General features: G+C 42.6%; 1 long non-coding RNA gene across 1 annotated transcript; it reads left to right on the forward strand.

Annotated features, from left to right (window-relative positions):
* The first annotated feature begins 33,547 nt into the window (after window positions 1-33,547).
* Window positions 33,548-37,317, forward strand: LOC130358013 (uncharacterized). The gene is made up of 3 exons (XR_008889371.1): window positions 33,548-33,718; window positions 34,314-34,412; window positions 37,114-37,317. It is a non-coding gene; the product is annotated as an uncharacterized LOC130358013 (long non-coding RNA).
* The last annotated feature ends 34,772 nt before the right edge of the window (window positions 37,318-72,089 follow it).

Genomic DNA, 72,089 nt, shown 5'->3' on the forward strand with positions numbered 1-72,089 from the left:
ACAGTCTACCTCTGGAACTGGTCAAAGCCGAAACAGTTGAAAGTTTTAAAACAGGGATACATACATTCCTAGAACAAAATAACATTAAAGGGGTACTCCGCTGCTCAGCATTCCGAATGTTGGAGCCAGCGCCAGGAGCTTGTGATGCCCCCTCCCATAGACTTGCATTGAGGGGTTGAGGCGTTACATCATGAGGGGGTGGGGCTATGATGTCACAAGCTCCCGGCGCCGCCTCCAGCGTTCCGAACAGTTTGTTTCAAATGCTGAGCAGCGGAGTACCCCTTTAATGCTTATGCAGAAATATAATCCCTTCCCCTTCATCCCACCATACCATTTCCCTTCAATTGCTTGGTTGAACTTGATGGACGTATGTCTTTTTTTGACCATAATAACTATGTAACTATTATTATTGCATTTGAAAACCTGTTGTGTTAACCAGTGTGTTGAGTATGCTGCACTTACTTCTGTATCTAACTAGAAGCACCCTAGCTCCTTGTGCCCATTCTGTCCCATTTACCAAGAATGAAATTGGACTTATCATCAAATTTGGGTTTCACTTTGGGATTTAAAGATCAATTGCATAACTAACTCAAGTAAATATAGCCAATTAGGAAGAAAGTGAAGCCTGGCACAAGCTGACGCTCCAGTAGATGAAACGAATACGTCCTACAAAGGTGCCCATGTTTGTAGTGACCTATGTTCCTGCTGTTTTTATGAATAAAGAAATATGATCACATAGGATGAGTGTGGCACATCTACTTTCTTATCCATTATTTGATGTCAAGTAGATATAGTAAATAAAAAAGACAAAAAAAAACTATAAAAATATGAAATGTCTCAATGTGTTTTCCCCCTTTTCCTTGTTTTTTAAGGGGTTCATCAGAAGATAAGGGAATAACTTACCATATACATGTCAATATAGATAGCACATTATATATAATTGTTTTTTTCCCCTAGATTATAATATTCAGTTGTGACTTTTTGCCAGATATAAGTATCTACTATTTGGTCAATTGATCTGATATAATATTTTTTGGCACTCATTTATACTCTGTTATCTGTTTTATATATAGAGTAAATCTTCCACTGGAACCAAAGTTAGAACTTTGGTAGAGTTATTTTGAGATTTGGTTTTCCATACTTGATTTAATTGAATAATAATAAAAGTAATATTTAAGAGGGGCTAATTTGCTATTCTGCAATTTTTGGGGTGTTTTTTTTTAACATTGATCACTATAAAAATGGCATGTTAACTTTATTTTTTGAGTCAGTAAAATTACAATTCTGCCAATTATTGTAGTTTTTATGTTTTGTTATTTATTTAAAAAAAAATAAAATGAAATTCTTTGTATTGCCATATTCTGACTTTGGTAACTTTTTCCCTTTTCCATCTAAGGAGATAGTCTTCTACAGTGTTTCCTGTGTGGGATAAATAACACTATATTCTATATGCTAGTTGTGTATGCTGGCTATATGGAGTGGAGTCAGCTCCTGACACCACTCCATACTTTGTGAGTACACATCTACAATAAATGTTCTGCAGATTATTCCAATGGGTTAAATATGAATTCGATGTGTAATCCTAACAAAATTCACTATAAAAAATGCAATATTACTTCTGTGACCCAAAAAGAAGTACTGTGAAGGTCACAATTTAATCAAATGAAATATCTCAGTATTATTGGTATTATAGCTAAATATAATATAATACATTTGAAAGCTTGATAATTATATTGTAGATTCTAATTTATCACAAATAACATTTCTATGACAAATTTTAGGTCATGTTTCTTTTTTTTTCTTCCTGTTCTAACTTTTGTCAAAGACTCTCAAGGTGAAATCAGAATAAACATAGTATTTTTGGCATACATATTGTTGTCTTTCTCAATTTCTTTTTTGCTCCATTTTCCAATTACTATTATAGAATAGATGGGCAGAATTTACTATTACCTGGTGCTTTGCGACTACCAAGTAGTTACCTATGTTTACACAATATTGTGCTCTTTTTATTATTTTGGCTCACATTTTGTAATGACCCAATGTGTGTGGACTCGCTGGAACACTTAAAGGTTTGGCTTTTGGCCAAACTTAGGAGCAGAGTCTAAGTCTACCCCTGGTTTTCACCTTTTATGTGGAAGCATCTTAGATCAGGGGAGATCCGGTTGCTACCACAAGAGTGTTCCCGGTTAAGTGGTAGCTGGTCAGGTGCTAAGCTCCAGGAATACAGGCAGCTGGGACAGGCTGACACTTAGATGGAATAAGCACAGAGTCAGAGGAAGCTGAGCTGCTGCTGTGAGAACAACAGAGCTGATGAACTCAGATGCAGACAAAATAAAAAGGCTTGATCGGCATACAGATGTGTGGTCAACAATACAGCCATGCATAGGGGAAGCATGGTGGAACTAAAGGATCATGCTGAGACAGAGTAAGGTAGCAGACTATGGTCAATTACAAGAACACTGATAAGGAACATGACAGACACCTTCACTGTAGACTAACTGTACTATTGCTCTAACACCACAGGAAGGGAGGAGTGCTCTCTTATAGGTGGTGCATGGCAGGGATTGGAGGATGATCCACTACAGAGCACCCACTGGCCCTATAAATCTCAGTGATTACACGCAACTTCAAGAGGGCAGAGAGAAAACTGCAGCAATGGCAGAAGCAAAACTAGGGATTTAAGAGGAGGAAGGCCAGGGTGCACAGCAAAGACATGGCACAGAGAATGTCCCCTGATGCAGGTAAGAGTCAGGACACAGGTCGTTGCCAACCAGCAGCACTACACATTTGTTAATAACTGTGGGCTGTTATTTAGAAATGTCAGTCTGCTAATCATGTATTCTGATGTTTTAGCATGTTTCCTTACACCGCCTTTCCAGAGGTGTAATTTGAGGCAACATTTGTGCCAAAAAGTAGGCAGTGAATAAATTGAGTTTATAACTTTGCCTGTGTATTTGTCTGTTTATCTCATAAAAGAGTCAAAATGTTGGCACAATGTTTTCTGCTTAAATCTACCTAATGTTGGCCCAAATAAATGGCAGATTTTGTCACAACAGGGGGCAAATATTTTAGTTTAGTTGCAAAGTTACATTTTTCATAAGGCTGAAAATGTCTATTAAGTTCACAAACCCTACTGTGATGATCCAAAGGAGACAGGTGCCAATTGTTCCATAATAGCAGAAACATTTCTTCCCAACTCCAATACAGCAATCAGAATAAATCATTGTGTCAAAATATCAAGGTCCCCTAGATACAATGTAGTTGAGCATTGACTTACAGAGAAGCTACCGCCAACAAGTTGCACCAGATAATTAACTTTTGCACATTTTTTCTCAAGGAACCTTATATGGCCTATAAGAATCCCTGTATTAGCCTGACAGTCTTTCAAAGAAGTACCAACTTAGGCATACAGAAAACCTAAATTTTGAAATAAAAACAACTCCTCTGGTTGCAAGTCATCTCCCATAATAATTCAACAATCTTTACTGTTCTCTGCTCTGCCATCATGGCAAGAGCCCTGCTAATGGACGCCCATGTCTTCTATATATAGTGGCTACCCATCAGAGTAGGCGGATGCAAATGTATGAGTGGGTGGCAAAAAAGAAAAAATGGGCTGGACATGAGTTGTCAGAAATTCTGATAATCGGCCATGAGCCTATTTACACCCATATTTTTCGGCTGACAGGCATGCTTTAAATCTTCCTTTTATTCTTACTTCTTAGCAGGTAAAAAAAAATATGAGAGTAACACAAAACAACAGCCCTGGTTTACAGCCTTAAAGGGGTACTCTGGTGGAAAACTTTTTTTTTTTTTTGTTTAAAGTCAACTGGTGCCAGAAAGTTAAACAGATTTGTAAATTATGTATATTTAAAAATCTTAATCCTTCCAGTACTTCTTAGGTGCTGAATACTACAGAGGAAATTATTTTCTTTTTGGAATTCTTTTCTGTCACAAACACAGTGCTGACATCTCAGTCCATTTCAGAAACTAGATTTGCTATAGGAATTTTCTCCTTCTCTAAACAGTTCTCAAAATAGACAGATGTGTCAACAGAGAACACTGTGTTTGTGACATAAAATTATTCCAAAAAGAAAAGAATATCCTCTTTAGTATTCAGCAGCTAATAAGTAATGTAATGATTAAGATTAAGAGTAATTTACAAATCTGTTTAACTTTCTGGCATCAGTAAATAAAAACTAAAAACTAAAGTTTTAGTACCCCTTTAAGAAAGCAATTAACCACATAAAATGGCCATAAGACAAGACTGCTGTTTTTTTAATTGCTTCCACATATTAAGCAAGAATGAAAGAGAAATGTTCAAATGTGCTAATGTGCTATGAATTCTTCTTCTTTTTTTTTTTTTTTGAACAAGTCAAATGTTAATTGGGACCTTTTGTTGCATCACAGCACCTCAAATTAATAGTTTAAGGTATGCCGAGTTCTTAACCTCTTAAGGACCAAGGACGTATGGGTACGTCCTTGGTCCCGCTCCCGTGATATAACGCGGGGTTACACGGTAACGCCGCATCATATCACGGCGGGCCCGGCGTCACAGTGAAGCCGGGACCCGCCTCTAATGATCGCGGTGCCGCGCGCTATTAACCCGATAGCCGCGCGCTCAAAGTTGAGCCGCGCAGCAAAAAACGAAAGTAAAAGTGCCCGGCTAGCTCAGAGAGCTGTTTGCTGTAGCACAGGAGGTGGTCTTCTTACCTTCTCCTGTGCTGTCCGATCGCCGAATGAATGCTTCAAGCCTGAGATCCAGGCTTGAGCATTCAATCGCCGAAAACACTGATCCATTTCTATGGGGATGCATCAATCAGTGTTAAAGATCAATAAATGCAATGTTATAGGCCCCTATAGGAGCTATAATATTGAAAAAGTGTAAAAAAAATCATTAACCCTTTGAATTATCCCTTCCCCTAATAAAAGTTTGAATCACCCGGCATTTCCAAGAATAAAAAAAAAAAAAACAGTGTAAATAAAAATAAAAATAAACATATGTTGTATCGCCTCGTACGGAAATCTCCGAATTATAAAAATATACCGCTTTTTAAACCGCATGTTCAATGGCGTACGTGCAAAAAAATTCCAAAATCCAAAATAGCGTATTTTTGGTCACTTCTTATATCATGAAAAGATTAATAAAAAGCGATCAAAAAGTCCGATCAATACAAAAATGGTACCGACAAAAAATTCAGATCACGGCACAAAAAATGAGCCCTCATAGCCCCCTGAACATGGAAAAAAAAAAAAGTTATAGGGCTCTGAAAATTACAATTTTAAACGTGTACATTTTCCTGCATGTATTCATGATTTTTTTTCAGTAGTAATACAAAATCAAACCTATACAAATAAGGCATCATTTTAACCGTATGGACCTAGAGAAGAAAGATAATGTGTAATTTTTACCGAAAAATTTACTACATAGAAACGGAAGCCCCCAAAAGTTACAAAATGGCATTTTTGTTTCAATTTTGTCGCACAATGATTCCCCGTTTCGCTGTAGATTTTGGGGTAAAATGACTGATGTCATTACAAAGTAGAATTGGTGGCGCAAAAAATATGCCATAATACAGATTTTTAGGTGTAAAATTGAAAGAGTTATGATTTTTTAAAGGTAAGGAGGAAAAAACGAAAGTGCAAAAACCGAAAAACGCCTGGTCCTTAAGGGGTTAATGTCCTACATCTATGCCTACATGCCTATGCCTATGCCTTTCATTAAACTCCATTTAGTGCAGTCCAGGGCATCTAAAATGATGGATCCACATGTGAGGACATGGGGCAAGGAAGGGGTTAATGTCCTACATCTATGCCTACATGCCTATGCCTATGCCTTTCATTAAACTCCATTTAGTGCAGTCCAGGGCATCTAAAATGGTGGATCCACATGTGAGGACATGGGGCAAGGAATCCTGGGAAGGCAGGATGACCCTGAATCACATGCAGCACGCAGCCTATCAACAGCCAGCCACCCCTGTGATGTAGCAGCTGTCACGATGCCGGCTGGCAGGAGGTGGATCCTCTGTGCCAGAGAGGGATTGGCGTGGACCGTGCTAGTGGACCGGTTCTAAGTCACTACTGGTGTTCACCAGAGCCCGCCGCAAAGCGGGATGGTCTTGCTGCGGCGGTAGTGACCAGGTCGTATCCACTAGCAACGGCTCAACCTCTCTGACTGCTGAAGATAGGCGAGGTACAAGGGAGTAGACAGAAGCAAGGTCGGACGTAGCAGAAGGTCGGGGCAGGCAGCAAGAATCGTAGTCAATAAGGCAATAGCAGGAGGTCAAGTACACAGTATGGACAAACACAGTAACGCTTTCACTAGGCTCTAAGGCAACAAGATCCGGCAGGGGAGTGCAGGGGCAGTGATCATATATAGTCTGGGAGCAGGTGGAAGCCAATTAAGCTAATTGGGCCAGGCACCAATCATTGGTGCACTGGCCCTTTAAGTCTCAGGGAGCTGGCGCGCGCGCGCCCTAGAGAGCGGAGCCGCGCGCGCCAGCACATGACAGCAGGGGACCGGGACGGGTAAGTGACCTGGGATGCGATTCGCGAGCGGGCGCGTCCCGCTGTGCGAATCGCATCCCCGACGGCCATGACAGTGCAGCGCTCCCGGTCAGCGGGACCGACCGGGGCGCTGCGGAGAGAGAGACGCCGTAAGCGCTCCGGGGAGGAGCGGGGACCCGGAGCGCTAGGCGTAACAGTACCCCCCCCCCCCCCTTAGGTCTCCCCTTCTCTTTGTCCGGTAACTGCCTCCCCTGGGATGAGGACACCGGGAAAGAATGGAGGGTTTCCTCAACGGCAGGCAGTACAGCAGGAGTGGGAATGGGGAGGGAGGGCAGAGGGCGAGGCCTGGCACGGGGCAGTGTGACACCAGGACGGGGGCCATGAGGAGGCACCGAGGCTTGCCTGACTGGACTGGGAGGGGGGGAGAGGCACTTCTTATGGCAGGCAGAGTCCGTAAAGACCTTAGGGAGACCGGTTACAGGGGGAACCACAGGGTCACGGCAGGGAGTACTGGGAACCGGTTTAAGGCAGTCCTTGAAACAAGAGGTACCCCAGCTCTTGATCTCCCCTGTGGACCAATCCAGGGTTGGGGAATGGTGTTGAAGCCAGGGTAGTCCAAGGAGAATTTCGGAAGTGCAATTGGAGAGGACCAAAAACTCAATTTTTTCGTGATGAGGTCCGATGCACATTAGGAGGGGCTCCGTGCGGTAACGCACGGTGCAATCCAACCTGACTCCGTTGACCGCGGAAATGTAGAGTGGCTTGACGAGACGGGTCACCGGGATGCGGAATTTATTCACCAAGGAATCCAGAATAAAGTTCCCAGAGGCACCGGAATCCAAGCAGGCCACGGCTGAGAGGGAGGAGTTGGCTGAAGGAGAAATCCGTACGGGCACCGTGAGACGTGGAGAAGCCGACTTAGCATCAAGAGACGCCACACCCACGAGAGCTGGGTGCGAGCGTGCGTTTCCCAGACGTGGAGGACGGATAGGGCAATCCACCAAGAAATGTTCGGTACTGGCACAGTACAGACAAAGATTCTCTTCCCTACGGCGATTCCTCTCTTCCTGGGTCAGGCGAGACCGATCCACTTGCATGGCCTCCTCGGCGGGAGGCCTAGGCGTAGATTGCAATGGAGACTGTGGGAGAGGTGTCCAGAGATCTAAGTCTTTTTCCTGGCGGAGCTCTTGATGTCTCTCAGAAAAACGCATGTCAATGCGAGTGGCTAGATGAATGAGTTCATGCAGGTTAGCAGGAGTTTCTCGTGCGGCCAGAACATCTTTAATGTTGCTGGATAGGCCTTTTTTAAAGGTCGCGCAGAGGGCCTCATTATTCCAGGATAGTTCAGAAGCAAGAGTACGGAATTGTATGGCGTACTCGCCAACGGAAGAATTACCCTGGACCAGGTTCAGCAGGGCAGTCTCAGCAGAAGAGGCTCGGGCAGGTTCCTCAAAGACACTTCGAATTTCCGAGAAGAAGGAGTGTACAGAGGCAGTGACAGGGTCATTGCGGTCCCAGAGCGGTGTGGCCCAAGACAGAGCTTTCCCAGACAGAAGGCTGACTACGAAAGCCACCTTAGACCTTTCAGTAGGAAACTGGTCCGACATCATCTCCAGGTGCAGGGAACATTGTGAAAGAAAGCCACGGCAAAACTTAGAGTCCCCATCAAATTTGTCCGGCAGGGACAAGCGGAGGCTAGAAGTGGCCACTCGCTGCGGAAGAGGTGCAGGAGCTGGCGGAGGAGATGGTTGTTGCTGCTGTAGCTGAGACTGAAATTGCTGTAGCTGTGACTGAAGCTGCTGTAGCTGCGACTGGAGTTGCTGTGTCATGGTGGTCAAGTACGACAGCTGGTGATCTTGTTGGGCGATCTGTCGGGCTTGCTGGGCGACCAGTGTAGTGAGGTCGGCGACAACTGGCAGAGGAACTTCAGCGGGATCCATGGCCGGATCTACTGTCACGATGCCGGCTGGCAGGAGGTGGATCCTCTGTGCCAGAGAGGGATTGGCGTGGACCGTGCTAGTGGACCGGTTCTAAGTCACTACTGGTGTTCACCAGAGCCCGCCGCAAAGCGGGATGGTCTTGCTGCGGCGGTAGTGACCAGGTCGTATCCACTAGCAACGGCTCAACCTCTCTGACTGCTGAAGATAGGCGAGGTACAAGGGAGTAGACAGAAGCAAGGTCGGACGTAGCAGAAGGTCGGGGCAGGCAGCAAGAATCGTAGTCAATAAGGCAATAGCAGGAGGTCAAGTACACAGTATGGACAAACACAGTAACGCTTTCACTAGGCTCTAAGGCAACAAGATCCGGCAGGGGAGTGCAGGGGCAGTGATCAGATATAGTCTGGGAGCAGGTGGAAGCCAATTAAGCTAATTGGGCCAGGCACCAATCATTGGTGCACTGGCCCTTTAAGTCTCAGGGAGCTGGCGCGCCCTAGAGAGCGGATCCGCGCGCGCCAGCACATGACAGCAGGGGACCGGGACGGGTAAGTGACCTGGGATGCGATTCGCGAGCGGGCGCGTCCCGCTGTGCGAATCGCATCCCCTACGGCCATGACAGTGCAGCGCTCCCGGTCAGCGGGACCGACCGGGGCGCTGCGGAGAGAGAGACGCCGTAAGCGCTCCGGGGAGGAGCGGGGACCCGGAGCGCTAGGCGTAACAGCAGCCATCATGCGGCCAGTCACTTCAGCCTTTTATTGCAGAGAGAGAGGGGAACAGACAGCAGCGATTCACCTCCCAGTCACATCAGTGTTCTGTTGCAATGAGAAAGGGACAGAGAGCAGTGTGTGTTGCACTGAAAAGCATTTTTACAGCAGCGATTCACATCACAGTCACTTCAGTGTTCTATTACAGAGAGGGACAGAGAGCAGCATGTTGCACAGAAAAGCTTTTTTACAGCAGCAATTCCCCTCAAGCCCAAATCTAGCTTAGAAGCACTGATAGGGAAGGGAGTGAGATTGAGAGAGAAAGCTGCTGTTGTTGTACACAAATACTGTTTTAAGCGTGCTGAAGCATATTTCCCCCCCCCCCTCATAAGTGCATACCACATACATATATCTAAGTGGTGTACTACTTTGTTCCTGTTAAAGTCTTGAGGGCCTAGATACTGTGGAAGGCCAGCCAAAAGTACACGTCGGTTGGTGTTGTAGACAAATACTGTTTTAAGTGTACTGGAGCGCATTGCGCCCCCCCCCCCCCCCTCATAAGTGCATACCACATATGTACATCTACTTGGTGTACTATTTTGTTTCTGTTAAAGTCTTAAGGGATTAGATACTGTGCAAGGCCAAGCAAAAGTAAACACCGATTGGTGTTGTACACAAATACTGTTTTGAGTGTACTGGAGCGCATTGTCCCCCCCTCATAAGTGCATACCACATATGTACATCTACGTGGTGTACTATTTTGTTTCTGTCAAAGTCTTAAGGGAATAGATACTGCAAAAGGCCAGGCAAAAGTAAACACCGATTGGTGTTATACACAAATACTGTTTTAAGCGTAGTGGAGCGCATTGTCCTCCCCTCATAAGTGCATACCACATACATACATCTAAGTGGTGTACTATTTTGTTCCTGTTAAAGTCTTTAAGGCCTAGATACTGTGAAAGAACAGCCAAAAGTACACACCTGCTAATGTTGTAGACAAATACTGTTTTAAGCGTAGTGGAGCGCAATGTCCTCCCCTCATATACGCACTAAGTAACTAAATATTTCAGGCAGAGAAGTGCCAGGACGTGTACAGAGGAGTGGCAAAGGCCTAAATTCATAAGGCTGAGGTAGCAGCAGACTAGGGGCGACTGGCAGCAGGAGTCACAGCGAGAGGCCTGAGCTTCTGGTATCAGCAAGCTGTCATGTCTCGAACAGCAACCCATCTGCCGTCATCGATTGGTTAGCACGATCAGCCACTTCATCACAAGTGACATCTGACACCTCCAGTGAACAGTCGATGGGTTCCTCAGACACAACACTCAGTTGGCATGGCCCGGTAGCAGTCCCTGTCCTCCCATTGCCTCTGTTTCCTCCCCCCACAGAAGTATCTTATGCTGTGGGTAAAAGTGGAGGAGACATCTGCCGCAACTCCGCTAGGCGGGCAAGTAGTGATGAGGAGAGTGGCGTGGGAGGGGGTGTTGCATTCTGGCTTCTAAAGTAGACACTGTTGAAGAACCTGATGAAGACATCAGTGACTAGTGTTGAGCGGCATAGGCCATATTCGAATTCGCGAATATTCGCGAATATATGGACGAATATTCGTCATATATTCGCGAATATTCGCATATTCGTAATATTCACGTTTTATTTTCTCATATGCGAAGATTCGCACATGCGAAAATTCGCGTATGCGAAAATTAGCACATGCGAAAAGTAGCATAAACAAAAATTAGCATATGCAAAAATTTGCATATGCGAACATTAGCATATGCAAATTTTCGCATATGCGAAACATCGCACACCAGTCTCACACAGTAGTATTAGAGCCTTCTTTACACCACACAATCTGGAAGCATAGAGGGGGGATCACTGTGATGTGTACTATGAAGAAAAAAAAAAAACGAATATTCGTAATTATGAATATATAGCGCTATATTCGCGAATATTCGCGAATTCGCGAATATGCAATATTCGCGAATAAAATTTGCATTGCGAATATTCGCGAGCAACACTATCAGTGACGTGGAGACACAACTCGATGATGATGATGATGATGATGAAGCAGATCACACTTGGGAGCTGGGTGCAGAAGGAGCTTCATCATCATCAGGAGAAGAGGATTGCAGGTTGCCAGGGAGGCAACAGCTGAGCCAGCAAGGTGTTAGCATGGTTGGCATTCAGCATGATGGCAGAAGTGAAAAGTCTGGAGCCAAACGTGCCCGGGGTAGACCGCCTGCTTCGCGGCAGTCTATCTTCCTGGGAGGTAGTGGAACAGGGGTTCCTGGAGTCGGTGGTAGTAGCAGACAATCAGTGCGGACTGTTGGTGGGAGAATCAGCTAATTGGCGGTGTGGCAGTTTTTCTTCAAGCATCCAAAGGAGGTTCACATAGCCACATACAAGATATGTTGGCAGAAGGTGAAGGGTGGCCAGGGTCCCAATGTTGGCACCACAGCCATGCGTCAACATATGCAGCGTCACCATGAAGAGGCCTGGGAGAACCTTGGCTCCAAGGTAGTAGTCCAGCCTGCTGCATCACCCAGTGGCACGCCGCTCTATGTTTCAGCCAGCTAAAGCTCCACTACCTCAGCCGAAGGGAGCTGTGTATCATACCCATCTTCTGTCACTCCAGATGCTCATGTTCCTCCTACTTCGAGTCAGTCAATTCGCCAGCAATCCATCAGCGAAGCCATGTCCAAGAGACAACAGTATGTGCCCACTTATCCAAAGGCACAGAAGCTGAATGTGCTCTTTTCCAAGTTGCTGGTGCTGCAGTCGCTCCTTTTCAAGTGGTTGACTCTGCACCTTTCATAGGATTTCTTTGCATGAATCTACTATAAAACAGAAAGAGGCAGAGCTTCCTATGGGATGGTTTTGCTGGATTCCAGGTGTGTTCATGTAGGAACAGAAAATAGCAAAACTGCTCATCTTCGGTAGTTTGTGTATGAGCCACAACTACTGAGTCTGTAGGTATAGAAAGGAAGATGTGCCGCTTTCCGAGGTTGGTGTGGAGAGATTCCAAGCCGATGGAAAGAGATGCAGGAAAAAAACGGAATGAAATTGCAATCCACCCAGATGTTAGTTTTAAATAATAATCTTCTTTATTAAACCCAAATCACAATGCGTTTTGAGGATTAAACATGTCTTTGCCTCATAATTGCCTCATAATTGTAAGTCTGTTTTTACCTGAGGAAGAGGCATGTGTAAGCCTTGAAATGCGCTGTGATTTGGCTTTAATAAAGAAGATTATTATTTAAAATTGACATCTGAGTGGATTGCGCTATCATTCAGTTTTTTTCCTTCATCTCTTTCCATCATTTCTTTGCGCCAAAGGCAGTACCAGCCCTGCACAATTTTGTGGAACAGAAGGCGGGCCAGTACTTGAGCCTGCCAGTGAGTACTAAAGTGCACGGCAGCACCAACATGTGGAGTTGTAACTACGGTCTGGGACAATGCATGTCCTTTACAGCCAACTGGGTGAATGTGGTTCCTGCACAGCCACAACAGCAACTTGGACAGAACGCTCCGATCCGACCTCCACACTCTCAGGCCGTTGGTCCTGGGACAGTGTAACTTTGCCTCCTCATCCTCCACCATGTCTTCAGCCTCCACTGCACGGACGAGTCTCAGTGTCACTCCAGCATACCATGTGTGCGGGGCACGACAGTGTCACACTCTTCTTCACATGGTTTGCCTTGGCGAACAGAGTCACAGAGGGGAGGAACTGCTAAAAGTCAATCAACAAGAAATCGAATCATGGCTTACTCTATGAAAACAGGAAATGGGAACAATGGTGACAGGCAATGGGAAGAACATCTTGTCTGTTCAGCGACAAGGAAGCCTTAGACATGTGCCCTGCATGGCACACATGTTCAATCTGGTTGTCAAGTGGTTCCTGAAGTGTTCCCCCATGTGCAAAACATCCTAACAATGGGAAGGAAACTTTGCATACACTTTAGCCCCTCGTACACCGCAAAGCACCCCATCCTTGAGTTGCAGTGTCAGAACGGCATCCCCCAACATAGTCCGATTTGCGACGTTTCCACACGTTAGAATTCTACCCTCCATATGTTTGACCAACTATACAAACAGAGAAAAGCCATCACCAATTTCTTCATGATCCAAGCAGATAGGAGTACTCCCCTGTGTAACTTCAATGTCAACCAGTGGCAGCTCATAAGTGACGCCTGACGTTTGCTCAAGCCCTTTGAGGAAGCCACATTATTAAGCAGTCGCCAGGATTACAGGATGAACAACGTCATTCCGCTGCTTCATCTACTAAAACACGTGTTGAAAATTATGGCTGGTCAGGACACTGGTGACGTGGAGCCTACATCTCACGGCCACATGAGCCCTATGGGGGCTGAACTGGAGGAGGGGGGGTACAGTGAAGTACAGTTTAGGTTTCGTGAGATGGGCGTTTTTTCTAGTCATCTGACAGGAGAGGAGGAGCAAGAGCAGCTAGACAAGCTAGAGGGTTATGAGGAAGGCGAGACAGAGGACCCAGACACACCGTGGCAGTATGCAGTGGAGATGAAGGCAGGGAGTCCCTCCGAGTCACTTGCACAGTGACCACCAAATTATCACCATTTGGCAGCGGGATGACTTCTGGCTCTCCACCTTATTGGGCCCTCACTACCGGCACAAAATGGGGCCCTTTTTTACACCCACTGAGAGGGAGGACAAACTGACCTACTACAGAGACATCCTAGGTAGTCAGTCGGCTGATGCCTATCTGCGCCATCATCCATCCTCTCGCAGGGCTGACTCGGGGGGGGTCCTCTGCGTTAACCTTCCACTGCCATGGCAACTGGGGAAGGGTGGGGTGGAAGGAGCAGTACCAGCTCCATCAGCAGCAGCCTTAGTCTACAGTCGCAGATGAGTAGCTTTCTTCAGCTGCATATTGAAGCAACTCGTCAGAAGCAGGTATACCTGGAACAGGACCTGAACCAGCAGGAGTTGGCATACCTTGACATGACCATGCCAACACACCTTGAAGATCCACTGGACTTCTGGGCAGCCAAAATTGATCAGAGCGGGTGTTTAGTGCAAAAAATGTGGAGAGACTGATCTTTGTGAAGATAAATCAGGCATGAATCTGTCAGGATTTCCACCCACCAATGCCTGATGCATCAGCGTAGATAAACCATGGTGCCACACCAACACTTCACAAATATGGATAGTGCTAAACATATTTAAGGTGCTGTTCCCCAGTTACAGAGATTCCTCAGCATCAAACCAAAGTATTGAGGATATGTATTAGCTAAAACGTAACTTTTCTTAGGATAAAATATATGTACCCAATATCTTTTTTAAATTAAACAAAAAGAAAGGTGTGCAAAAAACACCATGTGCCACCTACACCGCCAAATATTATTGTGATACAAAGACCTCTAAAAGTCTTTAATGAAACAACGTATGGTCCATTGTAACCAGTGGGGGGGGGGGGGGGGTAAAAACTTCACCTTTCTATTCTTGCATTATTAATTCCCTTCTTGGCAAGTGTTACTCACCCTAAAAAGTGCTACCCCACACAGGAGCCTCTCCCTATTTACCCCTACAAACACTGCCATTTCACATGGTTTTTAAGTGGAAATAGAGAGAGTTTCCTGTGTGGGGCAGCACTTTCTAGGGTGAGTAACACTTGTCAAGAAGGGAATTAATAGGGCGAGAGTAGGGCCTTACACAGGAAGGTTTTAACCCCACCTGCTACAATGGACAATATGTTTTTCCATTCTGCCACCATATGTTCTCCTCACGCTGATGCCAACTCCAAGCTGTCTAATCCTATCACTATATGTTCTCCTCATGCTGTCACCACCTCCAGGCATTGTCATACAGCCACTAAATGTTCTCCTCATGCTGCCGCAAACTCCAGGCTGTGTCATTCAGCCACTATGTGGTCTCCTCATGCTGCCACCAACTCTAGGCTTTGTCATTCAGCCACTATATGTTTTCTTCATGCTGCCGCCACCTCCATGCTGTGTCATTCAGCCACTATATGGTCTCTTCATGCTACCGCAAACTCCAGGCTGTGTCATTCAGCCACTATTTGTTCTCCTAATGCTGCTGCAAACTCCAGACTGTATAATTCAGCCACTATGTGGTCTCCCCATGCTGCCGCCACCTCCACGCTGTGCAGTCAGCCACTATATAGTCACTTTATGCTGCCACCACCTGTACTCTGTGTCATTCAGCCACTATATGGTCTCCTCAAACTTATGCCACCTCCAGGTTCTGTCATTGTGCCGCTCTGCGACAGTGATTCTAATAGATATGCCTCTGATCTGCCTATCATACTGAACAACAGTATTATTTCACTAACCCAGCACACACCCTTTGCGCGTTACAGCAAGGCAAAGTGTTCTACACCCCTATGGAGGCTCTCTGTAGGCCAGAAATGTCCGCAAATAAATTCGGACCGAAAAAAATTATTTTGGAAGATTTGGCGAATTGGTTGAATCTAATTTTTCTAAAATTCACTCATCTCTAGCGTCAACATACAATAGTTTCAACATACCATGGTATTTTCCGGACCATTCCAACTTGAAACCAGACTCCACATACAATGCTACGAACAGTCCAGACCTGTCATTGACTGGAAGAACCGATCAATCAGAATGGCCATTCCACTGGTAAAACCCCCTGCATTCCTAAAGTGCATGCTACTTTCATTCAGCCACTATATGCTGCCGCCAACTCCAGGCTGTGTCATTCAGCCACTATGTGGTCTCCTCATGCTGCCGCCAAATCCAGGCTGTGTCATTCAGCCACTGTATGTTCTCCTCATGCTGACACGAACTTCAGGCTGTGTTATTCAGCCACTATATGCTGCCACCAACTTCAGGCTGTGTCATTAAGCCTTTATGTGGTCTCCTCATGCTGCTGCAAACTCCAGGCTGCGTCATCCAGCCACTATATGTTCTCCTCATGCTGCCGCAAACTCAATTTTTTGGGAAAATTTGGCGAATCGGCTGAATCAAATGTTTCAACATGCCATGATCTTTTCTGGACCATTCTAACTTGAAACCAGACTCCACATAAATGCTATGGACAGTCCAGATCTGTGAAACCTGTCAATGGCTGGAAGAGCCGACCAATCAGAATGGCCATTTCACTGGTAAAACCCCTGCATTCCTAAAGTGCATGCACTGACTGGTTTTCTGGTAGCACCCTCTACAGTACAGTGAGGTAATACATATTCTGTACTACTTTTTACCTGTTCCAGGGATAGCTGCTCCAGGTGAGGGCGACTCCATTTTACATTTTTAGGACACTGTGTGTACAGTACAGAACCCTGAAGAAGCTCCTGACTTCTACATGTACAGTGATTACAGCTTCTAGCAGCACTTTCTTTCTTTTTTATGTAAAGGCTTGCTCTATATTTATTAGTAAAACATAGATACCAATATCTTTTGTTTCCATATCTTAGCTACTAGTGGGAAGATTGCCAACATTATAAGCAAATAATGGAGGATATTCAGTGCAGAACAAATCCTGTTTTTTAATCTTCACCCATTTGAAAGGAATTATTATTATTAATTTTTTTTTAGAAAAAGGCCACTCGGTCAATTGCGTATTAGGATTATAGATCATGTAGACCCTCAATGTAGAGGTGGTGATAGGGTAAGGCTGTTAAAACAAAAAAAGTCAAGACAAATTAAGCGGATGAATTGTCCCTCCAAAAAGGGTACACATTTAGAATATGACTAGCTGAGTACCCGGCGTTGCCCGGTTTTTCCTTTTGACTTCATATCCCATCCTCATATATTGTTGTCATTTCCCAACCCCATATCCCAACCTCATATCCCGACCTCATTTCCCAACCTCCTATCCCGACCTCCGATCCCGACCGCCCATCTCGTCCTCCTATCCTGTCCTCCTATCCCGTCCTCCTATCTTGACTTCCTATCACGTCCTCCTATCCTGTCCTCCTAACCAATTCTCCTATCCATCCTCCTATCCCGTCCTCATATCCCGTCCTCATATCTCGACCTCATATTTCGACCTCCTATCTTGACCTCATATCCTGACCTCCTATCTCGACCTCCTATCCCGACCTCCTATCCCCTCCTCCTATCCCGACCTCCTATCTCGACCTCCCATCTCAACCTCCTATCCCGACCTCCTATCCCGTCCTCCTATCCCGTCCTATCCCGTCCTCCTATCTCGACCTCCCATCTCGACCTCCTATCCTGTTCTCCTATCCCATCCTCCTATCTCGACCTCCTATCCCGTCCTTATATCTCGTCCTCCTATCCCTTCCTCCTATGTCGACCTCCTATGTCAACCTCCTAGCTCGACCTCCTATCCCGACCTCCTATCCTGACCTCCAATCCTGACCTATTATCCCGACCTCCTATCCGGACCCCTAATATGTGTACCAGGTATTGAAATATCTCCAGCCATATGGAAAATATGTGGGAACATACATTTCCCATTGATTTGCATGGGACTTTGAACAAAAACCCTGACCCTCACAAATGGGGTAGTTAACTCCTTGGGGACGGAGGGCGTATGCATACGCCCTCGCGACCCGTCACTTAAGGACGGAGGGCGTATACATAAAATATTTCTGATATCTATCAGCAGGCATCCCGTGGCAATGCCTAGGGGGGTCCTGAGACCCCCCAGTGTCAGCGATCGCAGCAAATCGCAGGTCAATTCAGACCTGCAATTTGCCGCGATCCGGGCAAATCGGGTCACTGGTGACCCGATCTCCCGGAAAATAAGCGTGATCGGAGCTGTCAGAGCCAGCTCCGACCAGCCTAAAGGATAGGAGCGAGGTGGCAGTGTTGCCACCCCCTCTTATCCCCTGCCATTGGTCGGTCAGACTGACCACCAATGGCAGGAGGAGGGCGGGGGGTTAGAGTTCATTTCCCTCCGCTCTGCCCACCGATCGAAGTCGGTATAGAGCGGGGGAAACACGGGCGGCGGGGGGACATGGCCCGGCTTACCCGGACCTGCGGCGGTGGAGGCGGAGGCATCCCGGGCAGCGGCGTCATCATCTGAGCGGCGGCCGGAAAGTGCGTCGGAGAAGGCTGCAGTGAAGATTGCGATAAGTGATCTTCATTGTGGCCTTCTAAAAGCTGCAAAACTACAACTCCCAGCATGCCCACACAGCCAAAGTCTGTCTGGGCATGCTGGGAGTTGTAGTTTTGCAACATCTGGAGGGTCACAGTTTGGAGACCAATGTGTAGTGGTCTCTAAACTGTGGTCCTCCAGATGTGGCAAAACTACAACTTTCAGCATGCACTGACTGTCTGGGCATGCTGGGAGTTGTAGTTTTGCAACATCTGAAGTTGCACAGTTTGGAGACCACTATATGGTGGTCTCCAAACTGTAGCCCTGCAGATGTTACAAAACTACAACTCCCAGCATGGCCAGACAATCAGGGATGCTGGGCATGTAGTTCTGCAATATCTGGCCCTTCAGATGTTGCAGAACTACAACTCCCAGCATGCCTGGACAGTCTAGGCATGCTTGAAGTTGTAGTTTTGCAACATCTGGAGGGCTACAGTTTGGATGAGACTACTTAGCGGTCTCCAAACTGTTCTTCCCCAGTTGTTGCATAACTACAACTCTTAGCATGCCCAGACTGTCCAGGAATGCTGGGAATGGTAGTTCTGCAACATCTGAAGGGCCAGATATTGCAGAACTACACGCCCAGCATCCCTGACTGTCTGGCCGTGCTGGAAATTGTAGTTTTGCAACAGCTGTAGGCACACTGGTTGGGAAACACTGAGCTAGAGTCTGTTTCCTAACTCAGTGATTCCAACCCGTGTGCCTCCAGCTGTTGCAAAACTACAACTCCCAGAGTGATCTGACAGACCGTACATGCTGGGAGTTGGAGTCTGTTTTCTAACTCAGTGGTTCCCCACCAGTGTGCCTACAGCTGTTGTAAAGCTACAACTCCCAGCATGTACGGTCTGTCAGTGCATTCTGGTAGTTGTCATTTTGCCACACCTGAAGGTTTGGGGTGCCCCCCCTCCCATGTGAATGTACAGGGTACATTCACACGGGCGGGTTTACAGTGGGTTTCCTTCCAGGAAACTTACTGTGAACCCCTGCCTGTGTGAATGTACTCTAAAAACACTACAATACAATAACAAATAATAAAAAGTTAAACACTACACATACACCCCCTTACACGTCGACCGCCCCCCCCCCCCCCAATAAAAATGAAAAACGTCTCATACAGCAGTGTTTCCTAAACGGCGCCTCCAGTTGTTGCAAAACCATAAACTCCCAGTGTTGCCGGACAGCCATAGATTGTCCTGGCAGGCTGGGAGTCTTGCAACAGCTGGAGGCACCCTGTTTGGGAAACACTGCTGTAGGGTTTCGGAGGAGACAATCCCCATCCTTGTAACCGGGTCCACCCCTATTGCAAATTCCTAATTTAGGCCTCAAATGCGCATGGCACTCTCTCACTTCAGAGCCCTGTCGTATTTCAAGGCAACAGTTTAGGGCCACATATGGGGTATCTCCGTACTCGGGAGAAATTGCGTTACAAATTTTGGGGGGATTTTTCTCCCATTACCCTTGGAAATGGTGAGTTTTGGGAAAAAACCTGCACATTAGTGAAAAATTTTTCTTTTCATTTACACATCCGAATTTAACGAAAAGTCGTCAAACACCTGTGGGGTGTTAAGGCTCACCGGACCCCTTGTTACGTGCCTTGAGGGGTGTAGTTTCTAAAATAGTATGCCATGGTGGGTTTTTTTTGCTGTTCTGGCACCATAGGGGCTTCCTAAATGTTGTCGCTCCTTCCCTTCTGAGCCCTCTATGGCGCCCGCCGAACACTTGACATACACATATGAGGTATTTCATACTCGAGAGAAATTGGGTTACAAATTTTGGGGGTCTTTTTCTCCTATTACCCCTTGTAAAGTTTCAAAAACTGGGTCTACAAGAACATGCGAGTGTAAAAAATGAAGATTTTGAATTTTCTCCTTCACTTTGCTGCTATTCCTGTGAAGCACCTAAAGGGTTAACAAACTTTTTGAATGTCATTTTGAATACTTTGAGGGGTGCAGTTTTTATAATGGGGTAATTTATGGGGTATTTCTAATATGAAGGCCCTTTAAATCCACTTCAAAACTGAACTGGTCCCTAAAAAATTCAGATTTTGGAAATTTTGTGAAAAATTGGAAAATTGCTTCTGAACTTTGAAGCCCTCTGATGTTTTCCAAAAGAAAAAAACATGTCAACTTTATGATGCCAACATAAAGTAGACATATTGTATTTGTGAATCAATATATAATTTATTTGGAATGTCTGTTTTCCTGACAAGCAGAGAGCTTCAAAGTTAGAAAAATGCGAAATTTTCAATTTTTTCATCAAATTTTGGAATTTTTCACCAAGAAATGATGCAAGTATCGACAAAAATTTACCACTAACATAAAGTAGAATATGTCACGAAAAAACGATCTCGGAATCAGAATGAAAATTAAAAGCATCCCAGAGTTATTAATGCTTAAAGTGACAGTGGTCAGAATTGCAAAAAATGCTCCCGTCCTTAGGGTTATAATGGGCTCCGTCCCCAAGAAGTTAAGGGTTAAATTAGCTATCCTATATTTTAAGTGGACATATAAGTTACATGTGAAAAAGTATTATCGAAATATCTCCAGCTGTTTGGAAGTTATGCAGTAACATATATTTCCCATAGACTTGTATGGGACTTTAAACAAAACCCCCAACCCTGGCAAACAGGGGTTAAAAAGGTTTAAATTACCTATACTGTGTTTGTTGTTGACATATTAGTAACATGTGTGCCAAGATCCATGTTAATATCTTTAGCCGTTTGGACATGATGCTGGAACATACACACACTCACACACATACACACATTGAGGGGAATTTATCAAAACTGGTAAGGGACTTTTTTTGCTAATTCTATGCGCATATATTGTCGCATGTGCGCCAAAGCAACTTTCCGTGTGACTTTTTGAAGGCAGTGGCTTTTGAGCATATTTTTTTCAAAACCCTAGGTAAGCAAGTTTTCAATATTTCACTTTGCAGTAGTAGTGAATTTATTATAGCGATATTCGCAAAAAGAGTTGAACGGAAGTAAAAAATACTGCAGAGCAAAGCAAATAAAATCCTGTCTTCTGAAAACCACTTATGTATGCAATATCAATGGGCATGGTAAAGTATGTGAGGTGATTTTCAAAGTTTGACTTTCGTGTGCAAAATTTACCAATGCTGTGCAACATTTTGATAAATTTTGCGCACGAAAGAAAAACCAAGGCAAAAAAGAAACTACTTATATAATGACTTTCTGAAGTAACCTTGGATAAATTCCCCTCATTGAGTTATATATATATATATATATATATATATATATATATATATATATATATACACAAATCAAAAAATGTTGCAGTACCTTTTTTTATTGGACTAATACGGCTACTCAAATTTACTATATATATATATATATATATATATATATATATATATATATATATATATATATATATATTTGAGTTCATTTGACTAATTCCATTGCCTCTTCTCATGTCACCAGTCATTTTTGTGATGCTTGGGTTGTGCTATGCATTGTCCGAATCATTGATTGTTTTATTAATAGTGTTCTCTTTTCCTTTGCCCACTGGGTAAAAGGTATAAAAATCATTATGTGGGATGTTCTCAGTATGGATACCCCTGTAATATGTGGATATAAACATGATATTAGTTTACTATATAGTAGAGGATGGAGAGAATGGTGTGTTCCCCAAATTAATTGGTTATAATCTCATCTCCTTTGGGGTTTTCCCCTTTTGGGGTCTTAAGTCTGTTTATCCAATAGTCAGCTGTTTTCCCCCCCTCAGGATAATCCTCTTCCCGTCTCTGAAGCAAACTAGGCTGAGTTCTGTTTAACCCCTGGAGGACGCAGCCCATTTTGACCTTAAAAGGGTAGTCCGCCTCTAGACATGTTAACCCTTATCCAAAGGATAGGGGATAAGATGTCTGATCGCGGGGGTCCCGCTGATTGGGATCCCGGAATCTCTGCTGCAGCACCCTGCTGACATTACTGCACAGAGCAAACTCACTCTGTGCGTAATGATGGGTGATACAGGGGCCGGAGCATCGTGATGTCATGGATCCGCCCCTTGTGATGTCACAGCCCGGCCCCTTAATCCAAGTCTATGGGAGGGGGCGTGACGGCCGCCACGCCATCTCCTGTAGACTTGTATTGAGGGGGCGGGCTGCAAAGTCATGATGGGCGGAGCCATGACATCACGATGCTCCGGCCCCTGTATTGCCCGTCATTACGCACAGAGCAAGTTTGCTCTGTGCAGTAATGACAGCGGGGTGCAGCAGAGATCTTGCGGGGTGCAGCCGAGATCAGACATATTATCCCCTATCCTTTGGATAGAGGAAAAGATGTCTAGGGATGGAGTACCCCTTTAAGGATGCAGCCGTTTTTTTCAAATGTAATCAGTGTCACTTTATGCATTAATCACTATGGGATGCTTTAACTTATGAATTTGATTTCAAGATAGTTTTTTCGTGACATATTCTACTTTATGTTTGTGGTAATTTTTCGTCAATACTTGCATCATTTCTTGGTGAAAAATTCCAAAATTTCATGAAAAGTTAAAATTTTTCTAAATTTGAAGCTCTCTGCTTGTAAGGAAAGTGGACATGCTTCATAAATGATATGTTGATTCACATATAAAATATGTCTAGTTTGTGTTTGCATCATAAAGTTGACATATATTGATTCATTGAAGACATCAGTGGGCTTCAAAGTTTAGCAGCAACTTTACAATTTTTCACGAAAATTTCAAAATCAGAATTTTTCAGGGACCAGTTCAGTTTCAAAGTGAATTTGAGGGTCTTTATGTTAGAAATACCCCATAATGGACCCATTTATGAAAACTGCTCCTGCAAACTATTAAAAATGACATTCAGAAAGTTTTTTTTTAACCATTTATATGTTTCACAGGAACAGCAGCGGAGAAGAAAATTCTAAATCTTTTTTACACTAACATGTTTTTGTAGACCCATTTTTTTTTCAATTTTAGAAGGAGTTAAAGGAGAAAAAAAACAGTAAAATTTAACCTAAAAGTAACTAAATAACCCATATGTGGATTTTGCTGAAATGGTTTTTGAGGGGCATGTCTTATTTAGGAAGCCCCCATGGTGCCAGAACAACAACAACAAAAAAGACATAGTACACTCTAGTGTTACAGTGAGCCTTAACACTAGAGATGAGCAAATCGAAGTTGACTAATCCAAATTTGTTACGAATTTCCTGAAAAATATATGCGAATATCCCCACAATTCTATCACGCGAATCATTTCGTTAAACTCCATTTAGTGCCGTCCAGGCTCCAGAGCATCTAAAATGGCAGATCCACATGTGAGGACATGGGGCAAGGAACTCTGGGAAGGCGGGAAGGCGGGAAGCAAGATGAATCCAATAAACAAGAAGGATGGGCAAGAAAGTACAGGCCTCCAGCTGCTCCAAAAATTGGGAAAGATGAATATGTAAAACTTGACTTTTATTCCATTAGATTAAAACCATCGATATCCATAATCATAAAACACAAAAAGGAAAAACAAACAACGCGCTTCGAGCCTAAACTATCTCTTAGTCGTGGCACAAGACTATACGGTCATGTGCCCCTTATATAGTATGTATTCTAAATGAGCCCAAACGGAACCAGGATACCTGGAAACCGGAAAATGAATGAAGTGATCAGTCCTTGCTCTGTTGAAACAAAGCCACAAAAAGCGGAGTGGACACTGGAATGGAATAGGTGGCTGGGCATATTTTATGTATATCGCATCTAATGTGCATATGGCCCAAACCACATAATGAAAAAGTAAAACAAAAAAATAACCAACAGACAAAAAGAAATATATTTGTATGTGAACAATATATATATATATATATATATATATATATATATATATATATATATATATACATACTAAGAAGGGCTATGTTAGAAATCTCCGGCCCTATAAAGAAGGGGCATGGTAATGACAGTGAACATTTAGTTGTCTAATGTTGTACATTGCAAAGCCCAACTGTATGAGTATGCATAAATGTCCCATTAGTTACAAGATACTTGTCGACCAAGCTCAATAAGTTTCTAGCAGTATGCGTGCCGAACAACACCAGCAACTGGACATGTGTTATGTCTTGGAATAAGACAATATTCAGGTGCAAAATAGTGGCATACAATATCGCAGTATCATGACAGGTCCCCCAATGGAAGAATAGACCATGGAACCTGGCATTCAGAATAGTGCCACACACTCCAGCCGGAAGTGTGTGGCAATGTCCCGAATAGCCAAAATCAACATATAATGTCTAAATAGACAGGAATGTAACCAAACTAAAGTTGTAATGTACAGGCCCATGTCCGTGGTATAACACAATGATATGTGCGCCCTAAACTTCCCCCAGCATAGTAAACACATGTGTGTAAAAACACGTAAAAAACGTTGTGTATGAATATGAGCCTGATTGTATGCAGACATATGGTAGCAATATGGACAGGTGATTAATAGAAGAATTGGATAAGAGGATGCAACAGGTGCACCTAGTCGCGTTGCACCTGTAGCATCCTTTGGTTGCCAACCAATTTTTATCTGTAACTTTAGATGTGAATTCACTTGGGGATAAAATATCCCGAAAGGAATGTCCTTTTTTGGCATCAAGACGAGTACCGTTTTGCAGCAGGGATGCCACATGATCATCCTGATGTAAGATGGGCAAATGTTTCCGTATGATGGAACAAATATTCTGAAAATCACTACTGAATGGTGTGGAAAAAGTATCAGATTGTGCAGAATCAGATATGGGCTCTTGTAAATAGGCTTCCCTTTCCCTTGAGTCAGTTATACATCAGGCTCTGTTTAATGTAGCTTGTGTGTAGCCTCGTTTCTTGAGTGCACAATATTTCGGCAAGTTGTCTGGTATGCCTGTATGGTGGAAGAAGCTCTTTTTGTACATATGAATTCTCCAACTGGGAGGTTGCGGGTTGTATGTAGGGGATGGCAACTTTTCGCATGTAGAATATTATTGCCAGTACTTGGTTTGCGGAATTGCTTGGTATGTACCCTATTGTTCAAGATGTCTCCTGTGAGAGTTAAATCCAGAAAATTGCTTTCTTTGTCATCAAAATGATAAGTTAACTTTAAATTGTGGCAGTTGTCATTAATGTAGCTTACAAATAAGAGGGCTTGTTCCTCTGTCCCCCTCCACACCAGGAGGAGGTCATCTATATATCGGCCATACCACCCCACAAGGGGGCGGAAGATGTTGTTGGCCGAATATAGATGTACCTCCTCCCAGTGGGACATGTATAGATTCGCTAGAGACGGGGAAAATTTCGCCCCCATGGGGCATCCTGTAATCCGGAAAAAATATTGTCCATCAAAGGAGAAAAAATTGTGTTTCAGCACAAATAGGGGTACATCCAGCATGTATTGTTTTAGTGTGATGTTGTAGTTTGAATAATTATTAAGATGAAAACCCACAGCTGATACGGCAGATTCATGCGGAATACAGGTATTTAACGCTGTGACATCGCATGATAGCCATCTGTCCTTGTTAGTCCAAGAAAAAGATTGAAAAGCTTGTAATAATGTTATGGTATCTTGGATGAAGCCCATGGTTGTGCACACAAGGGGTTGGAGGAGGTGATCCAACCATTCACCTAAATGTTCCTGAAGCAAACCGATGCCTGCCACTATGGGACAAAGCGGGGGAGGAAACATTTGTTTATGTGTCTTGGGAAATCCATGAAAAGTTGGACGTATAGGAAAATCGGGTAAAAGGTAGTTTTTTTTTGTTTTTCCGTAATGATACCCAGATGTACCCCTTCGACTAACAGCTTTTCCATTTTCATTTTGACTGTAGCAGTTGGATTTGATGTGACTTTCCTATATGTTGTAATGTCTTCAAGCTGTTGGAGAATGAGTTTCTTATAGAGTTCCTTGTCTAGTATAACCACTGAACCCCCTTTGTCCGCTTGCATTATGATAATGTTTTCGTTCTTAGCCAATTCTTGAAGCGCACAAGATTGTTGTCTGTTCAAATTGGGGGTAGTGGTATCAGGTGTGTGAAATAAAGCTTTCAAATCTTTTTCCACCTTCATTTGAAAACTATCCACAGAATCTGTCCTGGATTGTACCAGGTAAAAGGATGGGTTACTTATGGAAAAAGTAAGTTTTGTGTCACTGAACAGAGGTTCCATATTATGAGACATGGATGTGTGTTGCAGATCCATAAGAGCTAGCAGAGTACTTTGGTCCTCAAAGGAGGATAATAAGGGAAGAGAAGAAGTGCCAATAGTATTAAGAAAATCTTTTTGATGAGATATAGTGTTGTCATGAACATGTTCAAACCCTAGACTATCTGGTGTTTCGTATTGAAGAAAATGTTTCTTAACAGTGAGAGCCCTCACAAAGCGATTGACATATTTGATTGTTTGGTATAGATCCCCTCTCTTAGTGGGGACAAAAGTGAGTCCTTTTTTAAGAATGCCAATTTGTGTAGCAGATAAAATCTTGGCTGATGGATTGACAACAGAAAAATCATCATGTGACATATTGTTCAGTGTCTCCGTCTGTTCCTTGTGCTTGTTCTTATGTTTGCGCCCTGCTCTTCTGGTGGACCCATGTTTTTTTCTTTTTCCTTTTTCTTTTGCGGGCCCGTCCCTAAAAAAGACTGGGGAGGTAATGTAATATTCAGGGGTACAATTGAATCATAGGACTGAGTATTTCTTTGCTTCGGATTTCTAGGAACATTAGGGACTGTGTAGCCTTCATTGTCTGAAAAATATGTGCAATTATCTGTACTGTCGTTGTCCGAGGAACTAAAGGTAAGATTCTTAGGGGTACACGTATTAGTATAATTGTTAGAATTCTTAAGAATTAATCGTGGAGTGGATCTCTTGTGTCTTTGCCATGTGTAAACACGTTTTCCCAGTGGTATGAACACCAAACATGACCTTATGTATATATATTAATCACCTGTCCATATTGCTACCATATGTCTGCATGTAATCAGGCTCATATTCATACACTGCGTTTTTTACGTGTTTTTACACACATGCATTTACTATGATGGGGGTAGTTTAGGGCGTGCATATCATTGTGTTATACCAAGGACATGTGCCTATACATTATAAATTTAGTTTGGTTACATTCCTGTCTATTTAGACATTATATGTTGACTTTGGCTTTTCGGGACATTGCCACACACTTCCGGCTGGAGTGTGAGGCACTATTCTGAATGTCAGGTTCCATGGTCTATTCCTCCATTAGGTGACCTGTCATGAAACTGCGATATTGTATGCCACTATTTTGCACCTGAATATTGTCTTATTCCAAGACATAACACATGTCCTGTTGCTGGTGTTGTTCGGCACGCACAACTAAGTTTTCACTGTCATTACCATGCTCCTTCTTTATAGGGCCGGAGCCTTCTAACATAGCCCTTCTTAGTATATATATATATATATATATATATATATATATATATATATATATATTGTCCACATACATATATATATTTCTTTTTGTCTGTTGGTTATTTTTTTGTTTTACTTTTTCAGTATGTGGTTTGGGTCATATGCACATTAGTTTTAATATACATAAAATATGCCCAGCCAGTTTAGGCTCGAAACGCGTCAGTTGCTTTTCCTTTTTGTGTTTTATGATTATGGATATCCGATGGTTTTAATTTAATGGAATAAAAGTCAAGTTTTACATATTCATCTTTCCACATTTTTGGAGCAGCTGGAGCCCTGTGCTTTCTTGCCCACCCTTTTTGTCTATTGGATTCCGGGACCCGACCCGCTGTTTGCCTGCTCTGCTCTCCACATCATTTGGGACTTCTGTTCATGCAGTACTTCACAGTGGTGAGCTGAATTTGTTTTTCTTTTTCTTATTCTTAGGCAAGATGAATCACATGCAGGATGCAGCCTATCAGCAGCCAGTCACTCCTGTGTCACAGCCCTATATAATCGGCAGCCATATTCCGGATTGTCACTTCATTCATTCACTGAGAGATAGAACGGAAATCCTGTGTGTGTCACACAGAAATGCTTTTTCCAGCAGCATTTCACCTCCTAGTCACATCAGTGTTCTGGTGGACAGAAAGCAGTGTGTTTTTTCACAGAAAATATTTTTTACTGCAGCCATTAACCTCCCAGTCACTTTCTACAGCATTGTATTACAGAGAGGGGCAGAGAGCTGTGTGTTGCCTCATACATTTCAACAAGCTGGCTCATCTTGATGAAGTTTAAGAGAAAGGAGGAATAATTGTGTGTGCTTTTTTCCATAACAAATGGTCTGCTGGTTATACTAGTCTGTAGATGGTATTATACCCATATGTCCATTTCTAATAATCTTTGAGAGAGTGCAATTTTGGGTTTAGTAGACAGTGACTATGTACTGCAGGTGTTGTACAAAAAAAAGTTTTTTTTTAAAGCGTACTGTAGCGCATTTTTCTGCCCACATAAGTGCATACCACGTACGTACATCCAGGTAGTGTACTATTTTGTACCTGATAATCTGTCAAGGGCCTAGATACTGTGAATGTCCAGGCAAAAGGAATCACCGGCTGGTGTGTTACTCCAATACGTTTTTTTTAAAGTGTACAGTAACACATTTTTCTGCCCTCATAAGTGCATACCACATATTTTCATTTAAGTAGTGTACAATTTTGTACCTGTTAATCTGTCAAGGGCCTACATACTGGGAAAGTCCAGGCAAAAGTACTCACCTGCTGCTGTTCTAGACAAATACTGTTTTAAGCGTAGTGAAGCGTATTGAACTCCCCTCTTATACGCACTAAGTATGTCAGGCACAGAAGTTTCAGGATGTGCTCAGAGTGGTGGTAGAGAAGTAAATTCATCAGGCGCAGGCAGAGGTCGCAGCAGACTAGGGGCTAGTGGCAGCAGGATTCGCAGCAAGAGGCCTGAGCTCCCGGCATCGGCATGCGGTCGTGTCTAAACCAGCAACCCATCTGCCATCATCGATTGGCTAACATGGTCATCCTATTCATCACAAGTGACATCTGTTACCCCCAGTCAACAGTCGGTGGGTTCCTCAGACACAACCCTCAGTTGGCATGGCCCGGTCCTCACATTGCCTCTGTCCTATGCTGTTCCCTCCCCTAAAAAATTATCCTATTTTGTGGGTTCAGCTCCCCTATTCAGTGAGGATGATCTAATAGAGGACCGTCAGCAGCAACTGCCCATCCAAGATGTGGAGGAGACAAGTAGTGATGAGGAGAGTGACGTGAGAGGCGTTGTTTCCAGCGTTCGGGGTCCCGAAGCAGACACTGTTGAGGAACGTGAGGAGGATATCAGTGATGTGCAGACACTTGTTGATGATAATGAAGACGATCGCAATTGGGAGCCGGGTGCAAAAGGGGCTTCATCATCATCATCATCATCATCAGGAGAAGAGGGTTGCAGGTTGGCCGTGAGGCAGCAGCTGAGCCAGTAAGATGGTAGCATAGTTGGCAGTCAGCATTGTTCCAGAAGTGGAAATTCTGGAGCCAAATGTGCCTGGTGGAAACCACCTGCTTCGCGGCAGCCTACCTTCCCGGGAGGTAGTGAAACAGGAGATTGTGGCAGTAGCATTCAATAAGTGCGGACTGTTGTTGGGAAAATCAGCTACTCGGCGGTGTGGCAGTTTTTCATCAAGCATCCAGTAAAGGTTAACATAGCCACATGCAGGATATGTCGGCAGAAGCTAAAGGGTGGTCAGGGTCCCAATGTTGGCACCACGGCCCTGCGCCAACATATGCTGCGCCACTATAAAGCGTCCTGGGAGAACCTTGGCTCCGATGTACTGGTCCAGCCTGCTGCATCACCGAGTGGCACGCCACTCCCTGTTTCAGCCAGCCAAGGCTCCACCACCTCAGCGGAAAAGATCTGTGTGTCATACCCTCCTTATGTCACTCCAGATGTTCCTGTTCCTCCTACGTTTAGTCAGTCATTCCGCCAACAATCCATCGGCAAAGCTATGTCCAAGAGACAACAGTAGCGTGCACTCATCCAACGACACAGAAGCTGAATGTGCTCCTGTCCAAGCTGCTGTTGCTGCAGTCCCTCCCTTTTCAGTTAGTGGACTCTGCACCTTTCAGCGAACTGATGGCTTGTGCCGAGCCGAGGTGGAGAGTGCCAAGCCGTCATTTCTTTGAGAAGAAGGCAGTATCCGAACTTCCCCTTTGCGGAAGAGAAGAGGAGGCAGTCCATGAGCCTGTCAGTGTGTACCAAAGTGTACGGCAGCGCTGATGTCTGGAGCTATAAATACAGTCAGGGACAATATCTGTTTTGTACGGCCCACTGGGTGAATGTGGTTCCTGCACAGCCACAACACCAACTTGGACAGGTCACGCCGCTTCCTCTACCACGCTCTCAGGCCATTGGTCCTGTGACAGTGTGCAACTCCGCCTCCTCATCCTCCACCGTGTCCTCAGCCTCCACTGCCCAGACAAGTATCAGTGCCCCTTCAGCATACCATGTGTGCAGGGCACAGCGGTGTCACACTGTTCTTTAAATGGTTTGCCTTGACGAAAAGAGTCACACAGGGGAGGAGCTGCTAAAAGTCATTCATAAAGAAATCGGTGCATGGCTTACTCAACGAAAACTGGAAATGAGAACCATGGTGACTGCTGCGACAGGGAGGGCTGAGCCATGTGCTTTGAATGGCACACATGTTCAATCTGGTTGTCAAGCGGTTCCTGAAGTGTTCCCCCATTTGCAAGACAACCTAACCATGGGAAAGAAACTTTGCATGCACTTCAGTCACACATACACCGCAAAGTACCCCCTGTTTGAGCTGCAACGTCAAAACGGTAACCCCAACATAGTCTGATTTGTGACGTTGCCACACGTTGGAATTCCACCCTCCATATGTTGGACCGACTATACGAACAGAGAAAAGCCATCACCAATTTCTTGATGATCAAAACGGATAGTGATACTCCCCTGTGTAACTTCAATGTTAATCTGGGACAGCTCATACGTGACACCTGCCATTTGCTAATGCGCTTTGAGGAAGCAACATTATTAGTAAGTCGCCAGGATTATGGGATGAACAACAACATCCCACTGCTTTATTTCCTACAACAAGTGTTGGAAACGATGGCTGGTCTGGGCAATGGAGACTACATCTCAGGGCCACATGAGCCCTGTGGGGGCTGAGCTGGAGGATGAGGGGGAGGGGCACAGTGGAGCACAGTTTAGGTTTTGCCAAATGGGTGGATTTTTAGTTATCTGACAGGAGAGGAGGAGCAGGAGCAGACAGAAAAGCTAGAGGGTTATGAGGAAGGTGAGACAGAGGACCCAGACACACCGTGGCAGTATGCAGTGGAGATGGAGGCAGGGAGTCCCTCCGAGTCACTTGCACAAATGGCACGATGCATGCTCACTTGCTTATGTAGTGACTGCTGAACTGTCACCATTTGGCGGCAGGATGACTTCTGGCTCTCCACCTTATTGGACCCTTGTTACTGCCACAAAATGGGGAACTTTTTACAACCACTGAGAGGGACGACAAACTGACCTACTACAGAGACATCCCACGTAGTAAACTTGGGAATCTAACATAAATCTTAAATTTAAAGAAATCAATGTAATATTTTCAAGACTGAGGCCATATGGTCGTCAACATCATATTATCTGTGGTATTATCACAAGTATCCAATGAAACAACTTGGAGCAATAACAATGAACCTTAACTGATTAAATGAAACATTTGCACTTTCATAGTCAGGGGGTGCTGAGAGGCAGTGGCTGGAACATGTGATATCTCACCTAGCGGTGGACCGCCAGCTCGATGCTCAGCAGAATGGGAACTAAAAAAATTAAAATAAATTCAAATTAAATAAAATAAAAATTACATTAAAAATCTCTTTATTCTCTTCAATTTTGACATCATATGGACTCCCTGCTGCCACATCGACGCTCTGCAGCAGAGATTCTAATAGCAATGCCTGTAATCTGCATGTCATGCTAAATAACACTATTATTTCACTAACACAGCACACTCCCTATGCGTGTTAGGACAAGACAAAGTGCTCTACACCCCTATTAAGGCTCTCAGTAGGGTAGAAATAGCCGTTTCTAATAGTGATTTGCCGCAAAAATATTCCACCCGAACCATATCGGCCAAATCAAATTTTTCAAAAGTTTGCTCATCTCTACAAGTGTTTGGCGAATTTTTCAAAAGTTTGCTCATCTCTACAAGTGTTTGGCGAATTTTCGCTAAAGTTGGACGTGAAAATGAAAAATTCTATTTTTTTTTCAATTAAATGCTGGTGTTACCCCAAATTTTTCATTTTCACAAGGGAAAATAGATTAAAAAATGTCCCCCAAATTGTGTAACCCTATTTCTCTTGAGTAAGGAAATACTTCATATGTGAATGTATAGTGTTCTGTGGGTGCACTTGAGGGCTCAGTAGGGAAGGAGTGTCATTGGGCTTTTGGAGAGCGAATTTTACTGAAATGGTTTTTGGGGGGCATGTCTCAATTAGGAACAGCACAAAAAAAAACTCATGGACACTATTTGGGAAACTACACCCCTCAAGGAATATAACAAGGGGTACACAGGGGCATAACTTAGCCATTGGTACATGATTCCTGCTGAATGATTTCAGCAGGCATCTCGTTCCATTCACTGACCGGTTAGTGGCAGTGAATGGAAACATTCAGGAAATACAGGTGCACATGGGGTATGGTCCGACCACACAGCGCAGAACAGTCACTTGTGGTACAGACCGCAAATGGCCCCAAAAAAGGTGAAAAATTTTTAATAAAAACCTGCACCACAAAAATTAAGTAGCAGGCAGAACCAAGCACTGATGGATCACAGATCAGTGGTCTCCAAACATCCCCAGATGTTACTAAACTACAATTCCCAGCATGCCCAGACAGCTTTTGGCAGTTCGGGCATCCTGGGAGTTGTAGTTTTGCAACATCTGGAGGGCCACAGTTTGGAGACCACTGACAGAACCCCACATCAGTACATGGTGCTGCAAAAAAAAAAATGTGTCACTTAAACCAGTGGTCTCAGATGTTGCAAAACTACAAATCTCAGCATGCCCTGGCAGCCAACAGCTGTCTGTGCATGCTGGGAGTTGTAGTATAGCGACATAAGGAGGCCCACAGTTTGCAGAAATCATTGCATGGTGACAATCAGCTGTCCAAGACAGCTGATGTCACATAGACAGGAGCATTAAGAAGGGGAGGGGGGGTTATAGAGGTCTTTCTGGACTTGTGTGATGTTTTATTTCACACAGAGCTTACACAGCTCTGATCTCCTCACAGATCTCCCTGCACTGAGAAGATCAGAGCTGTGAAAGGCAGTTAATTCAACTGCCTTTGCTGTGATTGGTCAATCTGGATTTAAATGCTTAGACAGTTTAGCTTCAGGACCAGCCATACCTGCTGATTAGGATGAGCCGGTTCGTCCTGTGTGGGCAACCAGTTAATGAAAATAATGGAGGAACAAAAATACTAATAAACAATGAAAATAAAGAAGAGAAAAAATAAAAAAGGCAAAAAGCAAGCAAGCATTGTAAAATAGGTCATAATATTTTAATTTATTTAAAGATAACACCATTACGCTTTGTATTTACTCATTGGGACAACTCATAAAGGGCAAGAAGCATGCACCAAGGTACTGCAGGGTCCCCACCTTTTAAAGTTTTGGAGACAAGGCCACTCCAGGATCTTAATGTGCTTCTTCCTGAGCCAGTCATGCTGGAATACCCATTCAAGACCCATTTTCCCTGGCTGAAAGAAAGAGGTTCAAAAGATTTAAGTATGCATGGCCCCATCCATTGTCCCTTTGGTAGTGAAATTGTCCTGTCCCTTAGCAAAAAAAATTCCCCTGAAGCATAATGTTTCCATCTCCATATTTAACAGTGGGACTAGTATTCCTGGGTTTATAGTCAGCATTCCTCCTTTTCCAGATAAGATAAAGAGTTGCTTTAATGCTCAACTCAATTTTGGTTTAATTTCAGGACAGCACATTCACTTAGTTCTCTTCTGCATCACTTAGATGTCCGTTGGCAAACTTCAAACAGGCATGTACATGTGCTTTCTGAAGCAGGGGAATATTTAGGGCACTGCAGGATTTCAATCCATCTTGACGTAATGTGTTACCAATTTTTTCCTAGGTGACTATGGTCCCAGCTGTAAGAGGTCAAAGACAAGATTCCCCCATGTAGTTCTGGGCTGATTCTTCACTGTTCCCACGATCATTGAAACTGCACAAGGTGAGATCTTGCATAGAGACCCTGACCAACTTCTCATCAAGTCTTTTGAAGGTCTACAATTTTGTCCCTGACAAGATTTTACAGCTTATACAGGTGTTTAGTCTTGGCCATAGTGAAGAGTTTGGAATCTTAATGATTCAATATGGGAACAGGAGTATTTTATTAACGTTAAGAGAGTGCTCCTAATCTCAGCTTGTTAATATTATTAAAGACTCCTGGGAGACAGAAATCTTGCTGATTCATACGGGATCAAATACTTAAGGAAATCAATTCAGAACATATTTGAAATGTTGTTTTTTTTTTTGCTGTTGTTATTCTTTCCACACTGTTAAAATAAATCTACTGTAACATAGGACAGGAAATAGTGCGCCCTGAACTCTCTTAAGATCCCCTGTCCCTGCCAGTTGAAATTCAGAGCAAATACTGAAAGACAAACAAACACAAACTGTGAATAGCAGGTAGGCTGGCAATTTATATGCACCTAAGAAGGGTGTGAATGCAGGTAGCAGATATGATAGGCTCAAATCCAAGGTTCCTGATAGGACAGGGCATTGCCAGTTTATGCATGATGCTTTAGCCAAACACCAGAAAACATAATCCTTCAGGCAGAACTAGGTTGAGTCGATACACCTGCCATTAAAATTATATACTTTTAATTTCTTTGTCAGTGGGCAAATGTACAAAATCATACATCAAATAATTTTTTTCTTTACAATAGGAGCAGAGACTTTTTCTTTCAGAGGAGTTCCTGCTCCTGTATGTACTTTCTTTGGCACCCTGGCTATCTATGAATGGGGCCACAGAAACTATGTACATAAGCAAAGACTAGTTTCAAAATTAGAAGTCCCTGCTCCTATAGGTATTGACTGATGAGGGATACACTCTAAGGTTGGGTTCACACTACGTTTTCTCCCATACGGGAGCGCATAAGGCAGGGGGGAGCTAAAACCTCGCGCTCCCGTATGCCTTCGTATGCGCTCCCGTGTGTCATTCATTTCAATGAGCCGGCCAGAGTGAAACGTTCGGTCCGGTCGGCTCATTTTTGCACCGTATGCGCTTTTCCCCCCGGACCTAAAACTGTGGTCAACCACGGTTTGAGGTCCGGTCGTAAAAGCGCATACGGCGCAAAAATGAGCCGACCGGACCGAACGTTTCACTCCGGCCGGCTCATTGAAATGAATGACACACGGGAGCGCATACGAAGGCATACGGGAGCGTGAGGTTTTAGCCGTATGCGCTCCCATATTGGAGAAAACGTAGTGTGAACCCAGCCTAAGTCTCATTGCTTAAATCACATTGGTCCTCATTACTAGTAATTCAACAATTTCTTTCTGGTTTTGCATTAAAATTGTGTTGTGCATTGCCTGTGCCAGATTTTGTGACCAAAATAATCCCGAAACCCGACCAACTCTCTGTTTTACTCAGAAAACCCAAAAATGTGGCATGGCGGCTGGGGAAAGGGGCACAGCATGAAAAAGAGGCGTGTCTCCGACCGTTTCGAGAAACAAAACAAAACAAATTTACTAGTGATCTCACATGAAATGTGGCAGATTTTAGCTCTGGAAAATGAGCAGGTGTAAAAAAATAAAACCTAGGGAAAAGCACCAAATTTGTAGCTACCATGGAAAAATACCTGTTGAGGGGAAAATATCCCAAAAATACATCTACACTCTTCCCTTAGTAAATCAGGGCCATTAACTGAGCAAGACTAAAAAGTATTAAGGAGCTACAGCTCCCACAACAGTCAAATATTTAGTAAGTTGCTTTGTTGATTGTGTCTGTAATGTAAGTAGTTTTCCTGTGAAATAAACAACCTGTGTATGGTGTCAAAAAGTATAATAAAGCAAATTACTAGTATAATGTTAACTTATTGGCCTGCTGGGAATAACACCAGTGATGTGAAGAGGAGAGCTTGTATTACTGCTCATTATGTGTATATGTATATATATATATATATATATATATATATATATATATATATATATATATATATAGTAAAAGAAGAAAAGTTGCAGCACAGCTCTAATTAACAAAGTGTGGGTTCCAGCATTTAGACCTGATCAGGGTTCTTCATAGACAAAAATTCTAATGACGCAGCACTCCAAAAAAAAAAAGGTGCATTTATTCACACATGTCTCAATACAGCAACGTTTCTGCTCCTATGCTCCAGCCAGGCTTGAAAATGGCTCCATAGGAGCAGAAGCGTTGCTGTATTGAGACATGTGTGAATAAATGCAACTTTTTTTAGGAGTGCTGCGTCATTGGAATTATATATATATATATATATATATATATATATATATATATATATATATATACTTAGATAAAGCAGCAGTGAGCTTGCTCTGAAATAAACTACTGTGACTGAGAAAGGCTTTCTGCTGACTTATCTTTGTGTGTTTCTTTGGCTACTTTGTTATAACATACCTGATGAACTGACCTGTATTTTTGGAAGCTTACAGTTTAACAACATGTCTTTTATGCCAGTCTGTTATTGAAAATTGTCATAACTGCAAGTATTATTTTGTTTTTCTTAATGAGAACAATAAGATTTAGTTCAACTGGCTAAAACAGTGCAATTTTTTGTTATTTTATTTTTCATCACTTTTAAGCTTTCAGTCCTATTCCAGAACACATGCCAAGTAGGGATTATGATTAACATGAAAAATGTGTAACCTTGATGTTCTTTTTTCATTGACAGGCTGCTCATATAATGTCTTTCTTGTAACCAAATGTGCGACTCCCCAGGACATATGAGAGAGCCAAATGTTACAATGGTATAAAGCTGTAAGATGGCACCAATTGAGATTTTATTACCCAAAGGATATGAGGCACACAGCAAACCTTTTCTTTGCTGTTCGCATCCAAATATAAAAGAGAAATTCACTAAGAGGGGCATGAATAAATCTCTAGGTAATTTCAGTTTCCATGTTTATTGTTTAGAAATTGCTCATAAAATGAAATGTATAATTTTTTGTAGGAAATATTTTCATAATTAATTATTTTTGGACAATAAGTGGGACTACTACATCAATATGGTATCACACATAATTCCATAAGCGCTTGTTGATTCTTTAAAAATGTTAATATAGTTAATGTTTTATGATGTTCTTTTTAGTGCCGCAATCTCTTTCTTTTGAAAGCCCTCAAACAAGTTTTTAGATCTCAGGAGCTTTTTTTCACTGATACAGCCAGTGCCACCAAAGATCAAACAGAAACTATTCATTACTAATGCATCAAATGCACTTTCTTAGGAGTCTATATACAGTGCCCAAACAGCAGTGTTTTCTCAATGACTATTTTTTTAAGCATTCAACACATTTAACATGACAAATATTTTTATGTGATTAAAAATGGTTACATTTTAATATTGTGTAATGTTATGCATGTTAACAGTTTAGTGATGGAGCCAGATTGAACCCAAAAATTAAATGCTGTACAAAAAATATTTTCTTGATATTCAATTTACCAGACAATTTTCTAAAATGTTTTTATAGGACAGTTTGCATTTCTTGTTTTTTTCTGGGCTCTTTTTTTTTTCCACAATAGACATGTAATGACTCATCCCAGTTTTGGTCTGAAGGGTTAACTTTTAAAGTTCTGACTTAGCTTGAGTTGCTGTGGTTACACCCTGACCTATCCATGGGTCTGTCTCTTTATCCATTTATATACCTTGTGTGACCACACCTGTTCAGCTGCCTAATTAAGCCTTCAGTGGCTAATGCACTGTGATTGTGTAAGAACATTCTTTCTGAAGCCAACTTCCCTATCCTGCTTTCTGCATTCCTCTTGATTACCTGGTATTTTGTGACCCAGGATTTTGTCTTAGGATATTCTCTCTGGTTTTGTGTCTTGGCTTATAATTGTCCTCTTGGTTCCGACTCAGTGTAATGACATTCCTATGTGTTTGTCTCCCCTGAATATTGTGTTGTATATTTACCCTTTTTATATTTCTGACATTCTCTTACTTTTGACTGAGTTTCCTGTAGTTTGTTATTTTGACTCTGGAGTCTCAGCATGTAGATGCACAGGAAAAACAGAAAAAGGAATAAACACCCCTAGTGAAATACGTGAAAATTCACAATACATATGATAAGCGCAGGGTGGCGCTCAGAGCACAGCACCTCAGAAGACATCTAGTAATAGCAATGAGAGCTTATGATCTGCAGCCGTGGCTCTTACGGTGTTAGCACTGCTAGTCTGGTAAATAGACATTGGTAGAGAGTAGGAAAAAATACGAGCTTCTAGGCGCTGGTCCAATAGATTTAACCCGATAACGACTACGGACGAGTATAGACATCCAGGTTGGCGGCCGTTCCGGCACCTGGATGTCTGTACTCGTCCATGCTTCTCGTGGGTGCAGCCCAGTGCACCCACGAGATTGTGGCGGGGGCTTGGCTGTAACACACAGTCGGGACCTTACAGCACTGCCGGGAACAAAGTAAACTTCGGTCCCGGCAGTTTAACCCTTAAAGCCGCGGTCGGAAGTGACCGCGGGCTGTAAGTGTTATGACAGAGGGAGGGAGCTCCCTCTGTCACCCCTGCAGCACCCCGCAGCGGGATCGCGGGGTGCTGTGTGTAATCCCCGGCGGGCGGGGACCTGCGTTACTGCCGGGACAGAAGAAAACTTTGGTCCCGGCAGTTTAACCCTTACAGCCGCGGTCGGAAGCGACCGCGAGCTGTAAGGAGTTTTGACAGAGGGAGGGGGCTACCTCTCTCTCTCTCCTGTAGCACCCCGCAATTATTGCGGGGTGCTGCTTCATACCTGGGCAGCCGGGGGTCTTTACTAGGACCCCCAGATCTTCCCCGGTTATTGCCTGTGAGGACATGTCGGAGGCACGTCCTCATATGCTGCCTGCTAGTCTAAAACTAGCAGGCAACATATAACTCCAATGCTTTGGAATACTAAGTATTCCAAAGCATTAAAAAAAGTGAAAAAATATAAAATAAATAAAAGTGTAACAATAATAAGGATTTAAAAAAAAGTGTCAAAAAAGTGTCAAAAAAGTGTAAAAAAATTAAATAAAAATACATTTATTAAATAAATATAATGAAAAATAAAAATGTATGTGTAGGATCACACAGCGCACATCTGCAGCATTTTACGTGCTGCGGATGCCCGCCAACAGTCACAATAATGAGCTCCCTGCTGCAGCTGGGTAGCTTTGTGTGTCCATTAATAGCGTCAGATTTCCCGCCGGCAGTCATGAGCGGACACACTGAGCTACCCAGCCACAGCAGTGATCTCGCCCTTGTGACTGCTGGGGGGCATCCGCGGTGTGAAATATGCTGCAGATGCGCTCTATGGGACCCTACACTGCGTCCCATTCATACTGCGTTTCCGCAGTGTTAGAGGTATCCGTCAGCATCATGTCAAAAAGAGTGATGCTGACGTATACTGTAGCAGCTCCATTCATTTCTGAATGAGACGATACAATATACATTGGCATCCCTTTTTTGACATGACAACGGACACCTATACTGCAGAAACGCAATATGAATGGGGGCTATTCATATAATGATGCCCTGAAAGCCAAAGGGGCTCCTCTCTATTGGGGTCCTACCACACGGCCAAGGAACCAAATATGGCCTAAGCGGGGGGAATGTTCAAACACGGGCCGAGCAGCTTAATAAAATGTAGGGTACATTTCTTGCAATATCAGAAGTGATGTACAAAAAATATGCCCCACAAATGATGCATTTGTGAAAAATTGCAAATTTCGAATTTTTAACACTGACTTTGTAATAATTCCTGCCAAAAAACTATGGTATTATAATACTCACTGTACCCCCTAGCGAATACCTTGAGGGGTCTAGTTTTTAAAATAGGGTCATTTGGGGGGGTGTTCCTATGTTCTACCACCTTCAAATTTCTGCAAACCTTGCATAGCACATAAAAAAAAGATGTACTTTTCAAATTTTCTAAATTTTCAAAATTTCAAGTTAAATTGTTAGGCTTCTAATTCATTTAAAATGTTAATTAAAAACAAAAAAATGCTGTCAAAATAAAGTAGACATCTGAAAGTATAAGTTTCATAAACTATTTGGTCAGGAAGTATAAATATATGCTACCTATTAGTGTTAAAATAGCAAAAAATCTAAATTTTTTAAAAATTTCATAATTTTTTGCCTTGTAAAAAAAAAAAATACAAATGATATTGGCTTTCTTTTACTATGTACATGAAGGACAAATTGTGACAAAAAAACAATGTCAGAATTATCGTGATTGGCAAAACGTTACCAGAGTTATTCTCTAATAAAGACAGACATCCCCGATGTGGAAAAACAGGCCTGGTCTTTCAGGGGCGTACAGGTTTATTTGTATTGGTCCTTAAGGGGTTAAAGTAGCTTAGGGGCTAATTAGTTAGGACATAAGGTTTATTTGCACTACAGCAATGCGTTTCTGGCCCGTAACGGACCCTTCGTGCACCCTGCCTGACAAAGGGTCCATTACGGACCAGAAACACGTTGCTGTAGTGCAAATAAACCTGATTTTAGGACATTAACCTTGTGTCCTAACTACTTTAAACCTATTGGACCAGCACCAGGAAGTTCAGATTTTTTCCTACTCTCTACCAGCATTTAGATGAGCAGGGACCAACTTCATGGTTGTTGATTAATCAGTATGCACAGATTTAATAAAATACCCTCCAAACAGGCAGAGATCAAGAAGGCTCTGGAGATCAGATAAAATGTAGCTTTTCTTTATTCCCACAATGCAATGCGTTTCGCGGAGGTTCCGCTTCATCAGGCTTTAGGCATGCCCGATGAAGCGGAACCTCCGCGAAACGCGTTGCATTGTGGGAATAAAGAAAAGCTACATTTTATCTGATCTCCAGCGCCTTCTTGATCTCTGCCTGTTTGGAGGATATTTTATTGCATCTGTGGTTATGTGAAGCAGAGCGGCTGCTGAGACTTTATATCTACACATACTCTCTTCCATGGTTGTACTTGGATGGAGTACAACCGCATCTGGTAAGCGCTAATTCACATTGAGCGTTACCACCTCTCATTTGGGTATCACACAAGGGAGCGCATCCTTTTGTCTTTTTTTTTCTTCTTTAGATTCATTAGTAAGGGCAGATACGGAATAGAAAGGGAAAGGGGCTATGCGTGCAAGACTTCACCTTTTCCCTGGCCATACATGACAAGACATTTATAGAACATCTACTGTCCATTTCTAAATCATCTGTAATTCCTATATGTTTGAATTGAGAGCTTCACACATGCACTGCATTCAATCCCAGGGTCAAAGGACCCCTTCATACTGATTTCTGCATAGAACTGATTTAAAGGGGTACTCCATCCCTAATACATCTTATTCCCTATCCAACGGCTGTCATGCCCCCTCCCATAGACTTGCATTGCGGGGGCGAAGTGTGATGTCAAACAGGGGCGGAGTCATGACCTCATGATACTCCGGCCCCGTGGTTGTCACTCTACATATTAGGAACCTCCAGCACTGCAGAGAACTCAAAAAAGTGGGTGAGCAATGACAGATTGCGAGGGGTCCCCAGTGGCTGGACCCCCGTGATCAGACATCTTATCCCCTATCCTTCGGATAGGGGATAAGATGTATTAGGGCCGGAGTACCCCTTCAAGACAATCCCATGAATAGACAATACATGTCTTTAGTCAGTGCGACATGTCCAGTTATTTAAATGACAGTAATTCAGTAATCACAACTACATGAAAAGTAAGCTCACAATTCATATATTGTTATACATAATGCAAGGCTTAAGGGGGCACTGCCAGGCATACTTTTTCAACTAGACTTCTTTACAACACTTTCTTATGAACCACCTCTTAGTCTATGCACTAGTTTTAAAGCTTTACTGTCATTTGTATACATTTTTAACAGGTCTCCAGAAATGTAAAAGGTTTAGATTGTGAGTTAAAGCTGACATTTTTACAAGATTTCAGTGAAATAGGACCACTCTGCCCTTTCATTTACCCCACCTAAAACATAACCTTTATTAAATATTAATTAAATACTAGCACAAAAACTCTTTAAAAATACCTATATCTGCAGAGTATAAATATTAATGTGTACCATAGATCTGACTAGTGCATACCTCAATGGTGTTAATAACTGTACACTGTATTGTACAACCCTTTCAGCGTCTTCTATTGTCTTAGCAAATTGGTAGCTGCAGTCCACCAGCTTTCGTAAGGTACTAACACACCTAGCCTACATGATATGTTTTGCTCAGCTGAGTATCTTCAGAGGTCTAGGCTAAGGACATTATAAAGATACTTGAGAATAATGTAGATAAATCAGTCACAAAGTTGAAATTACGTCGGGGCTGAATATTTCAACAAGACAATGATCCAAAACACTGCTTAAAGTAAAACTGACAGATATTTTCTCCCGCAATATCCACAGGTACTGATGGATAGTGCGAGAGACGCTGATTTCTATGAGCCCTACCTTGCCCTGATCCGCCCTGCCGTTCGCCTGCAATTGTAGTTTTATTCTATGTGTATATCTTGCTGTAACTGGCATGGGCGGGGCTTCTGCAGGTTAACTGGCACTGACATCAGCGCCGCTTATGACTATTCATCCCCCCTCCCTCCAGTTCTCCCTGTCTTTGCAGCTCCTAACTGGAGGGAGGGGGGATGAATATTCATAGGTGGCGCTGACATCAGTGCCAGATAACCTGCTGAAGCCCCGCCCGTGCCAGTTACAGCAAGATATTCACATGGAATAACACTACAATTGCGGGCGAACGGCCGGGCAGATCCGGGCAAGGTAGGGCTCGTTTTAATCAGCGTCTCCCGCACTATCCATCAGTACCTGTGGATAGTGCAGGAGAAAATATCTGATAGTTTTCCTTTAAAATCTATGCAGAGGATGGTGTTCATTTTGAATATTTTTTTCAAAATTCTCAAAAGTTGCACAACAACGGTTTTCTATTCTCCCTCACAAATAATATTTTTTTAATGTAAAATAAAAAAGTGTGAAGTACAACTGGTCGTGCAAAAACAAGCCCTCTGTCAATGGAAAACTTAAAGTGTTATGGATCCTAAAAGGCAAGGAGGAAAAAAGAAAACACAAAAAAAAAATAATAATAATTGGCTGTGTCTTCAAGGCCAAAATGGCCGTGTTTCCTTAACCTTGGGGACGGAGCCCATTATAACCCTAAGGAAGGGAGCATTTTTAGCAATTCTGACCACTGTCACTTTAAGCATTAATAACTCTGGGATGCTTTCACTTTTTATTCTGATTCCGAGATAGTTTTTTCGTGACATATTCAACTTTATGTTAGTGGTACATTTTTGTCGATACTTGCATCATTTCTTGGTGAAAAATTCCAAAATTTTATGAAAAATTTTAAAATTTAGCATTTTTCTAATTTTGAAGCTCTCTGCTTGTAAGGAAAACAGACATTCCAAATACATTATATATTGATTCACATATTCATCATCATTCATCAAAAACTTGACATGATTTTACTTTAGGAAAACATCAGAGGGCAGCAAAGTTCAGTAGCAATTTTCCAATTTTTCACAAAATTTTCAAAATCTGGATTTTCAGGGACCATTTCAGTTTTGAAGTGGATTTGAAGGACCTTCATATTAGAAATACCCCATAAATTACCCCATTATCAACACTGCACCCCTCAAAGTATTCAAAATGACATTATGAAAGTTTGTTAACCCTTTAGGTGTTTCACAGGAATAGCGGCAAAGTGATGGAGAAAATTCAAAATCTTCATTTTTTACACTCGCATGTTCTTGTAGACCCAGAGCCAGAGGCTGTCTGGGCATGCTGGGAGTTGTAGTTTTGCAACATCTGGAGGGTCACAGTTTGGAGACCACTATTACAGTGGTGCCCAAACGGTAGCCCTCCAGATGTTGCCAAACTACAACTCTCAGCATGCCAAGACTGCCCAGGCATGCTGGGAGTTATAGTTCTGTAACATCTGTCACTTCAGATTTAGCAATTTTCATGAAAATTATGAAAATTGCTGCTATACTTTGAAGCCCTCAAACTTTTTCAATAAGTAAAAAATATGTCTATTTTATGATTCCAACATAAAGTAGACATATTGTATTTGTGAATCAATATAAAATGTATTTGGAATATCAATTTTCCTTACAAGCAGAGAGTTTCAAAGTTAGGAAAATGAAAAATGTTCAAAATTTTCATGACATTTTGGGATATTTCACCAAGAAAAGATGCAAGTAATGACGAAAATTTACCCCTAAAATAATGTACCATATTTATCGGGGTATACCACGCACCGGCCTATAACACGCACCCTCATTTTACCAAGGATATTTGGGTAACAAAAGTTTTTTACCGAAATATCCTTGGTAAAATGAGGGTGCGTGTGTGTGAATGTGTATACCCCAATACACTGTTTCTGACCGCGCAGAAGCCCCCAGGAAAGGCAGGGGGAGAGAGGCCATCGCTGCCTGCTTCTCTCCCCCTGCCTTTCCTGGGGTCTAGTGCCCTGATACAGCGACTTCACTCGTGGCGTCTCCTGCGTCGTTGCTATGCGCTGCGAGGCGCAATGACGAGTGACGTCTTCAACGTGACGTCACTCGTCATTGTGCAGCGCATAGCAATGGCGCAGGAGACGCCACACCGGAGCCAGAAGCAGCGCGGACCCGACCCTGGCAACAGGTAATTATAAAACCGCGGATGGGGGAGGGAATGGGGCAGCGGCGCTGATAGCCAGGGGGAGAGAAGCGGCGGCAGCAGGGCTCTAGACACCAGGAAAGGCAGGGGGAGAGAAGCAGTCAGCGCTGGCCTCTCTCCCCCCTGCCTTTCCTGGAGGCTTCTGCGGGGTCAGAAAAATCGGGGATGGGGGAGGCAATGGTGCAGCGGCACCGGCAGTCTCTGGACCCCAGAAAAGGCAGGGGCAGAGAATCGGGCAGCGACGGCAGGTCTCTGGACCTGCAAAAGCCGCTGCAGTTAATTAAACTGCAGCTGCTTATCGGCGTATAACACGCAGATAGACTTTAGGCTAAACATTTTTGCGTGTTATACGCCAATAACTATGGTAGAATATATCACGAAAAAACTATCTCAGAATTAGAATAATCGGTAAAAGCATCTCAGAGTTATTAATGCATAAAATGACGGTGGTCAGAATTGCGCAAAAGGGCTCAGTCCTTAAGGGGAAAAAGGGCTCAGTCCTTAAGGGGTTAAAGTCAGATGTGTAAATGAAAAAAAAATTCTGATGCTTGTAGTTTTTGCTATGTAAATTTCATTCTTTTGTATTGCTCTATTAACTCAAGCTTTCCAGTTGTTTCTGTTTGTTCATTTATGTGACAATGAAAATTCAATAAACTTTTACTTGGAAAAAAAATGTTCACTAAAGTTTCTTTTCCCAAAATTACCATTTTTACAAAGGGTAATGGGAGAAAATGCCCCCAAAATTTGTAACCCCATCTCTTCTAAGTATGGAAATACCCCATGTTAGGGCATAAAATGCTCTGCGGGTGAACTACAATGCTCAAAAGAGAAGGAGTCACATTTGGCTTTTTGAAAGCAAATTTAGCTGAAATGGTTTTTGGGGGGCATGTCACATTTGGGAAGCCCCTATGGTGCCAGAACAGACAAAAAAAAAAAAAACAACAACAACATGGCATACTATTTTGGAAACTACATCCCTCAAGGCACGTAACAAGGGGTACAGTGAGCCTTAACACCCAACAGGTGATTGACGAATTTTCGTTAAAGTGGGACGCGAAAATGAAAAATTTTATTTCTAACACTAAAATGCTGGTGTTACCCCTAACTTTTCATTTTCACAAGGAGTAATAGGAGAAAATGGCCACAAAATGTGTAACCCCATTTCTCTCGAGTAAGGAAATACCTCATATGTGGATGTAAAGTGATCTGCGGGTGCACTAGAGGGCTCAGAAGGGAAGGAGCTACATTGGGCTTTTGGGGAGCGAATTTTGCTGAAATGGTTTTTGGGGGCATGTCATCCCACTGATATTTGACAGATCTTTGGAACAGTGGGCTGTGCAAATGAAAAATTACATTTTTCATTTTAACAGACAACTGTTCAAAAAACCTGTGGGGAGTAAATGCTCACTGCACGCCTTGTTACATTTTGTGAGGGGTGTAGTTTCCAAAATGGGGTCACATGGGGAGGGGTTCCACTGTTCTGGCACCAGCCTTCAATTCCTGCCTAATTCTCTCTCAAAAAGTCCAATGGCACCCCTTCTCTTCTGAGTATTGTAGTTCGCCCGCAGAGCACTTCCACATATGGGGTATGTTCTTACTCAGAAGAAATGGGGTTACAAATTTGGGATATAACCAGCATTTCAGGATTTTACTTTTTATTATTTATTAGTGTAGTGTAATGTTTTTAGGGTACATTCACACAGGCGGCGGTTCACAGTAAGTTTTCCACTGGAAGTTTGAGCTGCTGCGGAAAATTTGCCGCAGCTCAAACTTGTAGAAGGAAACCCACTGTAAACCCGCCCGTGTACATTCACATCGGCGCGGGGGGGGGGGGGGGGGGGCACCCCAAACCTTCAGCTGTGACAAAATGACAATTCCCAGAATGCACAGAATTACATGCTGGGTGCTGTAGTTTCACAACAGCTGTAGGCACACTGGTGGGGAACCACTGAGTTAGAAAACAGTCTCTAGCTCAGTGATTCCAACCAGTGTGCCTCCAGCTGTTGCAAAACTACAACTCCTAGCATGTACAGTCTGTCAGTGCATTCTGGGAGTTGTAGTTTTGCAACAGCTGGAGGCACACAGGTTGGAAGCACTGAGTTAGGAAACAGACTCCAGCTCAGTGTTTCCCAACCAGTGTGCCTACAGCTGTTGCAAAACTACAATTCCCAGCATGGCCAGACAGTCAGGGATGCTGGGTGTGTAGTTCTGCAATATCTGGCCCTTCAGATGTTGCAGAACTGCAACTCCCAGCATGCCTGGACAGTCTGGGCATGCTAGGAGTTATAGTTATGCAACAACTGGGAAAGAACAGTTTGGAGACCGTTAAGTCGTGGTCTCCAAACTGTGCCACTTCAGATGTTGCAAAACTACAGCTCCCAGCATACCCAGACAGCCAGTGCATGCTGAAAGTTGTAGTTTTGCAATATCTGGAGGACCACAGTTTAGAGACCACTACACATCTGGAGGGCGACAGTGTGGGCATGCTGGGACTTGCAGTTTTGCAACTTTTAGAAGGCCACAGTGAAGATCACTTACCCAGATCTTCGCTGCAACCTTCTCCACGCCGCACTTTCCGGCCTGCCTCCTCCTGCTGCCGCTGCTCCTCCAGGATGCCGTCTACGCCACCTCCGTCGGTCCGGTAAGCCGGGCCATGCTCCCCCCTTGCCGCCCGTGTTCCCCCCCCCCCCCCCCCGCTCTGCCCCCACTTTGATCGGTGGGCAGAGCGGGTGAAATGAACTCTAACCCCACCGCCCCCCTCCTGTCATTGGTCATTAGCCTGATCGACCAATGGCAGGGGAAAGGAGGGGTGGCTACACTGCCACCTTGCTCCTATCCTTTAGGATGGTAGGAGCTGTCTCTGACAGCTCCGATCATTCTTATTTTCCGGGAAATCGGGTCACCAGTGACCCGATTGGCCAGGATCGGGCAAATCACAGGTCTGAATTGACCGGCAATTTGCCGCGATTGGTGAAATGGAGGGGGGCATTTCCACGGGATTGCCACGGGATGCCTGCTGATAGATGTCAGCAGGCATCCCGGTCTGATCACCACCCGGCGAGCGGCAGTGATCGGAAATGCGGAGGGCGTACAGGTACGCCCTCCGTCCTTAATTATTGGGACGCGAGGGCTTATCCATACGCCCTCCATCCCCAACAGGTTAAAGGGGTACTCCAGTGGAAAACATTTTTTTTTTATCAACTGGTGTCAGAAAGTTTTGTAAATTACTTCTATTTAAAAATTGAAATCCTTCAACTACTTATCAGCTGCTGTATACTCCAGAGGAAATTCTTTTCATTTTGAATTTCATTTCTGTCTGACCACAGTGCTCTCTGTTGATACCTCTGTCCATGTCAGGAACTGTCCAGACCAGGAGAGATTTGCTATGGCTTTTTGCTCCTGCTCTGGACAGTTCCTGACATGTATCGATGTGTCAGCAGAGAGCACTGTGGTCAGACAGAAAAGAAATTCAAAAAGAAAATAACTTCCTATGGAGCATACAGCAGTTGATAAGTACTGGAAGGATTTCTATTTTTAAATAGAAATAATTTACAAATCGGTTTAACTTTCTGCCACCAGTTGGTTTAAAAAAAAAAAAAATGGTTTCTGCAGGAGTACCCCTGTAAGGGGTTAATCAAATTGATGATAGTTGTTAAATTTGTGCTAAAAAGCAATGGATCAATGTGTTACATGTGTTACGTGCAGCCATGTCTTTCTTACTAAATTTGGAATACATTTGGAATACATTTTTATCCATAGGCTTCTCTATCCCCTTCCCGCAGAATGTCATATATAAACGCCGGGTTGTGCAGTGCGTTCGCGCATCCCAGCGTTTATAAATGACATTCAGTTAACCCGGCGATGCGCAGCATCGCACGGGTTAACTGGCAGAAGTCCCGCTGTTTCCAGCAGGGGACAACTTCTGCTTCACCCCCAGGACCATCCATTGATGGTCCTGGTCAGCGATCACTGTGATTGGTCCCTGTGGACCAATCACAGTGATCTGGGGTGAAAGTTCAGATCCCCCGCACTGCCCGCCCCTGGAAGTCGGGCAGAACGGGGGACGAAGGCTGCAGGGGCTCGCGGGGACCTGCGGCACACGGGGGGAACACGTGGGGACCGGCGGACTTACCTGGAGCAGCGGCAGGACCGAGGAGCAGCGGCAGGACCGGCCACGTGGACGAGCAGCGACGGGTAAGTATGTGGTCCTCAGAGGCAGCAGTGAAGATCTTCACTGCTGCTTCTAGGAGTCTGAAAACTACAACTCCCAGCATGCCTAGACAGCCTTTGGCTGTCTGGGCATGCTGGCAGTTGTAGTTTTGCAACATCTGGAGGGCCCCAGTTTGGAGACCATTGTATAATGGTCTCCAATCTGTGCTCTTCCAGCTGTTGCAAAACTACAACTCCCAGCATGCACTGACTGTACAGGCATGCTGGGAGTTTTAGTTAAGCAACATCTGGCCCTTCAGATGTTGCCGAACTACAACTCCCAGCATGCCCTTCAGCTGTCTGGGCATGCTGGGAGTTGTAGTTTTGCAACAACTGGAGACACACTGGTTGGGAAACATTGTCTGTTTCTAACTCAGTGTTTCCTAACCTGTGTGCCTCCAGCTGTTGCAAAACTATGACTCCCAGCATGCACTAACAGACCATGCATGCTGGGAGTTGTGGTTTTGCAACAGCTGATGCAAGCCCCCCCCCCCCCCCCCGCCCCGCCAACCCCCGTGAATGTACAGGGTACATTCACATGGGCGAGGCTTTTACAGTGGGTTTCTCGCATCTTGAGATGCAGCAAATTTTGCGCTGGGAAACTCGCTGTAATCCCCCGCCCATGTGATTGTACCCTAAAAACACTACACTACATGAACACAAAATAAAATAAAAAGTTAAAAACACTACATATACACATACCCTTACACAGCCCCCCTCCACCAATAAGAACGTCCGGTACACCACTGTTTCCAAAGCAGAGCCTCCAGCTGTTGAAAAACAACAACTCCCAGTATTGCCGGACAGCCGTTGACTGTCCAGGCATGCTGGGAGTTTTGCAACAGCTGGAGGCACCCTGTTTGGGAATCACTGGCGTAGAATACCCCTATGTCCACCCCTATGCAAATCCCTAATTTAGGCCTCAAATGCACATGGCGCTCTCACTTTGGAGCCCTGTCGTATTTCAGGGTACCAGTTTAGGGCGACATATGGGGTATCGCTGTACTCGGGAGAAATTGCGTTACAAGGTTTGGGGGGCTTTTTCTTCTTTAACCCTTCATGAAAAGGAAATGTTGGGGTCTACACCAGAATGTTAGTGTAAAAATTTTTTATTTTTTACACTAACATGCTGATGTTGCCCTATACTTTACATTTTCACAAGAGGTAAAAGGGAAAAAAGCCCCCCAAAATTTGTAACGCAATTTCTCTCGACTACAGAGATACCCCATATGTGAGCGCAAAGTGCTCTGGGGGCGCACAACAAGGCCCAGAAGGGAGAGCGCACCATGTACATTTGAGGTGATTTGCACAGGGGTGGCTGATTGTTACAGCGGTTTTGACAAACGCAAAAAAAAAAAAAAAAAAACACATGTGAACCCATTTCGGAAACGACACCCCTCACGGAATGTAATGAGGGGTGCAGTGAGAATTTACCCCCCACAGGTGTCTGACGGATCTTTGGAACAGTGGTCCATGAAAATGAAAACTTGTACAGCCCACTGTTCCAAAGATCTGTCAGACACCAGTGGGGGGCAAATGCTCACTGTACCCCTTGTTACGTTCCTCAAGGGGTCTAGTTTCCAAAATGGTATGCCATGTGTGTTTTTTTTGCTGTTCTGGCACCTTAGGGGCTTCCTAAATGCGACATGCCCCCCGAGCAAAATTTGCTCTCAAAAAGCCAAATATGACTCCTTCTCTTCTGAGCATTGTAGTTCGCCCATAGTGCACTTCAGGTCAACTTATGGGGTACCTCCATACTCAGAAGAGATGGGGTTACAAATTTTGGGGGGTATTTTCTGCTATTAACCCTTGCAAAAAGGTGAAATTAGGGGGGAAACACACATTTTAGTGGAAATTTTTTTTTTTTTTTTTTACATATGCAAAAGTCGTGAAACACCTGTGGGGTAATAAGGCTCACTTTATTCCTTATTACATTCCTCAAGGGGTCTAGTTTCCAAAATGGTATGCCATGTGGGTATTTTTTGCTGTTCTGGCACCATAGGGGCTTCCTAAATGCGACATGCCCCCCAAGCAAAATTTGCTCTCAAAAAGCCAAATATGACTCCTTCTCTTCTGAGCATTGTAGTTCACCCATAGTGCACTTCAGGTCAACTTATGGGGTACCTCCATACTCAGAAGAGAAGGGGTTACAAATATTGGGGGGTATTTCCTGCTATTCACCCTTGGAAAAATGTGAAATTTTTCGGGGAAATACACATTTTAGTGAAAAAAAAAATTTTTTTTTACATATGCAAAAGTCGTGAAACACCTGTGGGGTTTTAAGGCTCACTTTATTCCTTGTTACGTACCTCAAGGGGTCTAGTTTCCAAAATGGTATGCCATGTGAGGGTTTTTTGCTGTTCTGGCACCATAGGGGCTTCCTAAATGCAACATGCCCCCCAAAAACCATTTCAGAAAAACGTACTCTCCAAAATCCCCTTATCGCTCTTTCCCTTCTGAGCCCTCTACTGCGCCCGCCGAACACTTTACATAGACATATGAGGTATGTGCTTACTCGAGAGAAATTTGGCTACAAATATAAGTATACATTTTCTCCTTTTACCCCTTGTAAAAATTTAAAAATTGGGTCTACAAGAACATGCGAGTGTAAAAAATGAAGATTGTGAATTTTCTCCTTCACTTTGCTTCTATTCCTGTGAAACACCTAAAGGGTTAAAATGATGACTGAATGTCATTTTGAATACTTTGGGGGGTGCAGTTTTTATAATGGGGTCTTTTATGGGGTATTTCTAATAAGAAGACCCTTCAAATCCACTTCAAACCTGAACTGGTCCCTGAAAAATAGTGAGTTTGAAAATGTTGTGAAAAATTGGAAAATTGCTGCTGAACTTTGAAGCCCTCTGGTGTCTTCCAAAAGTAAAAACTCGTCACTTTTATGATGCAGACATAAAGTATACATATTGTATATGTGAATAAAAATTTTTTTTATTTGTAATATACATTTTCCTTACAAGCAGAGAGCTTCAAAGTTAGAAAAATGCAAAATTTTCAAATTTTTCATCAAATTTTAGGATTTTTCACAAGGAAAGGATGCAAGTTACCACAAAAATTTACCACCATGTTAAAGTAGAATATGTCACGAAAAAACAATCTCTGAATCAGAATGATAACTAAAAGCATTCCAGAGTTATTAATGTTTAAACTGACAGTGGTCAGATGTGCAAAAAACGCTCTGGTCCTTAAGGCCAAAATGGGCTTGGTCCTGAAGGGGCTATAGGGTAAAAATGTGTCAATAAAAAAAATAAAAAGAAAAAAAATATTTTGTAGACAATGCAAAGAATTAATGTTTTTTTTTTAACAAGACAATAAAAAAAAATAGAATCCAATAAACAGTGTGTGAAGGAAGCCTAAGGCGTTTCTACATGTGTGGGAATTCTTTATAATCTGTGCATGAAACAATTATTGTTCTCTTGATATTTGTACAGGATGTGTTACTAGGAATAAAAGTTAACTTTCAAAAAGGTTCACATTTGATTTATTGAAGACAGCATACAAGTTGCAATGATTTCCTAGCAAATTAAATATTTAAGGCCGATCATTAAACTAACTTTCAAAAATGATATGCAATGCATCCAAAACAGAACTATACATTATATATGAGCGGTAGGTAGAATTTGAAGTGGAAGTATAATAGATAAAATATGATAAATGATTTATTGTTTTTGAACAAGTGTCCTTATTGCTACTATGTGCATCAAATAAGATCTTGGTCAAATTGTTTCTGAAGGCAATAGATTTGAGTGTAATGAGCCTTTTTCTTACGACATTTTTACAACAGTACTGCCAGATGATATAGTATATACTTCATAAATAGCACTGAAGCAAGTGATATTTAAACAACTGAATTTCAAGGAAATAAAAAGAGACTTTGATTGAAAAATACTTGGAGACTTCAGTCTTTTAATGCTTTCATAAAATATTTGACTGTACACATACACACATACAGGTCCATATACTGTATACACACATAGACACACATACACACACGTGTGTATGTATACAGTGGTCCCTCAACATACGATGGTATTCCGTTCCAAATGAACCATCGTTTGTTGAAACCATCGTATGTTGAGGGATCCGTGCAATGTAAAGTATAGGACAGTGGTCTACAACCTGCGGACCTCCAAATGTTGCAAAACTACAACACCCAGCATGCCCGGACAGCCAACAGCTGTCCGGGCTTGCTGGGAGTTGTAGTTTTGCAACATCTAGAGGTCCACAAGTTGAAGACCACTGGTGTTGGAGGCTATACTCACGTATCCCCGCCGCTCCGGACCGTCACCGCTCGTCACCGCAACCCTGGATGTCCCCCTCCATCGCCGTTGCCGTGTCCCCGGGGTGTCCCCGACGCTCCGGCAAGGCCTCTGCTTCTCTGGCATTCTCGCTCTCCGTCACCACCATCACGTCGTTACACACGCCGCTCCTATTGGATGACGGGTCAGCGTGCACAGCGACGTGATGACGACGATGGAGAGCCCCGAGGATGCAAGGGATCCCGAAGAAGAGGTGCCGGAGCCCCGAGGACAGGTAAGTGATCGTCAGCGGGGCACCGTAAACGGCTCTCCGGCGGCAGCTGAAGCAGTCAGCGCTGCCGGATAGCTGTTTATGTGATGGCCCCAACATACAAAAGCATCGTATTTTGATGCTGCCTTCAACATGCGATGGCCTCTGAGAGGCCATCGTATGTTGAAACGAACGTATGTTGGGGCCATCGTAGGTCGGGGGGTCACTGTATATCACTCCGATGGAATTGAAAACATGAATGGATCATCAATGTTCTGCCAAAAGAACTCTGACCAACAAAGCTTGGACTAGAGACATCTGTCCTATTTTATCTTGCTCAAAGATGTTAACAGCAATTCTAGTAAGTCCTGTAGCTAGAGTGCCTTAGCTGTACAGACTCGACTGGTTTTTACAGCACAGGTGGTGGCTCAGAGTAAGATCAGTATAATTCAAGAGTCAAGTCAGCTCCTTCAAGTCTGGCTTGTTCCGCAAACCATTCCTTATGAACTTTTGCATTTCATCTGCAAAAAAGAGTTTTTTATATACTTTGTGAAAGTATCTCACTGAATGGTTATTCTTGAGGGTCTCTATTAACCATCTCCTTATAATAGTCTGTCATTACAATGTATTTTAACCCCTGTTTTACTATATAGGGATTTTATTAACTGCCTAGATCCCAATTTTTTATAGAGGACCTATGCTGGATTTTTGTTGTATCTGGCTGTACACCTCCAGACACCTTCAGATGTTGGTGCTATTAGTTTTGCCATTAATTATGTGCATGGTCTCTGCCCTGTTGAGTTAGTGTAGGCAAAATGTTGTTTCATTGAATTCTGTATTTTCTATCTGATTGTTGGACCTTTCTTCTTCATTTTAAGAAGCACTTTAAGTGCAGTGTGTTTTTTAAACAAGCTATTATTTACAACTGGGTATCATCCATTTATACCTATTGCCACACATGCTAGCATAACTTTGAAATTAAATTAACCTTAAAAAGCAGTTCAAAAGTACTAAGTCATAAACCTATCAGAGTCATACAGTACTCTAAGGACAATGGAGTGGGATGCAGAGTCTCAGCCGCTAAGCAGAATTGCTCTTACTAAGGGGCATCAGTGTTCAGTCATATTGAACTAGGGGGTGCACCTTTTTTTTTTTTCTACATACATTTCCTGTTCAACTGCACTATAACCCAGTGTATTGGGTTTAGTGCGGGTGAACACCCTGTCAGTTTTCCTTTAAGAGGGTACTCCACTGGCCAGCGTTCGGAACATTTAGTTTCCAAACGCTGTGTGCGCTTAGAGATTATCCGTGTGGACATTCCGTCATAGAACATAGCCTTAAGCACAGGAATTATTCTGCAGCATAGTGTTGTGGAATTCAAAAGGGGGAGATTGATGACAACATGTGTAAAGGAAGAGTGGTACAGCTGACCATAGCAACCAATCAGATTTCTTTTTCATTTTTTCGCAGGTTGCAACAAAATTTTAATAATTAATGAAGGAATCTGATTGGTTGCCATGGGAAACTGGAGCACTAAAATATAGAAAACAAAATGTGGCATCAGACATCTACAAGAATAACAAAACTTACAAAAATTTTTAAACATTAGAGATCATTGGGATTAAATTGTATTATTTTAGATTTTTATATATTGTTAGATTAGTTTACCCTTCAGAATAAAGCTACAATGTAATTTCAAACATAAACTGCACTGTGTCACCATGTATGTTCAAATAAAATTGCTAAAAGGCTTCCTAATAACTATTTAGATTGGATTTCTGCCAGGTCAGACATAGTCTTGACAAGTTGATTAATATGTAAAAAAAAAAAAAAAAAAAAAAAAAAAAAAAAATATATATATATATATATATATATATATATATATATATATATATTTGTTTTTGGGGTCTCAAATGCATAGCGTACCTACCTAAACCTAACCACATACTCATACTAGCTAACAGACAGTCTGAGTTGTGCCATGTACTGTCGCGTGTAGGTATACCTGAATAAATAGAGGGCATACCTATCTGAGAGATGAAAGGAGTTAAATAAGGGGGGTCGGGTGGGACGTGAAGAACCCGCGGCGTAACGTGCTAGTGATGCGCGGGTTCTTTAGTGATAACCCCGCCCCCTCTCACAAATACAGGCAAACAAGTTAGCCTTCTCACTTGTTTTCGGGGTCTCAAATGTGTAGCGTACCTGCCTAAAACTAACCTCATACTAGCTAGCAGACAGTCTGAGTTGTGCCATGTACTGTCGCGTGTAGGTATACCTGAATAAATAGAGGGCAAAGCTTCAATATTTAAAACAAAAACACTTTATTAAACAAACCACTACCTAAGGATTTAATGCGAATATGTATGATCGACAAATAACGTGGTGGTTAGTGCGGCCCCAATAACAGTGGCCGACCCCCACTAGCTCCTAGACGTGCGAAAGGAAAGCTTGTAACACTCGAACTGGGCACCACTAGTGGGGGGTAGGAAAATACCATACGAAACAAGCTGACCGGGCAATGACGTTTGCAGCTATACGATTTGGACGTATGATTATCTGTATCCCCACAACCTGATAACATTCGACCTTGCACCTGTATGTGAATTCCCCTGGCCCTAGAAGCCATATTCACCTGAGAATAGAGCAGCCTTTAACGTTAAGCTGACCTGACAACCACATCGAGAATTATGAGGCGTCTGCTAACCGTCTAACCAGGCCAGCCGTCAAGGCTTGATGGCTAGAGGGTTCTCTAACCTCCATTTTTAAATGCTTTACAGAGCAGCGCCGCTGGCATGAGACGTGTTCAAAGACGCCTTGTCAGGCGAGATAACGGGACATGGTACCGGAGGCCAGATACACTTTGATAGTATAAGCTAAGTGCAGCAAATAGTGGCCAAAACCCAACCAATGCAAGTAGGAATGAAAATTATATAAAAACTGGACCAATCAAGCCCGTGTGCACAATCCCAAGTGCTAAATATGAAAACATGGATGACTACCTAGTCGTCAACCTAAAGCCGTGTTAGATTGTAAGTAATCCGGCCTGTGGACGTGACAGGCAATGAAACCACTTATGCAACAGGCAAGATCGTGAAACTCAACCAATATCAACGACAACCTGAAGCAGAGACAGACGAAACGTCAACAGAAATCAAGCTGTTTCCCTGAATACATGTCCCAAATGCTAAATAAATATGCCCAAATGTATAAAGACATCGTTGTCAACCCAAAGTCGTGTCGGGTAATGACTGAACCAACCTGTGGACGTGACAGGTCTAGCTGAAAATGGAAAAATCCACTAAACACATCATTAAAATTATCACTATCAACTTAAAGCTGAGACCACTCATAACCACGAAGTGACCTATTTTTGGGGAATAAACTATATGTCTGTAGCCTGACCCAACTACTAACAAAACACAATCATATGTAATCACATTGTCGCCAACCTGAAGACGTGCCAGGTTGCATCCGGACCGACCTGTAGATGTGACTGGTCAATCCGAAACTGAAAACCTCAACAAAAGTAACGAATGTACCGAATGAACATATCAGCAATTACCGAGTATGAACGCTATAAGAATATGCCTAGCATAACTCCTTGACACATATGCAGAACATGAAAACATGAATGGGAGCCCGGCATATCTAACCAGACCTTGTATACATCAGGAACACTAAGACCACATATCCAAAAACAGACACCATGACCGTGAACACCGACCAAACTATATGAGCGCCTGTACCGCACAAACGATATGAACGTGGGGATAGAATGAGCTGCATGAGCGAGCGTATGCACTGAACAAATTATGTGAACACCTACCCAGTATCACGCATATGCCCAGTACAAACTGTATGATTGCATGACGCCCTGATGCGTGATACTATACATGAATACCTACAAATGCTGTCTACCCCACTGCACCATGTCTATGAAACACTACATTTACAAACCAAGCTGTCAGAATGTGTGGTCAGAGGAGATTATCAACATGTATGCCCCTGAAAAACTAAGACTGAAGGCACCGATCCCACAATCTGAACGAATTGCCAACACTCTATGTATACCCTGAACGAAGTATGTGACTATGTACAGCACAAACTATTTGGGCATATGCACAGAACACACTATGACAGAGTGGCCTGAATAAGTATCTGATAGTGTAGCCTGAATAAACTAAATGAGTGTATGACCTGAACAACTTAAATACGCGTGTGCCAGGACAAACTATATGAGCGAGTGCTCAGCATAGACTATGTACGTGTGGTCAAAACGAAACCATACAACTTGGATGAGTATATGCCCCGAGCAATTTAAAAGCACAAACAAACTACAAGCACATATGTCCAGGACAGACTGCCTAACTAACATACGCATGGAACAAATTGTGAACATATAACCAGATCTGCTTATGACTGCAAGCATGGAACCAAATTGCCTGAGCTTAACCAGGGAACAACTAAGTGAGTGAAAGCACAGGACTATATGAGCATGTGCACCTGACAACAATATGAGAATATCAGGACCAAATGTGAGCTCGTGCCTAGGACTGACTAAGTGTGCGTATGCCGAGAATAAACTATAAATGCACAGGATACCTCTATTACCGTGTAGGCGGAATAAACTGTAAGTGCAAATGAACTAAGAATGTGCCGAGAACAAATAATGTTCGTATGGGTAAAGACACTATATGATTGTATGCACCTGATAACTATGTGAGCGTATGCCCGGAACAAATCACATGCGTGTATGCCAACGACTAACTATCTAGGCGTGTCCAGAGCAACAATGACCGTGAAAAAACGGAACGGACCATGCACGTGCGCATGAACGAACTATATGCAGAGGACAAACTATATGCGGGAATGCTCAAACAAGCTACGAGCATATGCACTAAACTTACATGGCGTCTAACAACGGAGCATCTGCACCAAACCACGAGGATGAACATATATTCGGAACAAACCATGAATGCATATGCTGAAATACTCTGAATATGTGAACTATATGTGAGTATGCACAATGAACTATGTGAATGTCTGCACGGAACAAACTAAATGTGGATACACCTGAAACACACTATGTGAGATAATGCAAAGACAAACTATATGAGTGAATGCCCAGAGTAACTACATGCACATATGGCCAACTACTAACCATGCGCCTGAGTATGAGAACTATGATCTTCTATACCGGACAAACTTGATGAACCTATCCTCAGTACGACTATGTGCTCGCATGCGAAAACAAAGTGTATGTGCGTATGCCCAGAACAAACTATGTAAGCGTCCGCCCAAAACAACTTGATGAACGTATGCACCTGCAAACTATATGCACGCATGACCTAATTATATGACCACGTACTCATCCACATAACACTCTCCATGCTGCATTAACATGTGCGGCATAATGCTATGAACGTGCGGACTGCACAACACCAAGAGCGCATTTCCATCCTAAATACAACCAGTGCATGCTCAGCATACATGCTACCAGTGCATATACAGCATGAACGCTACAAGCACGCACACAGTGTTAATGCTATGAGCATATGCACAATACAACCCTACAAGTGTACGTACCGTACAGCGACTGCACAGCATAGATGCTACCCCCATAAGTATATATAATTGCTACGAGCAGATGCACAGCATGAATATTATGGCTACCTGTGCAATACCACCAGCGTGCCATGCAGCAACACTGCTACTGCACAATGGCTAAGTGCACGTGGAACAATAAACATGACACACCCCTCCTATAAGAGGAGGGACGTGTTGAAACCCAATAAATAAGAGCAAATATGTGTGTTGTGACCGTATGCATGGGACCAATTATAGGAGCGTGACCAATTGTTTGGAGCAGTTGCTCACGACAACTAAATGACCGTATGCGTGGAATGTTATATGAGCGCTGCACCGCATAACTATATGATTGAATGTATAGAATTACTATAAGAGCGAGTGCATTGAACCACTATATGACCATATGTGTAGAATATATTATAGGGACATGGCACGGAACAACTATATATTTGTAAGCATAGAATGATTTATGGGAACGTGTGTACAGAACAACTACATGATTGTAGGATGAACTATAGAAGCGTGTGCACAGATCAACTAAATGATTGTATGCGTAGAATAAATTCTAGACACGTGTGCACTGAACCGCTATAAAATTGTGGACTACATTATAGGCGTATGTGCATGGAAACATCTACATGACTATAAGCGTAGAATAATTTATAGGAACTTGTACATTGAACAACTATATGACTGTATGCGTGAAAAAACTTATGGGAACGTGTGCATGGAACAACTATATAACCATTATGCTACAAGCGTGTGTACCGTATAAACGGCACAAGCATATGTACAGTATGAATGCTATAACCGCGTGTACAGCATAAATGCTCCGACCGTGTATACCATATAAATGCTACGACAGTGTGTACAGTACAAAGGCTACGCCCGTGTGTACAGTATGAATGCTACGACAGAGTGTGCAGTACAAAGGCTACGACCGTGTGTACAATTTAAATACTACGACCGTGTGTACCGTACAAAGGCTACGACCGTGTGTACAGTATGAATGCCACGACCGTGAGTACAGTACAAAGGTTACGACCGTGTGTCCAGTATAATGCTATGAACGTACAAATGCTACGACTGTGTGTACAGTCTGAATGCTACGACCGTGTGTACAGTACAAAGGCTACGACCGTGTGTACAGTCTGAATGCTACGACCGTGTGTACAGTACAAAGGCTACGACCGGGTGTACCGCACGGCAGCTGCGATTGTGTGCACAGCAAAATCCACTGTGATTTAAGATTAACTAATTATTGAATACCAATTGGTAATATTGCTTGGTATATGCCCACTTGGTGGTGCTCCCCGCAAATTGAAACAGAATTGAAGCACTATGTGAGAAAAAATAGTGGTAGGGGAGGTGCTAAATAAAACTTAACATTTATTTATGTCTCCATAAAATTCTTCAATAAAATCACCTGGTAGTGATGAGTTATTAGATCAACTGGGTACAGTGCCACCAATGCGACACTGATTTATAGAAAGACACTGTTAATAACACAAGACATCTCCTAATTCATCAGGAGAAAGGAACCCCTGTTGTAAACTCTCTACTCTAGAGAGTTTACAACAGGGGTTCCTTTCTCCTGATGAATTAGGAGATGTCTTGTGTTATTAACAGTGTCTTTCTATAAATCAGTGTCACATTGGTGGCACTGTACCCAGTTCATCTAATAACTCATCACAACCAGGTGATTTTATTGAAGAATTTTATGGAGAGATAAATAAATGTTAAGTTTTATTTAGTACCTCCCCTACCACTATTTTTTCTCACATAGTGCTTCAATTCCGATTTAAGATTAACCTAACCTACCTGCATGACCAAAAGCGAATACTGCTTAATTTTTTTAAATTTGTATTTTATTTTTTGTTTTTACTACCGAGGGGAACCAAATGTGAATACCCTGAATTACCGTAGAAACATCCCATGTTAACCTTGTGAAGACACGGTAACGGGCTACGAGGGTGTGAAATATATGACCAAACACACTCCTGCCCTGACATGGACATGCGACAGGGGCCTGAACGAGTCCTGCCCCTGGAGTGTGCTAACGTCCCGGTGTCAACCTTTCAGACGTGCTGTAAGCAAGCCGGATGCATACCATTGCTGCCCAGGACCTCAGACCCTCACCCCCAAACAGAATTCCACTTATCCCACAGTTTGCCCTAGTACCAACTGAGCCGCTATTCTTGCGGTGCCGTGACACATGCGCCCTTGAGGTCTCAGTAGCCACGTGGGATGGCCACTGTGGAGTGAGCTTACAACATGCAACATCGAAAATAACACCCAGGGCTGGGCTGAACAGAGGTTTCCCCAAGCTCCGGCTTACCTCCAGAGCTAGTGAACCTGCTAACCTCCATGAGCCCCAGCCACCTACCCTACACCGCTCCTTGCCGGTCAGCTGATCAGTGTCACGTGAAGAACCTGCGGCGTCTACACACAGTGCTGCATCGCTGCGGCCTCGTGCCGCACCTGTGTAGTGGCCCCGCGTATCCACGTCACTACTAAACGAGCCCCCCAAAAAGTATAATGATCAGGGCTGGACTGACTGAGGCCCCCTGAAGTTGCGGCTTACCTCCGCAACGAGGAGGACGCTGCCGCATGCCTCAGCCAGTCCCAGCCACTTACCCACACCACCTCCGAGTGAACTTCCGGTCAGCTGACCCGACAGTCAGCTGATCATGGATGACGTTCTTATACTTATAGTGATAACCCCGCCCCCTCTAACAAATACAGGCAAACAAGTTAGCCTTCTCACATATTTTTTTTTTTTAAAGGGGTTATCCAGGAAAAAACTTTTATATATATATATATATATATATATATATATATATATATATATATATATATATATATCAACTGGCTCCAGAAAGCTAAACAGATTTGTAAATTGTTTATATTAAAAAAATCTTAATCCTTTCAGTACTTATGAGCTGCTGAAGTTGAGTTGTTCTTTTCTGTTTAAGTGCCCTCTGATGACACGTGTCTCAGGAGCTGTCCAGAGTAGAAGCAAATTCCCATAGCAAACATATTCTGCTCTGTGCAGTTACTGAGACAAGCAGATATGTCAGCAGAGAGTACTGTTTCCAGATAGATAAGAACAACTCAACTTCAGTAGCTGATAATATTTTCCTGAAATACCCCTTTAACACTTATATATTTATATGCCATTACCAATGCTGAAAAAAGACATTTGTTACCTACTCTTAAACTATACACCATGTTACTGATGTCATGTTCCTGATCTTGCTATCTGCTCATGACTAAGATGGAAACCTTGGAATGACGCCAAGATGAGACGTTAGAAGAAAAAACATATGAGGAAGATACAGATTGTATAAAAGGACAAGGATCTGGAATTTTCCAGTATGAGATTGAGAGGGCCGCATAAATGAACTTTGGTCAAGAAAGAAATTAAATACTAAATATGCTAATATATACAGAGATAAAGCTCAACTACCCAATCAAAATGTGACATGATGATTTTGATGTCATAACTAAACCTCCCTTTTTTGTCAGATGTAACACAATGTACTTCCGTGTAATTAAACAGAAACTCTTTAAGAACTCTCTGGGAACATTTTCTGAGTTTCCTGCTGAGGAAAGAGTTTTAATACCAACATTCTGTCTGGTGTGAATCCCTTGTGCCAGCCCTCAGCAATGTGCAGCAGCAGTCACTCACATTTTAAAGGGGTGTTCCAGGCAAAAACTTTTTTATATATATCAATTGGCTCCAGAAAGTTAAACAGATTTGTAAATTACTTCTATTAAAAAATCTTAATCCTTCCAATAGTTATTAGCTTCTGAAGTTTTCTGTCTAACTGCTCAATGATGATGTCACATCCCGGGAGCTGTACATGATGGGAGAATATCCCCATAGGAGTTGGACAGCTCCCCGGACGTGAGTCATCGGAAAGCAGTTAGACAGAAAACAGCAACTCAACTTCAGAAGCTAATAACTATTGGAAGGATTAAGATTTTTTAATAGAAGTAATTTACAAATCTGTTTAACTTTCCGGAGGCAGTTGATATATAAAAAAAAGTTTTGGCCTGGAATACCCATTTAATGCCTCACCTCGAGCCATCCTTGACAGTCTGACATAGTCTTACATTTCTGCGTATTTTCCTTTGATGCAACATTTTTGAGACTTTCCAATAAAAATCTCAGTTGATACATTCCTGACCACTGCATTTCATCCTCTATTGTAGACCACTATACTATTTCTGAAGAGAAGGGCTCTAAAGCAAAAGTGGCATAAAAGTTTAAACTAAACTGAGACTGAGACTTTCTGAGAGACAAATATAGACCATCTAAACTGGTCTAAACAGTTTGATAAATGTCGCCCACTGTGTAAGTTGGTTGGATTTGTAAAAGAAACATCCACATAAGTGCCAGAACTCAAAGGTTCCCAGTAGAGATGAGCGAACTGAACCTTTGCTAAAAGTTTGATTCGGCCTTAACTCATACTTAAAGGGGTATGCCACCGGAATTTTTTTTTTTTAAATCAACTGGTGCCAGAAAGTTAAACAGACTTGTAAATGATTGCTATTAAAAAAATCTTAATCCTTCCAGTACTTATCAGCTGCTGTTATGATCCACAGGAAGTTCTTTTCTTTTTGAATTTCCTTTCTATCCTACCACAGTGCTCTCTGCTGACACATCTGTCCATTTAAGGAACTGTCTAGAGTAGGAGCAAATCCTCATAGAAAACCTATTCTGCTCTGGACAGTTCCTAAAACGGACAGAGGTGTCAGCAGAGAGCACTGTGTTCAGACAAAAAGGAAATTAAAAAAATAAAAGAACTTCCTGTTGATCATAACAGAAGCTAATAAGTACTGTGAGAATTGAGATATTTTAATAGAAGTAATTTACCAATCTGTTTAACTTTCTGGTCCCTGTTGATTAAAAAAAAAATTCCAGTGGAATACCCCTTCAAGGCAGTTCAGTTTGGCATGGAAACACAGAAAGAGAATGTGTCAGCAGATAAGAACCATTTGTACCATCTAGTCTGCCTAATATCCTGAATACCATAAGTAGTTCCTGGCCCTATCTTATATGAAGGATAGTCATGTTCTGCCATTGCAAAATCTGTTTTATTCGAAAGTTAAGTTTAATGTGTGTTTTTTTTTTTTTTATATCTATTCTGAAAAAGCTTTAAACTTCTGGGGAAATTTTTTACATGTTGTAAAAAGTCATTGCTTCTTAGCTTACAATACACAAAACCTTTTTGCTTCTCAAAACAAAGGGCAAATTTTTGTACCACTTGGAAAAATCCATTGCTTCTTTTAATACCTCTAAATGACATTGGGGGAGATTTTTCAAAACCAGTGCAGAGGAAAAGTTGACCAGTTCCCCATAGCAACCAATCAGTTCACTTCTTTCATTTTTGAAAAGGCCTCTGAAAAATAAAATAAACAATCTGATAGTTTGCTAAATATACATCCTGGTGGCCTGCTCTTAAATGTACCAGAACGTACATTTACATCCTAAGAGGCATTCTGACTATGAAGCGAATGAAGGAGCTGCACTGGCTTCATAGATGGCTGCTGATACCAGCTGGGACCTTGCCGCTAATGGCAGACCACCTGCAGCGCAATCATAGGGGGCCCAATGAGTGAAAATGGTGTCTGTAGTTCTTCTCACCTGCTCTGTGCAGCTCCAGGGATCTTCCTGTATAGTCTGCCCACAAAGGCAGACTATACAAGTAGATTGCTGATATCACTGATCAGTGTTATGCCTATGCATAGCACTAAATAGTAATAACAATCATAAGATTGCTCTACATAGTCCTCTATGGGGACTTAAAAAAAATTAAAATATGTAAAAAAAGTAGTATTTTCAAAGTCCCTCCCTTAATAAAAATGTTACTAAAAAAAAAATATATGAAAAAATAAATAAATATAAATGTCTGATACCATCATGTGCGTAAATGTCTAATCTATTAAAATATAATAAGTTATTGATTCTGTACTGTGAGTGGTGTAAAAGTTAAAAATAAATAAAAGCAATGTCCAAATAGATGCCCACCTAACAAGTTTAAATGAGTACTCCGGGATGGGAAAATTGCCCGTCATACAGCCAGCAGTAAAACAATATAGAGGTAAATACCTTCTGTCGCTCCCCCAGTGTCTCCGTAACCCGCTCCGGCCTCCACACATACTGAGTGCAGTATGACTCACCGACCACCGGCAACCAGGAAGAGGATCACGGCAGAGGCTGGAGTGGGTAACCGGAGGCACCGGGGGAGCGACGGCAGGTATGTACCTCTTTATTTTTTTACTGCCAGCAGTATGACAGGCAATTTTCTCATCCCAGAGTACTCCTTTAAGCAAGGCTCTTAGACAGTTTTAGGCTATGTTCACATGCCAGAATTTCCTTGCAAGATTCCACATCAACAGAGTCTCAATGATTTCAATTGCTGTGCACATAGCAGAATTTCAGCGCTTGAAACATCTGTGGCGGAAATTTAAATTGTGGTGTGTCTGCAGAATGAATGGACATGTCCATTCTTTCTGCAAACTCTGCACAGAATGCATTGCCATCTATGAGATGGTGTATTCCTGAGTGTGCATTCCTGAGTGTGCATTCCTATGCACTGAGATTTTCTATGCGTACATTCTGACATGTGAACATAGCCTTTACACACATTTTGGCTATTGGTGAAGCACAGGTTAAAACAAAACAAGTTTAATCAGAACCAGAACTTTTTGCCAGAGTTTGGAGAACTGGCAGAACCAAACTTTTGAAACATGTGCTCATCTCTTGTGACCAGCAGAACATTGCCCAGAGTATCACCCATGTACAATGCAAACATAATTTGTGAGACCAGTCCACCTTGGCCCACTGCTCCAAAATTGAGTTGGATGTTCATGTGCCCATTATATACACATTTGGCAGTGGACAGGGGTCATCATAGATACTCTGGTCTGCAGCAATGAAGATAGATAAACAGCAGGATGCATTGTACTTTGTATTTTGACACCTTTTTGTCATTAACTTAGCAATTTGCACAATAGTAGCCCTTTTGTGCAATCAAATGAGATGGACTAGCATTTGCTCTCTACATGCATCAATGAGCCCTGAGTGCCTTTGACCCTGTTGCCAGTTCTGCCGATGTCCTCTTTTGAACCATGTTTGGCAAGTACTAACCACTGCTTTCTGGGAATACCTCACAAGACCTGCCATTTTGGAAATGCTATGAACTAATTATCTACACATCACAATAAGAGATAAGAGAAAATCCCCCCATTTTTTTTGTAGTACGCCCTGTTTGGCTAAGTGATTGTTAATAGTACATTTATAACTGGTTAAAGTATTTTTTAAATATTTTATTTAAACAGACACATATTGCTTATTGGTATTTGGGGGGAAAAATTTCAATTCTACAAAAACACATAATTAGAGTTTAAAATTATTTTTCATGTTTCTTTAAAAAATATTGTTATTAGATTGATGTGAGACAATATGTAAAAACATTTGTCATGATTGTTCTAAAAAATGACTGAAAAGAACACCTGCATGTATAATCTAGCTGCATTATTACTTATTCATCACAATGCCAGATAGCTAAGAGTTTCATTGACTCTCACTGCTTGAAAGTACAAACAGCTGTTAAACAAAAGCTAAGCCTCATTTCAATTATGTCACTTGTAAACTGTTCATTTTTAATCGAAATGAAAAAAATAAAAGCATTTATTCTAATAGAGGTCTACATTTTATGAGTTCTTGAAATGGGATCAATTGTGATGCGGATGGCTAAAAAAAATGTGATTCACATTTGCATTTGTCAGAAAACTAAATTTAAGTTTCAGTTGTACATTATATGTTTTTTATTCACAATGAAATTCATAATTATTTGTGCTTTTACTCAGGATTTTTCTTTTTTTACAATACTGTAATAGCCAACTGATTTTTACATTCACTATAAAGTAAAACAAGTTTGGCTTACGCTGACAAAATGTTGTAATATACGTACCTGGCCCTGTTTCAGCTCTTCCTCCGATCTTCACTTGGCACAACCAGCATGCCACAGCCCAGCCTATCAGAAGTTAGGAGACCTAGACCAACCAGCAGCAGCACCGATGCTTACAACTCCCGGTGGCAGGATAGTTAAAGTGGCATTGGTGTCATCAAATTGTAATTGCGGTTATTTGTTTCACCAGGGTTCCTACTGTTTATTTTTGACCTGCCTGTACATGTCCTAACCATTGCCTGTTTCTTGATGATCCTCCTTGTCTGCTCATTTTTCACCATGCTGCTCTCTTGGCATGATGCTTGCCTGTACTGATATTGCTTTTGATTCCGATTTTGTACTATGCTGTCCTCTTAGCTGTGCAGTACTCATCTTTTTCCTTCATGCACACAAAAGGTGTCAGCAGGCTTTGATGGACTTGTGGTAGCTGTAGCCAGCGGAAAAAATGCATAGGTGAACTAGTGGTAGCTGTAGCCAGCGGACAGCAGGCAGTAGTAAACTAGTGATAGCTATAGTCAGGCCCTCGCCATGCCTAAGCTTGAGCTGTGGGCATGCCTTACTTTCTGTTTGCATAGTTGCAACATAATTGATGTTTCAAAAAAGGGAAGAAGAAATAGTTTTTGTAAACATTAAATCATTTAGAAAAATGATAACATGTTTCCCTTGTTGGGAGTTGCAACAGTTTTTTTGTGACTAGCAAGTGAAGAAGACACAATTACTTTTTTCAAGCTTTCTAAAAATTCTCCCTTTTGGGTGTTGCAACATAATTAATGTCCCAAAAATAGTATAGAAGAAATAGCTTTTGTATGAAAAGCCACCCAGAAAGTTATCCTTATTTTTGAGGTCACGGGATGTGTATATGTAAGCCTGGCTGGTAGTAGCAACAACAAGGGTAGTGAACTGGTAATAGTGATTAGTAACAAGGTGACAGCAGGCAGTGATGGTGGACTAGTGGTAGTTGTAGTTTCCAGTGGACAGCATGGGTGGTGGACAACAGGCTGTGATAGTCTAGTGGTGGTTGTAGACAGGCCTTGTGACTCTATGTGCTTACATTAAGTTGTAATTTCTAAACTCAGACCCTGGCTATGCCTTAGTTTCTTTTTTTCAGTTATGGCACTGTGCCTGGTTTTCTGCATCTGGTGAGATAGAAAAGAACCTCCAAATGACTGTGCATCTCCTCAGGTAGGCTTTTTTATCAAGCCAACACAGGCAGCTGCAGCATCACCATCACCTGCTTCTGAGCTGATCATAATAGCAGGCCTACATCTGGTACATTTGGCAAATGTTCTGGCCCTACCTCGGCTCTTCCTGCTCCCCCTTAGTATATTCACCATGATTTCTCACAATACCATCATCACACCTTCCACTGCAGCATCACCATCACCTGCTTCTGAGCAGATCATACCAGCAGGCCTACCTCTGGTACATTTGACAGATGTTCTGGCCCTACCTTGGCTCCCCCTTATCCATATCCACCACATGCACCATGATGCCTTACAATATCACCACCACACCTACCACCACCAGTCCCACCTGTGCTATGCTTGGCCACTGCTTCCACCCCAACCACCTCTGTAACACACTCCAAAGGCTGACAGTCTTCCCACAACTCCTCCCTGTGGATATCCTTCTGCTTAGCACTAGTGGGGGAAGCAGATACAGAGATAATGAAACAGACCGTCTAGTATTGTCACTTGCACCATGACATGAGATGACAGAGAATGGGCCAACCAGTCCACAATGGCCATATTATATTCTGAAACAACACAACCCCTGAACAGGGATAACTTTTACATGCTACTGTACTGGGCCTGGGCAAATGGGTAGTACCCACAATACCAACAACATGCTTACTGGCAGAGGACATGACAGGTGTGCTCTCAGACTTTCTTTTTTTTATTCAAACAGAATTGGAGGTTACTTTCATTTTTTGGGGTGATTTCTCACTCACCAACTAGTCAAGTAGTGGAGGAACAGATAGTCAACTTTCACTCTGAATGCAAAAAAAGCATATTACTGTTAAACCCAGTGGTAAATGCTATGATTTTTTTTTTAAAGAGTATCTGTCAACAAACTAAACATTTAATATATTGTTCCTTGTGTAATTATAAGACACTAATAATATTATTAATACTAATTATAATTACTTGCTGTTAAAATTCTCAACCTTTACATATTTTTAATGTGATTGAAAAAATAGGCACTAGGTTGCTCTGTTCTGTTCCGTACGCAAGTCAAACAGTAAGTTTGGTCTCCTCCCGGCCTGTCAGGAGACCAAACTCAGGAAATATGTGTGGGGCATGGCGTAACACAGCTCTCGCAGGCTTCAGTGAAGTTGCGCCTGTGGGAGAACACCCATTTTCTCCTGACGGGAGCTCACACAATGTGAGCAAGGGGAAAGGTATGAGAAAGAATGAGTTTTTAAAGTCTGAAAAAGGGCAGGAGGAGTAGTTAGGGAAAATAATCTGAGTTAGTTTAGAAAATATGATTCGATGACAGGTACTCTTTAAACCCAGAATATATAGGTAATTTGGCGTGAACGGCCTATTTAATTTTTTACTCTCTGTGTCTAAATTGTGTATCTATGTTAAAGGGTGATTTTTTTATTGGACTGTGCTACAGGGGAGGCAAAGCTAAAGTTGTTCATAATGTAGTGTCTGTGCCTGTGTTTGATGACTGGTCTCGCAATTCTTATGTGAGCTTTAACCCGGATGTTTATTATTAGCAGCATACAAAATGAGTGTTGTCTCAGGCCTTTCCCAGGTTGCAGTGCAGCCAGAGACAATGCATCACTAGTCAGGTGTTGAAAGGGAACATATCTGTGCTTCAATGGGTGGAGCGACTGCTGGACAGGTGGAAGATAATTCTCCACAAGGCTGCAGGGAATTGTAGTTTCAAGCAAAGAATGCATGGAAGGGAGCCTAACTGTGCTGCAATGGGTGGGGTGGTTGATGTTTGGGACTAAGGTAAGTCAACTCCCAACTTGAGACAAGGGATCCTGTGACTATAGTTGGAGAGAGGGCACAGAAACAGGAAATAGCCAATTCACGCAAACAAGCCAGCAGCGAGATGGGGGACACAGGACATGGCCATTTACCACCAACACAAGCACAGATACTTGGTAAGTATGTTTATTACTTTCTGACAAGTAATCAATAAAGTCAACTTATGTTGTATAATCCCTTTAACCTCTGAAGCCAGGACCCTGGGCTAATAGCGTGGGGCACCAATTGGTGTGCCACACGCTATTAACCCTTTAGACGCGGCGTTCAAAGTTGATCGCCACGTCTAAAATGAAAGTAAAAGCTTCCCGGCAGCTCAGTTGGGCTGATCGGGACCATCACGGTGAAATCGCAATGTCTCAATCAGCTAGAACACGAGCGGAGGTCCCCTCACTTACCTCCGTCACGTCTGATCGGCGATTGATTGCTCCAAGCCTGAAATCCAAGCTTGAGAAATCAACTACCGATTACACTGATCTTTGCCATGTTAATGCATGGCAGTGATCTGTGTATGAGATCGGTATGTGCAGTGAAATAGCCACCGGAGGGGGGGGGGGGGCTTTTCCCCTAAAAAAAACTGTGTAAATAAAAATAAATATATGAGGTATCACCGCGTGCGGAAATGTCCAGACTATAAAAATATATTGTTAATTAAACTGAACGGTCAATGGCGTACGTGCAAACAAAATCCAAAATAGCGTATTTTTGGTCACTTTTTATATCATGAAAAAAGAAATAAAAAGTGATCAAAAAGTCTGATCAATATAAACATGATACCAATAAAAACTTCAGATCACGGCACAAAAAATTAGCCCTCATACTGGCCTGTACGCAGAAAAATAAAAAAGTTATAGAGGTCAGAAGATTACAATTTTAAACGTATACATTTTCCTGCATGTAGTTATGATTTTTTTTTAAGTAATACAAAATCAAACCTATACAAATTACTTTTATTTTTCTGCTTTGCCGTGGATATTTTGCTAACATGACTAATGTCACTACAAAGTAGAATTGGTGGCGCAAAAATAAGCTATAATATGGAATTTTAGGTGCAAAATTTAAAGCATTATGATTTTTAGAAAGTGATGAGGAAAAAATGAAAATGCAAAAATGGAAAAACCCTGCGTCCTTAACCCCTTAAGGACTCAGGGTTTTTCCGTTTTTGCACTTTCGTTTTTTCCTCCTTACCTTTTAAAAATCATAACCCTTTCAATTTTCCACCTAAAAATCCATATTATGGCTTATTTTTTGTGTCGCCAATTCTACTTTGCAGTGTCATTAGTCATTTTACCCAAAAATGCATGGCGAAACGGAAAAAAAATCATTGTGCGACAAAATCGAAGAAAAAACGCCATTTTGTAACTTTTGGGGGCTTCCGTTTCTACGCAGTGCATATTTCGGTAAAAATGACACCTTATCATTATTCTGTAGGTCCATATGGTTAAAATGATACCCTACTTATATAGGTTTGATTTTGTCGCACTTCTGGAAAAAATCATAACTACATGCAGGAAAATGTATACGTTTAAAAATGTCATCTTCTGACCCCTATAACTTTTTTATTTTTCCACGTACAGGGCGGTTTGAGGACTCATTTTTTGCGCCATGATCTGAAGTTTTTATTGGTATGATTTTTGTTTTGATCGGACTTTTTGATCACTTTTTATAAATTTTTTAATGGTATAAAAAGTGACCAAAAATGCGCTTTTTTGACTTTGGAATT

Source organism: Hyla sarda, chromosome 2 (genome assembly GCF_029499605.1).
Source record: "Hyla sarda isolate aHylSar1 chromosome 2, aHylSar1.hap1, whole genome shotgun sequence".
NCBI lineage: Eukaryota > Metazoa > Chordata > Amphibia > Anura > Hylidae > Hyla > Hyla sarda.